The 72,089-nt window shown below is 42.9% G+C and overlaps 3 protein-coding genes across 10 annotated transcripts in view; 1 reads left to right on the top strand and 2 right to left on the bottom strand.

Annotated features, from left to right (window-relative positions):
• Positions 1-32,399: 32,399 nt before the first annotated feature.
• On the bottom strand, positions 32,400-49,175 carry LOC115116084 (YTH domain-containing family protein 1-like). 3 transcript variants are annotated; one of them, XM_029644569.2, is made up of 6 exons: positions 48,776-49,175; positions 48,030-48,054; positions 38,510-38,607; positions 35,884-37,509; positions 35,358-35,405; positions 32,400-35,218 (listed from the first exon to the last, which is right to left on the bottom strand). In XM_029644569.2, the coding sequence occupies exons 1-6, from the start codon at positions 48,800-48,802 to the stop codon at positions 35,189-35,191; spliced, it is 1,854 nt and encodes a 617-aa protein (XP_029500429.1). In that variant the 5' UTR covers positions 48,803-49,175; the 3' UTR covers positions 32,400-35,188. The 3 variants fall into 3 exon arrangements, with proteins under 3 accessions (XP_029500429.1, XP_029500428.1, XP_029500430.1); XM_029644568.2 differs by having other exon boundaries at positions 35,875-37,509; positions 48,776-49,174; XM_029644570.2 differs by having other exon boundaries at positions 35,875-37,509; positions 38,528-38,607; positions 48,776-49,174.
• A 1,626-nt stretch (positions 49,176-50,801) lies between these two features.
• Positions 50,802-61,560, top strand: LOC115116086 (baculoviral IAP repeat-containing protein 7-like). Of its 6 annotated transcripts, none has more exons than XM_029644573.2 (8): positions 50,802-55,962; positions 56,997-57,096; positions 57,187-57,265; positions 57,429-57,474; positions 58,878-59,093; positions 60,871-60,936; positions 61,019-61,236; positions 61,331-61,560. In XM_029644573.2, exons 1-7 carry the CDS (start codon positions 55,308-55,310, stop codon positions 61,219-61,221), a joined length of 1,365 nt encoding a protein of 454 aa, XP_029500433.1. In that variant the 5' UTR covers positions 50,802-55,307; the 3' UTR covers positions 61,222-61,236; positions 61,331-61,560. The 6 variants fall into 6 exon arrangements, with proteins under 6 accessions (XP_029500433.1, XP_029500431.1, XP_029500436.1 ...); XM_029644571.2 differs by having other exon boundaries at positions 52,274-55,962; positions 58,878-59,102; XM_029644576.2 differs by having other exon boundaries at positions 52,287-55,962; positions 58,878-59,087.
• Positions 61,561-67,353: 5,793 nt separating this feature from the next.
• LOC115116087 (sodium/potassium-transporting ATPase subunit beta-1-interacting protein 4-like) overlaps positions 67,354-72,089 on the bottom strand; it is a 131,080-nt gene continuing 126,344 nt past the window's right edge. The window contains exons 6-7 of the mRNA XM_065006127.1: positions 69,382-69,466; positions 67,354-67,566 (exon numbers count right to left, since the gene is read on the bottom strand). Of these exons, the coding sequence (XP_064862199.1) occupies positions 67,557-67,566; positions 69,382-69,466 (95 nt within the window). The 3' untranslated portion in view covers positions 67,354-67,556. The remainder of the gene's footprint in view (positions 67,567-69,381; positions 69,467-72,089) is intronic.

The following is a 72,089-nucleotide window of genomic DNA, read 5'->3' as shown; positions in this document are numbered from 1 at the left end:
GTCTGACATATGTCTGCTATATGTATGCTATATCTCTGCTATATGTCTGACATATGTCTGCTATATGTCTGACATATGTCTGCTATATGTCTGACATATGTCTGCTATATCTCTGCTATATGTCTGCTATTTGTCTGATATATGTCTGCTATATGTCTGCTATATGTCTGCTATTTGTCTGACATATGTCTGCTATATGTTGGATATATGTCTGCTATATGTCTGCTATTTGTCTGACATATGTCTGCTATATGTTGGATATATGTCTGCTATATGTCTGCTATTTGTCTGATATATGTCTGCTATATGTCTGCTATATCTCTGCTATATGTCTGCTATATGTCTGCTATATGTATGTTATATGTCTGCTATATGTCTGCTATTTGTCTGACATATGTCTGCTATATGTTTGATATATGTCTGCTATATGTCTGCTATATGTTTGATATATGTCTGCTATATGTCTGCTATATTTTTGATATATGTCTGATATATGTCTGATATATGTCTGATATATATCTGATATAGCTGGTATTGGATTCACTGTTTTCATCACGGCTGACAATCTCTCGCTGATAGATTGTGTTTGGCCAACGTGTGGGTCAGGACACACACACACGGAAACAAAAACATGAGGTGACCCCCAAGGGCGATCTTCTGGAGCGAGGCGAATGTGTGTCCGCCCTTCACTCAACATTCAGGATGACACACAGAGACAGAGACATACACAGATGTAGACAGACACACAAGTACACACAGTCAAAACACAACACACACTTTCAGGACATGCACACAAGCTCTTCAAGGACGACACACACACACTCACTCTGTGCGCACTGCTTCAGCAAGCACAGAGGGGAGTGAGATGAACAGAGGCCTCAGTTGTTGAGCAGCAACCTGAGCAGTGCTCCATGGCCAGAACATACAGTGTAGCCTCCATTTTCTTACCAAGGGAATTGGAACTGAAATCACTGAATAATGCGGAAGAATATCATATTTTTCCGCCAATTCTTTCTGTTATAATAAATAATACTGTATATATATGTACAAGTCAGGATGGACAGATTACAATACACTTCTTTGACCAATGCAATGGCCTATCTTATATTTGGATATTTTGTGCTGAGAAAAGTATGCTCCACCAACATAAAGCTAACATTTGAATACATATATTATATGGATAATCTAGTTCATATCATCAACGCGTATGGGGGGAGCCCAAATTAGTTACGGGAGTCAGTGCCTTGTCATTTTTAACCTGGTCCTCTCCCTGTCAGTCCCCTCTGACTCCCATGGTCATAACCAGGCACATGTTTTACAGCAGTGGCTGACACACATTCCTGTCACTAACACAAAGGTTTCCAGGGTGACCGGGAGAACCTATCCTTGACAACAGATCAGAATGTGCCATTAGCCTGCATCTCAGGCAAGCAATATCACCACGGTGCCCACGGCTCGTCGTGGAGATCAGACAGAAGTCAACAGTAACCTCAGAGGTGTGTAGGTGTAGAAAGGAAGAAAAACATCCTGCTACATAATCTCCCACCCACATAGAACAGTTGTTCAAATTCCATCACAAGTGTATTCATTAATGGTATTACTCAATAACTATAGCGCAAGAAAAGCCTTGACCATGATACAGTAGAACTACGCCCCAGGTCAAAACATGTGTTGCAGCCACAAGCTAAATTGATATCCGAGACGTCCATGGACATCGTGAGATGGCAGTTCCTGTTTAAAACCTTGTTTTAAAAGACTGCTGGTTAGAGAGCTCAAAGAGCTCTGACTATCTGAGCTGTGAGAGACACTGCATTTGTCCAGAGTTTAGTAGAGTGTCTACAGAGAAGAGCCTGTGGCTATAGCTGATGTAACAGCCAAAACAAGAAAAAGCCACACAGCTTCACACACCACACACTCATATACACACACACACACACACACACACACACACACACACACACACACACACACACACACACACACACACACACACACACACACACACACACACACACACACACACACACACACACACACACACACACACACACACACACTTATACCAATAAGGAGCAAGGGAGAACAATGGAGAAAGACAGATAAGAAAGATAGAGAGAGCTGGAGAACAAGACAGAAAACAGAGAGCGAGAACAAGAAAGAGTCAGAGATCGAGAGCGTACATCATTTAGTGGAGTTAGCAAGCTGTAAGCTGTGTTTCCCTCTCAGCCAAGTCTTTAACAAGCCTATAATGGCCCCTCTTAAAAGGAGGACTAGGATCTCCTCCAAAAATAACTGATTTTCAGTGGCCTGGTGGCTGGGCCCCCATGGGCAGTGGCCAAGTCCCCCCCCCCATCCCTCACTTACTGATCCACAGCCAGCCCTGGTGGCTGGCCTTACTCACACCTATTGTGATTGTCCACTGAACCACAAACAATAGCAGTTTATATCACAATAAAACACCACAAGCCGGCATTAATTGGTTATAATAGCGAGGAATAATTGAGATAATTTCACACCTTGGTGTAAAAAGAGAGAATAGAAAGGAGGAGAAGATACAGAAAGACTGAGGGAGAAAGAAAGAAATAGGACATCTTTGTACACGTGGCTCTGTAAAAGCATCACCTTCTTAAAATCTAGAGTTCACAAACCACCTCCTCCACATCCAGATACATGCCAGACACACACCACCTCCTTCACATCCAGATACATGCCAGACACACACCACCTCCTTCACATCCAGATACATGCCAGACACACACCACCTCCTTCACATCCAGATACATGCCAGACACACACCACCTCCTTCACATCCAGATACATGCCAGACACACACCACCTCCTTCACATCCAGATACATGCCAGACACACACCACCTCCTTCACATCCAGATACATGCCAGACACACACCACCTCCTTCACATCCAGATACATGCCAGACACACACCACCTCCTTCACATCCAGATACATGCCAGACACACACCACCTCCTTCACATCCAGATACATGCCAGACACACACCACCTCCTTCACATCCAGATACATGCCAGACACACACCACCTCCTTCACATCCAGATACATGCCAGACACACACCACCTCCTTCACATCCAGATACATGCCAGACACACACCACCTCCTCCACATCCAGATACATGCCAGACACACACCACCTCCTTCACATCCAGATACATGCCAGACACACACCACCTCCTTCACATCCAGATACATGCCAGACACACACCACCTCCTTCACATCCAGATACATGCCAGACACACACCACCTCCTCCACATCCAGATACATGCCAGACACACACCACCTCCTTCACATCCAGATACATGCCAGACACACACCACCTCCTTCAAATCCAGATACATGCCAGACACACACCACCTCCTTCACATCCAGATACATGCCAGACACACACCACCTCCTCCACATCCAGATACATGCCGGACACACACAAACTCCTCCACATCCAGATACATGCCAGACACACACCACCTCCTTCACATCCAGATACATGCCAGACACACACAAACTCCTTCACATCCAGATACATCACAGACACACACAAACTCCTTCACATCCAGATACATCACAGACACACACCACCTCCTCACATCCAGTCAAATCACTGACACACACCACCTCCTTCACATCCATATACATCAAAGACACACAACACCTCCTTCACATCTAGATACATGCCAGACACACACCACCTCCTTCACATCCAGATACATCAGACAGACACAGATACATGCCAGACACACACCACCTCCTCCACATCCAGATACATGCCGGACAAACACAAACTCCTCCACATCCAGATACATGCCAGACACACACCACCTCCTTCACATCCAGATACATGCCAGACACACACAAACTCCTTCACATCCAGATACATCACAGACACACACAAACTCCTTCACATCCAGATACATCACAGACACACACCACCTCCTCACATCCAGTCAAATCACTGACACACACCACCTCCTTCACATCCATATACATCAAAGACACACAACACCTCCTTCACATCTAGATACATGCCAGACACACACCACCTCCTTCACATACAGATACATCACAGACACACAGACACACACCACCTCCTTCACATCCATATATATCACAGACACACACCAGCTCCTTCACATACAGATACATCGCAGACACACAGACACACACCACCTCCTTCACATCCATATATATCACAGACACACACCATCCACATAACATCAAGATGCATCACAGACACACAGACACAAACCACCTCCTTCACATCCAGACACATCACAGACACACACCATCCACATAACATCAAGATACATCACAGACAAACACCACCTCCTCCACATCCAGATACATGCCAGACACACACCACCTCCTTCACATCCAGATACATGCCAGACACACACCACCTCCTTCAAATCCAGATACATGCCAGACACACACCACCTCCTTCACATCCAGATACATGCCAGACACACACCACCTCCTTCACATCCATATACATGCCAGACACACACCACCTCCTTCACATCCAGATACATGCCAGACACACACCACCTCCTTCACATCCAGATACATGCCAGACACACACCACCTCCTTCACATCCAGATACATGCCAGACACACACCACCTCCTCCACATCCAGATACATGCACAGACACACACCACCTCCTTCACATCCAGATACATGCCAGACACACACCACCTCCTTCACATCCAGATACATGCCAGACACACACCACCTCCTTCACATCCAAATACATGCCAGACACACACCACCTCCTTCACATCCAGATACATGCAGACACACACCACCTCCTTCACATCCAGATACATGCCAGACACACACCACCTCCTTCACATCCAGATACATGCCAGACATACACCACCTCCTTCACATCCAGATACATGCCAGACACACACCACCTCCTTCACATCCAGATACATGCCAGACACACACAAACTCCTCCACATCCAGATATATGCCAGACACACACCACCTCCTTCACATCCAGATACATGCCAGACACACACAACCTCCTTCACATCCAGATACATGCCAGACACACACCACCTCCTTCACATCCAGATACATGCCAGACACACACCACCTCCTTCACATCCAGATACATGCCAGACACACACCACCTCCTTCACATCCAGATACATGCCAGACACACACCACCTCCTTCACATCCAGATACATGCCAGACACACACCACCTCCTTCACATCCAGATACATGCCAGACACACACCACCTCCTTCACATCCAGATACATGCCAGACACACACCACCTCCTCCACATCCAGATACATGCCAGACACACACCACCTCCTTCACATCCAGATACATGCCAGACACACACCACCTCCTTCAAATCCAGATACATGCCAGACACACACCACCTCCTTCACATCCAGATACATGCCAGACACACACCACCTCCTTCACATCCAGATACATGCCAGACACACACCACCTCCTTCACATCCAGATACATGCCAGACACACACCACCTCCTTCACATCCAGATACATGCCAGACACACACCACCTCCTTCACATCCAGATACATGCCAGACACACACCACCTCCTTCACATCCAGATACATGCCAGACACACACCACCTCCTTCACATCCAGATACATGCCAGACACACACCACCTCCTTCACATCCAGATACATGCCAGACACACACCACCTCCTTCACATCCAGATACATGCCAGACACACACCACCTCCTTCACATCCAGATACATGCCAGACACACACCACCTCCTTCACATCCAGATACATGCCAGACACACACCACCTCCTTCACATCCAGATACATGCCAGACACACACCACCTCCTTCACATCCAGATACATGCCAGACACACACCACCTCCTTCACATCCAGATACATACCAGACACACACAAACTCCTCCACATCCAGATATATGCCAGACACACACCACCTCCTTCACATCCAGATACATGCCAGACACACACAAACTCCTCCACATCCAGATACATGCCAGACACACACCACCTCCTTCACATCCAGATACATGCCAGACACACACCACCTCCTTCACATCCAGATACATGCCAGACACACACCACCTCCTCCACATCCAGATACATGCCGGACACACACAAACTCCTCCACATCCAGATACATGCCAGACACACACCACCTCCTTCACATCCAGATACATGCCAGACACACACAAACTCCTTCACATCCAGATACATCACAGACACACACAAACTCCTTCACATCCAGATACATCACAGACACACACCACCTCCTCACATCCAGTCAAATCACTGACACACACCACCTCCTTCACATCCATATACATCAAAGACACACAACACCTCCTTCACATCTAGATACATGCCAGACACACACCACCTCCTTCACATACAGATACATCACAGACACACAGACACACACCACCTCCTCCACATCCAGATACATGCCGGACAAACACAAACTCCTCCACATCCAGATACATGCCAGACACACACCACCTCCTTCACATCCAGATACATGCCAGACACACACAAACTCCTTCACATCCAGATACATCACAGACACACACAAACTCCTTCACATCCAGATACATCACAGACACACACCACCTCCTCCTTCATCCAGTCAAATCACAGACACACACCACCTCCTTCACATCCATATACATCAAAGACACACAACACCTCCTTCACATCTAGATACATGCCAGACACACACCACCTCCTTCACATACAGATACATCACAGACACACAGACACACACCACCTCCTTCACATCCATATATATCACAGACACACACCAGCTCCTTCACATCAAGATACATCGCAGACACACACACACACCACCTCCTTCACATCCAGATACATCACAGACACACACCATCCACATAACATCAAGATGCATCACAGACACACAGACACAAACCACCTCCTTCACATCCAGACACATCACAGACACACACCATCCACATAACATCAAGATACATCACAGACAAACACCACCTCCTTCACATCCAGATACATGCCAGACACACACCACCTCCTTCACATCCAGATACATGCACAGACACACACCACCTCCTTCAAATCCAGATACATGCCAGACACACACCACCTCCTTCACATCCAGATACATGCCAGACACACACACCTCCTTCACATCCAGATACATCCAGACACACACCACCTCCTTCACATCCAGATACATGCCAGACACACACCACCTCCTTCACATCCAGATACATCCAGACATGCCAGACACACACCACCTCCTTCACATCCAGATACATGCCAGACACACACCACCTCCTCCACATCCAGATACATGCCAGACACACACCACCTCCTTCACATCCAGATACATGCCAGACACACACCACCTCCTTCACATCCAGATACATGCACAGACACACACCACCTCCTTCACATCCAAATACATGCCAGACACACACCACCTCCTTCACATCCAGATACATGCCAGACACACACCACCTCCTTCACATCCAGATACATGCCAGACACACACACACCTCCTTCACATCCAGATACATGCCAGACACACACCACCTCCTTCACATCCAGATACATGCCAGACACACACCACCTCCTTCACATCCAGATACATGCCAGACACACACAAACTCCTCCACATCCAGATATATGCCAGACACACACCACCTCCTTCACATCCAGATACATGCCAGACACACACAAACTCCTCCACATCCAGATACATGCCAGACACACACCACCTCCTTCACATCCAGATACATGCCAGACACACACCACCTCCTTCACATCCAGATACATGCCAGACACACACCACCTCCTCCACATCCAGATACATGCCACAGACACACACAAACTCCTTCACATCCAGATACATGCCAGACACACACCACCTCCTTCACATCCAGATACATGCCAGACACACACAAACTCCTTCACATCCAGATACATCACAGACACACACACAAACTCACAGACACACACCACCTCACATCCAGATACATCACAGACACACACCACCTCCTTCACATCCAGATCAAATCACTGACACACACCACCTCCTTCACATCCAGATACATCAAGACACACAACACCTCCTTCACATCCAGATACATGCCAGACACACACCACCTCCTTCACATACAGATACATCACAGACACACAGACACACACCACCTCCTCCACATCCAGATACATGCCAGACACACACAAACTCCACCAACATCCAGATACATGCACAGACACACACCACCTCCTTCACATCCAGATACATCACCAGACACACACAAACTCCTTCACATCCAGATACATCACAGACACACACAAACTCCTTCACATCCAGATACATCACAGACACACACCACCTCCTCAGATACATCCAGTCAAATCACTGACACACACACCTCCTTCACATCCAGATACATCAAAGACACACAACACCTCCTTCACATCTAGATACATCACAGACACACACCACCTCCTTCACATACAGATACATCACAGACACACAGACACACACCACCTCCTTCACATCCATATATATCACAGACACACACCAGCTCCTTCACATACAGATACATCGCAGACACACAGACACACACCACCTCCTTCACATCCATATATATCACAGACACACACCATCCACATAACATCAAGATGCATCACAGACACACAGACACAAACCACCTCCTTCACATCCAGACACATCACAGACACACACCATCCACATAACATCAAGATACATCACAGACAAACACCACCTCCTTCACATCCAGATACATCACACAGAAACACACAACCTCCTTCACATCCAGATACATCACAGACACACACCACCTCCTTCACATCCAGATACATCACACAGAAACACACAACCTCCTTCACATCCAGATATACCACAGACACACACCACCTCCTTCACATCCAGATACACCACAGACATACACGCCTCCTTCACATAGAAATGCATCACAGACACACAGACACACACAACCTCCTTCACATCCAGATACATCACAGACACACACCACCTCCTTCACATCCAGATACATCACAGACACACACCACCTCCTTCACATCCAGATACATCACAGACACACACCACCTCCTTCACATCAAGATGCATCACAGACACACAGACACACACCACCTCCTTCACATCCAGACACATCACAGACACACACCATCCACATAACTTCAAGATACATCACAGACACACAGACACACACCACCTCCTTCACATCCAGACACATCACAGACACACACCATCCACATAACATCACAGAAACACACAACCTCCAGATACATCACAGACACACACCACCTCCTTCACATCCAGATACATCACACAGAAACACACAACCTCCTTCACATCCAGATACATCACCAGACACACACCACCTCCTTCACATCCAGATACATCACAGACACACACCACCTCCTTCACATCCAGATACATGCCAGACACACACCACCTCCTTCACATCCAGATACACAGACACACACCACCTCCTTCACATCCAGATACATGCCAGACACACACAGACACACACACACCTCCTTCACATCCAGATACATCACAGACACAGACACACACCACCTCCTTCACATCCAGATACATCACACCAGAAACACACAACCTCCTTCACATCCAGATATATGCACAGACACACACCACCTCCTTCACATCCAGATACATGCACAGACACACACCACCTCCTTCACATCCAGAAATGCATCACAGACACACAGACACACACAACCTCCTTCACATCCAGACACATCACAGACACACACCATCCACATCCAACATCAAGACACATACATCACAGACACATGCAGACACAAACCACCTCCTTCACATCCAGACACATCACAGACACACACCATCCCATCACATCCAGATACATCACAGACACACACCACCTCCTTCACATCCAGATACATCACACACCACCTCCTTCACATCCAGAAATGCCACACACACCTCCTTCACATCCAGATATACCACAGACACACACAATCTCCTTCACATCCAGATATACCACAGACACACACCACCTCCTTCACATCCAGATACACCACAGACATGCCACCAGATACATGCCAGACACACGCCCTCCTTCACATAGAAATGCATCACATCCAGACACACAGACACACACACCTCCTTCACATCCAGATACATCACAGACACACACCACCTCCTTCACATCCAGATACATGCCAGACACACACCACCTCCTTCCACATCCAGAAATGCATCACAGACACACCAGATACATGCCAGACACACCACCTCCTTCACATCCAGATACATCAGACACACACCACCTCCTTCACATCCAGATACATCACAGACACACACCAACTCCTTCACATCCAGATACATCACAGACACACACCACCTCCACATCCACAAATCAAGATCCTTCACATCCACATCAAAGACACACAACACCTCCTTCACATCCAGATACATCACAGACACACAACCACCTCTTCACATACATCCAGATACATCACAGACACACAGACACACCTCCTTCACATCCAGATATATCACAGACACACACCAGCTCCTTCACATCCAGATACATCGCAGATACATCACACAGACACACACACCTCCTTCACATCCAGATACATCACAGACACACACCATCCACATAACATCAAGATGCATCACAGACACAAACACAAACCACCTCCTTCACATCCAGACACATCACAGACACACACCATCCACATAACATCAAGATACATCACAGACAAACACCACCTCCTTCACATCCAGATACATCACACAGAAACACACAACCTCCTTCACATCCAGATACATCACAGACACACACCACCTCCTTCACATCCAGATACATCACACAGAAACACACAACCTCCTTCACATCCAGATATACCACAGACACACACCACCTCCTTCACATCCAGATACACCACAGACATACACGCCTCCTTCACATAGAAATGCATCACAGACACACAGACACACACAACCTCCTTCACATCCAGATACATCACAGACACACACCACCTCCTTCACATCCAGATACATCACAGACACACACCACCTCCTTCACATCCAGATACATCACAGACACACACCACCTCCTTCACATCAAGATGCATCACAGACACACAGACACACACCACCTCCTTCACATCCAGACACATCACAGACACACACCATCCACATAACTTCAAGATACATCACAGACACACAGACACACACCACCTCCTTCACATCCAGACACATCACAGACACACACCATCCACATAACATCAAGATACATCACAGACACACACCACCTCCTTCACATCCAGATACATCACACAGAAACACACAACATCCTTCACATCCAGATACATCACAGACACACACAACCTCCTTCACATCCAGATACATCACAGACACACACCACCTCCTTCACATCCAGATACATCACACAGAAACACACAACCTCCTTCACATCCAGATATACCACAGACACACACCACCTCCTTCACATCCAGATACACCACAGACACACACCACCTCCTTCACATCCAGATACATCACAGACACACACCACCTCCTTCACATCCAGATACATCACACAGAAACACACAACCTGCTTCACATCCAGATATACCACAGACACACACCACCTCCTTCACATCCAGATACACCACAGACACACACTACCTCTTTCACATAGAAATGCATCACAGACACACAGACACACACAACCTCCTTCACATCCAGACACATCACAGACACACACCATCCACATAACATCAAGATACATCACAGACACACAGACACAAACCACCTCCTTCACATCCAGACACATCACAGACACACACCATCCACATAACATCCAGATACATCACAGACACACACCACCTCCTTCACATCCAGATACATCACACAGAAACACACAACCTCCTTCACATCCAGATATACCACAGACACACACAATCTCCTTCACATCCAGATATACCACAGACACACACCACCTCCTTCACATCCAGATACACCACAGACATACACGCCTCCTTCACATAGAAATGCATCACAGACACACAGACACACACAACCTCCTTCACATCCAGATACATCACAGACATACACCACCTCCTTCACATCCAGATACACCACAGACACACACCACCTCCTTCACATAGAAATGCATCACAGACACACAGACACACACCACCTCCTTCACATCCAGATACATCATAGACACACACCACCTCCTTCACATCCAGATACATCACAGACACACACCACCTCCTTCACATCCAGATACATCACAGACACACACCATCCACATAACATCAAGATACATCACAGACACACACAACCTCCTTCACATCCAGATACATCACAGACACACAACCTCCTTCACATCCAGATACATCACAGACACACACCACCTCCTTCACATCCAGATACATCACACAGAAACACACAACCTCCTTCACATCCAGATATACCACAGACACACACCACCTCCTTCACATCCAGATACATCACACAGAAACACACAACCTCCTTCACATCCAGATACATCACACAGACACACACAACCTCCTTCACATCCAGATACATCACAGACACACACCACCTCCTTCACATCCAGATACATCACACAGAAACACACAACCTCCTTCACATCCAGATATACCACAGACACACACCACCTCCTTCACATCCAGATACACCACAGACATACACGCCTCCTTCACATAGAAATGCATCACAGACACACAGACACACACCACCTCCTTCACATCCAGATACATCATAGTCACAAACCACCTCCTTCACATCCAGATACATCATAGACACACACCACCTCCTTCACATCCAGATACATCACAGACACACACCACCTCCTTCACATCCAGATACATCACACAGAAACACACAACCTCCTTCACATCCAGATATAGCACAGACACACACCACCTCCTTCACATCCAGATACACCACAGACACACACTACCTCTTTCACATAGAAATGCATCACAGACACACACCACCTCCTTCACATCCAGATACATCACAGACACACACCACCTCCTTCACATCCAGATACATCACAGACACACAGACACACACCACCTCCTTCACATCCAGATACATCACAGACACACATCACCTCCTTCACATCCAGATACATCACAGACACACAGAAACACACCACCTCCTTCACATCCAGATACATCACACAGAAACACACCACCTCCTTCACATCCAGATACATCACAGACACACACCACCTCCTTCACATCCAGATACACCACAGACATACACGCCTCCTTCACATAGAAATGCATCACAGACACACAGACACACACAACCTCCTTCACATCCAGACACATCACAGACACACACCATCCACATAACATCAAGATACATCACAGACACACAGACACAAACCACCTCCTTCACATCCAGACACATCACAGACACACACCATCCACATAACATCCAGATACATCACAGACACACACCACCTCCTTCACATCCAGATACATCACACAGAAACACACAACCTCCTTCACATCCAGATATACCACAGACACACACCACCTCCTTCACATCCAGATACACCACAGACACACACCACCTCCTTCACATAGAAATGCATCAGAGACACACAGACACACACAACCTCCTTCACATCCAGATACATCACAGACACACACCACCTCCTTCACATAGAAATGCATCAGAGACACACAGACACACACAACCTCCTTCACATCCAGATACATCACAGACACACACCACCTCCTTCACATCAAGATGCATCACAGACACACAGACACACACCACCTCCTTCACATCCAGACACATCACAGACACACACCATCCACATAACATCCAGATACATCACAGACACACACCACCTCCTTCACATCCAGATACATCACACAGTAACACACAATCTCCTTCACATCCAGATATACCACAGACACACACCACCTCCTTCACATCCAGATACACCACAGACATACACGCCTCCTTCACATAGAAATGCATCACAGACACACAGACACACACCACCTCCTTCACATCCAGATACATCACAGACACACACCACCTCCTTCACATCCAGATACATCACAGACACACACCATCCACATAACATCAAGATACATCACAGACACACACCACCTCCTTCACATCCAGATACATCACACAGAAACACACAACCTCCTTCACATCCAGATACATCACACAGACACACACAACCTCCTTCACATCCAGATACATCACAGACACACACCACCTCCTTCACATCCAGATACATGCCAGACACACACTACCTCCTTCACATCCAGATATACCACAGACACACACCACCTCCTTCACATCCAGATACACCACAGACATACACGCCTCCTTCACATAGAAATGCATCACAGACACACAGACACACACAACCTCCTTCACATCCAGATACATCACAGACACACACCACCTCCTTCACATAGAAATGCATCACAGACATACAGACACACACCACCTCCTTCACATCCAGATACATCATAGACACACACCACCTCCTTCACATCCAGATACATCATAGACACACACCACCTCCTTCACATCCAGATACATCACAGACACACACCACTTCCTTCACATCCAGATACATCACACAGAAACACACAACCTCCTTCACATCCAGATATAGCACAGACACACACCACCTCCTTCACATCCAGATACACCACAGACACACACTACCTCTTTCACATAGAAATGCATCACAGACACACACCACCTCCTTCACATCCAGATACATCACAGACACACACCACCTCCTTCACATCCAGATACATCACAGACACACAGACACACACCACCTCCTTCACATCCAGATACATCACAGACACACACCACCTCCTTCACATCCAGATACATCACAGACACACAGAAACACACCACCTCCTTCACATCCAGATACATCACACAGAAACACACCACCTCCTTCACATCCAGATACATCACACAGAAACACACCACCTCCTTCACATCCAGATACATCACAGACACACAGAAACACACCACCTCCTTCACATCCAGATACATCACACAGAAACACACCACCTCCTTCACATAGAAATGCATCACAGACACACAGACACACACCACCTCCTTCACATCCAGATACATCACAGACACACACCACCTCCTTCACATCCAGATACATCACAGACACACACAATCTCCACAATCATAGATACACAGACACACATACACATACCACCAACAACCACTACAACAACAACGATAATGTGCCTATGTGACTGGCATTGATAGCAGATCATAGTAGATGATTTGAAGATGCGTAAAAAATAAACCCTTCATCAGTAAGCCATGTTTTGCCGACAAGCTTTATTGACAATGATAATAACAGTCTCCAGATTATTCCAACAAATGACCCCTTCCAACCCTGCGACCATAGAACTCATCATCATTTACCCTGTCTTCCTCCCACCCCACTCTCTTTCCCTCCTCCCTTCTAACCTCTTTCTCTCTTCTCTGGTGAAGGGTTGAAAGAGACCAGGCCTTGCCTGTATAATAATTGCCACTTTATTGTCATATCACATTCATATCTGCAGTGTATGCCTGGCAGGCAGGACCAATGGCAGAACAGACAATAGACGGCTAAATGTAGCCCTGAGAGCAGGACTGATAACCACTGCACAGCGCAGCTCAGCCAATACAACCAATCATCCACTCTAATCTCCTTCTGCAAGATTTAAACACTTCCCCCAGACACTCCACTTTATCTACTGCCGTTTTAGGACATAAAGTTAGATTATTTTTTTATAGAATCACTTTATATTCTCAAATATCTATGATTAAACACAACACACCTAAATCAAATCAATTAATTTGTAAAATGGCTGCTATGTCATGATACAGCATTCACACCCACTCAAGTCCAACAAGCTACAGTACATACTATGCATATTTAGCAATTTATTAATCAAGCATTCATACATGTATCATTACCAGCAGGTGCATTGCTGTAAAAACAAATCATTAGAACTATAGCCAAGCATAACTCATGGTTAAAGTCATTTATCTAACACTATACATCAGTTCAAATTCAATCAATTACAATGACAAATTTGGCTCGGTACCGGTACCCCCTGTATATATCCTCGTTATTGCTATTTTATTGTTAACTTTTTTATTTCTTACTTTAGTTTATTTTGTAAAAAACTGCATCGTTGGTTATGGGCTTGTAAATAAGCATTTCCCGATAAGGTCTATTCGGCGCATGTGACAAATAAAATGTGATTTGATTTGATTAGTGCAACCTAATTTTGTTATTTACATAAATGACATGATTTCCGTTGCACTGACTTGTATTGTGACCTCGTGTGCCCGTAACTCCTCAGAGTTTTGCCTGTTTCTTTATGGAGGCCCTCGTATTCCCTGGAGACAGTCTGCAGTAGCACAAGTGGTACAGTGTGAGGAGAAGACATGGAGATGACACTGCAGAAAGACATCCATCTCCCTGTTTCTCCTGTTTCTCTTGCTCTGCAGCAGGTCCAACTAGAGATTCTGTAGGAAATAGAGGAAAACAATCACATATTATTATCACATATGATGACTGAAAGGTTTTGTGGACAGGAAAGCAAATATAAGGTTTATTTTAAAATCATTGCTATATATGAGATGTCATAGCAACTGAATTGTGGTTTAATAACTAAAAATACATATAAATAAATGCATGAAAGATCATTAATAAAACATGTAATTTCAATGTACTGTAACATGTGCACGTACACACACGTAAACACTTGTCAACAGACCCACACGCACACTTTCTGCCTTTATCTCTGTCTGTCTGTCACTCCCTGCTCTCTCTCTCTCATGGGAGGAGCTTCTCCCAAATGTGACCACAGCTGTATGCAAAACCTCTCAGCTCCGACCTCTCAACTGGAGCCCTACCCAATCAGCAGAGGGGGGTGGGGGATGGTGGAGGTCACAGGGGTTAAATTATAGCTACGTGTGAGTGCGTGCGTGCGGGTGTGAGTGTGCGCGTGTGCGCGCGTGTGCGTGTGTGTGTGTGTGTGTGTGTGTGTGTGTGTGTGTGTGTGTGTGTGTGTGTGTGTGTGTGTGTGTGTGTGTGTGTGTGTGTGTGTGTGTGTGTGTGTGTGATCTGTCTATACACACTTCTTACTCAAAGGCTGAATGTTGTTATTTTGGACATAATGGGCACACACATACATACAGAGAACGAGAGAGAGAGAACGAGAGAGAGAGGAGAGAGAGAGAGGAGAGAGAGAGGAGTGAGAGAGAAAGAGAGAGAGAGGAGAGAGAGAGCGAGGGAGAGATGGATTTGGACAACAATGAAATATGGGAAAAATGCAAGACATCAACAAACATTTCAATGTTAGCATTCCTTTTCTATTTCTCCATGATATGATGCATTGTGCTTTGAAATGCACATAACTCCCCATGAATGGCATCCACTTGTAAGGTAAAATAACAGTGTGTGTGTGTGTGTGTGTGTGTGTGTGTGTGTGTGTGTGTGTGTGTGTGTGTGTGTGTGTGTGTGTGTGTGTGTGTGTGTGTGTGTGTGTGTGTGTGTGTGTGTGTGTGTGTGTGTGTTTCTCTGAATGGCTGACTTGCAGAGTTTGTATGCACACTCACCTTAGCACTGGAGTCGTGTTAACTCCCTGTCTCTGTACCAACCCTGTCATTGTATTCCCACAGAGGTTCTGAACTCATTCTGATTCGACTTGTTTTACAACTGGCAGCAATCAATATCAATGAGGCCCTTACTGTACCCAATTATTCACTGTGCACTGGACTGCTGTCTCTTCCCGTTCAACCACTGCAGAGGTATAGCGTAGCATAAATATCCAATCAAATAGTATCAGAACCGACTCTAATCTCAAACTCCATACTATAATTCATTGTGAGAGGTACCGTTGGTTTACAGTGGGAGTGTCAAGCTTCTGCATTGGCTCAGCACACATATACAAAAACACACACACAAAGCAGAATATTTCCAATAGCACCCCAGCTACAGTATTCAGCTGATCAATGGAAACAGCACATGACATTTATTAAACAGGTTCAAGGACTCCAACATTAATATTGATGCTCACACATGTTGATGAACTGGTTTAAATGAAGCGCTAGCAATATACACACAACAAACAACCACTGCAATACAGATATCCATGACCCAGTCCAGATGAAGCCGAGCTATACGAATGCAAATGGCTTGCAGTGTTTTGATTTGAAATTAGAAATGCACCTCGTGATATTATAGATCTGCAGGATGATTCACTAGTTGTGTGTGTGTGTGTGTGTGTGTGTGTGTGTGTGTGTGTGTGTGTGTGTGTGTGTGTGTGTGTGTGTGTGTGTGTGTGTGTGTGTGTGTGTGTGTGTGTGCGTGCCTATGCATGAACATGTGTGTCAGTATTTATGTGTAATGAGACAGATCATTTCTCTCAGATGTGACAGTCCATCTTTCGCCATAAGTAGCAAACTGTTTGTCAGGGTTATTTTTCTCACTTTAAAATGAAATTCTCTGACATATACTGTATTCTCCCTCTGTGCTTTGCAGCTGTGTGGCCATGTCCAGTTGACAGCTAAACCTGTTTCCAGTCTCCTCAGAAAACCAAATACATGAGAGGTGTGATGACATTTATTTTGCAGCCATATGAATGCAGTCACTCACGCATCACTACTGAATTGGGCTACAGAGTGATAATGCAGACTCAGAGACATACAGCTGATGGTATGATGGAGGTTGCACAGGCTAGCTTTTTGTATCATTTCACATTCAATTGATACTATAGTTGCAGGACGAAAGCATGAAGCTATAGCTTGAGAATGGAATCAATATCCTAAAAATGTAAGATGAATTCCAATTCACAAATTGAAAAACTTGCTGTATTGTTGTATTTATTTTTTATTCTTGAATTAGAATCAAATTAAATATCTTGAACTGACTGGGTTGAAATTAAATTCAACCCAGCCCTAAAACACTGGACACAAAATTATGGATTTTGTAATGCATTTCAAAGGATGAAGTGCATTGCTATTCAGTGACATTATTTGTGCATTAAAGTAACTACAGGCCAACCACAGAGCAGAGATATGGGAGCCTACACTACTAAACTGAACGTAGCTATGTATCCATTCGATGTTGGGCTACCTTGAAAGTATAGATATTTATGAATAATTTATTTGAAGAAAAATATTGCTAAACGAAGCACCATTGTTGTTGTTTTTGTTAGTAGATCGATTCGCAGGTCTACCAGTCGTTTTGTTGAACTAATCATTAGTAGCCAAATATAAAAAGGTTTGATATTTTTCTCTGGCACCGTTTTAATGTATATGAAGTCAATCACTTATTTGAAGCATGACTGGTGTCGGACTGAATATGAATTTATTTGGACTTTGATTGTGTATTCCATTTGTATGTATTTATTGTGTTTTATTTAGGATCTAAGTTACAATTACAGTTACATTTAATAAATATGTACACGCCGATTCCATTTCAACCATTTCTTGTATGGTCATGAATCACTATTTCCCCGTGCAATGTGCTTACCTGTGGCCACGTGGACAAAGAGCGCAGTCAGAGTTTAGTTGTAAATAACCCAACTTGATCCACATTCCAGCAACTTTCCCTTTCTCTCTACTAACAAGTCTAAACGTTGGCATGTCGAGTTTTGCGTGAGTTGAAGACCGCGCGCGTGTGTGTGTGTGTGTGTGTGTGTGTGTGTGTGTGTGTGTGTGTGTGTGTGTGTGTGTGTGTGTGTGTGTGTGTGTGTGTGTGTGTGTGTGTGTGTGTGTGTGTGTGTGCATACGTGTGTGATGGGGCCACGGGATGGGGTTCCACTGGTGTGCACGGTTTGACCAAGTGTTTGTTATATCGCCGATTCCATTTCAACCATTTCTCATTGGCGGGGAGAGAGAGTGAGTGAGTGAGGCCGGGCCCCTTGCATTGAAATCACAGGCCGCCTACGTGATCGTGGAGGACAGCTTACAAGGCCCCTTGGATTGTTCACTGCGAACAATGAATTCTTTTGTGAAGGTGTTTCTCTTTCGATTCCCAGACAATACTTAAGGGCCATTCTGGCCCTTACACTTATGAAATTTTCGCAAAATAATACCTATCCATATATACCTCTCCAAACAAGTAGGCTACAGGGAAGTGTATAGGTTACGAAAAACAGGTTTCTATAAAAAGGTGCGTTCATTTTGTAACGCTTTTTTTGGTGAAATAAGCGGACGTAATAGACCTCCGTCATTAAAACATGTTTTTTGTCTTACATTCAATGTATATGTTTTCAATGATTTGACAGTGCTTTAATTATGGAAGAAAATATAACATGACTGATTGTATTTTTCGATTATATTTACAATAACTCAGCACAAGCCATCCCATTGTTTAAGCACTGAAATGTACATCTGAATTTAGTGTCCTATGATTACACATACAGAAGACTGTAACTCAACACACATAAATAATCAACATGTATAAAGTATTTCGGATTGTCAGATGAATGAATATGATGTTAGACCTGGGTATGCTCTCTCTCTATCGGTCTATAGCCTAGGTCAGCGGTAGGCAACTAGATTCAGCTGCGGGACGATTTTTGTCGGGGGGGATGTTTATGTGGCCTGAACATAATTATACTAATTTGTACACTGCAAATTGACCCCAATTTAGCCTTGAAAATAACAATATATTTCCTAAATTAAACACATTTTTTGCTGAGTTCTTGGTGATTTTATAGTCTTTTTTTAACAAAATTTGAAAAAAATAGTAGTTCATTTTACTCAAAACGTTTGGGGGGGGACAAAAAAAAATCCCTCGTGAAACACTTTTGGCACGGGGCCGCCTGCTGCCTACCCCTGGCCTATAGGTTGACTATGAGAGACTATAGACTGTGCATAAAGAGCTTTTCAGCCGTGTCCTGCCCACTAGGCCGTAACGATGACCTCTCCCTCCCCTGGTTGAATAGGTCCATAAGCAGGGACCCAGCTGTGCCTATCCGGGCCTTCAACAGAATTTCGGAAATCGGTATGATTTCCCTGGGAAAGTAACCTCCAAGAGAACTTCAACATGGCGTCCACATTTAGTTGATGGTTTTCTTTGAAATATTAAGTAGGCCTATAGAGCTAAATGTCACTGAACATATCGTCTAGCTATAGGCCTATAATAAATAGGTCTAAAACAAAATTGATAGGCTATTACAATTATTTGTTATAAGTAGCATGTGTTAAGTATTAATATTATTATTATTAGACTATTTTTGTCGTTAACATAATTTATATTTTTCCAACATGTATTTGTTTATCGTGAGATAGGCCTATGGCTATGCCATACCCTACTGTTAAGAGAGAAGTGTGGACGCGCATATTAGAGAAACATACGCCTATGTGTAGGCCTTTTATATATTTTCGATTTTTATCAAATCGACCCTCAAAGATCCGTTTTTGTGTAGAAACGACTTTGTGTTCACGTGTGAAACGCAGCAGCGGCTGCACAATGCTGTGCGTTGTGCGCAGAGAAACCAAAACGTGCGTATGGTATCTTACATTATTTGCCTTACTCTATCCTGAGAGAAGCATGGAAGAGAAATGGCGACCATGCGTTTGGACCGGTGAATTCTCACATTGTCCACGAGGCTATCTAAACAAGGAGAAATACACTTCTAAACATTTAGGCCTACTACATGTTGATGTTGGCCCAGGCATATTATTCCTGTTCGATAGCTTTAAGTGATATTCTATGAACGGTTAGACCATAGCATTTTACATTTTACATTTATTTAAACATGCATCTCAGTTTTAAGAATCCATATTGGATTTCACTGTAATGCTAAATCCAAGTTGTTCCATCTGTCTATTGGACTGATGAAACCGTGTGTCGTGTTTGTAACCTCAAACACAACGAAACAATAAAGACTCGCAGTCAGAGCAGTAGGCTAGACATTACACCTTGGATGCCAACAAACAGCTCAACCACAAAGCGGGCATCGCCTACACAGCCACTCAATATCCAAAGCGGTAACATACTCTGCGTATCTACCCATACTGCCGACCAAAAAACTAAAGTCAGAAAGAGTGTGTGTGTGAGGTGGGGGGGCATACAATATACAACCCATTTTCCATCTGAATCTTAAATTTATGGGATAAATACCCAATTTAGGCCTACTTCAACACACGCGCGTCCTATATTTCAAACCCATGATAGCACTTTCCCAGTGTACCCCAAAGTTCTGGGGCCGCAGCGCGCACAACTGGTGCCGACTCCACTCTCTCTTTTGTAGGGGCTATTGTGGGGGCTGCGTGTTGGGATTGGGGGTGTAATGAGGGGGCTGCGACCCCCCGATGGGGTGCATTTGCTATCCAAAGACCGTTAGACAGAGGCTGAATGAATGAGGACTGAAAGTCATTGTAATGCATCGGGACAACTCCCCTTCATTCAGCTTGAGATGTGGAAGCCGCTCAGCCAAGCAGCGAGGGAGAGAAGAGGGGAAAGAAAACTTACCCGGACACATTTATTTGCCGCTGTCCCTCTCTTTTCCCGACAGACAACAAGTGTTTTTTCAGACCGTCAAAAACAGTGAGCTGTTTTTCTTTCTAGAGAGGCTATATGGCGATAGATCGCCTCTGAATGCAAAGAAGACCGCCAAAAGGAGCCGTGGAGGATTGTTGGAGGGGCCATTATGTGTAAGAAAAGGAGAAGTCTGTGCCGACCTTGATTGAAGCCGTCTTGTTTTTAAGGACATAATTGTTTTCCCCCATAGGCCTAGCCAATAGGCTAATGATTTGTTTTGTTATTATTCTCGATACCGTCTTTTCCCAAGCATTGGTAGAAATGTAGCTTTTGAATAAGATGAAACAGGAGAGGAAATTCAGGCACGAAACTGCAACAGAACAGGAATGGCATTAGTGGACTTATAATGTCATTTATATAGCCTATGCCGATTCCGATGGGGCTCGTGGCTGAATCAGTATAGACTTAAATAGATCATTAACAACATTCATTTGAAAAGACTGCATTTGCGAATCTATCGATAATTGAGGGTAAAGCGACGCGGTTTTATTAATAACCATCTCTGACGTTTCTCCCTCTCCATCTCTTTGTTCAATCGACAGTGGGTGTTATGTGAGAGAGAACCTGAGAGATAGACGGGGGGTGCATTTGAATACACCGTGTGACATTTTCTTCCGGGATTGCAATCAATACAGTCCAGGGGAATTTGATTCAGTGCAGTATAAATTTAAATGTAAACGTATTCGGCTTTGTTAAAACGAAATTACATTCGAATAGTTAACACCAAATTGTGTTGTTATGCAATAGCATGAAGCTATAGCCTACACTCAGACGCTAGTCTATAGTATTTCTAATAATTGCATTATTTTCTATCAGATATTATCATAAGAGGTAACGTGGAGGTGGGGATACATTATTTTCAATTGCATTCAGACAGTGGTTTTCAAATTGGGCCCAAATGTTTATATCGTTGGCCTATATGTTTAGATGGGCCTATTACTCTGCTAATATATAGGCCCATACAAACAAGACGCTTAAATTGCTGTGTGTGTGTGTATGTAGCCTATGCGTGTGTGTGTGTATGTGTGTGTGTGTGTTACTACCGTATAATCAAAACAAACAACACACAGCCTTATATTAAGGGCAGTAAAATTCGTAACTACATTCGTAAATTCGAAGCCCTAAGAAGCCTTTATATTCATACACTGTTTTAACTCCAAGATAGTTTTACTCCAAACGACATAAACAACAGGTGTAATATTCAGTCATGTTATTTTTCCTCTTTAAATATCATATTAATAGACTAGCATACACCTGTTGTCATACATGACATGCCACTCGACTAATAATTATTAAGAAAGGGGTCTACATTAAGTATAGACAGACCAATGTTAACCCCAGTATTATGGTAACATAACAATTAAAGAAGAGGTAACATGTAAATTCACTTCAGTATACATTTGAATCCAATCCAACAATAAACGTATGTCAAGGGTTAGTATGTGGATATCGGGCTATTGTGCAAAATGAATCGAACGTGGTGCCATTGAAGTGTCGAAGAAAAAAGAGTAGCCGTTCTACCCTTGCTGACCATAGATGTATTTATTTCACAAGTACATGTGTGTGACTTAAATGTAAATGTAATGTAAATGTGATGTTGTCAACCTATCAGGTTTAGGTAGATGAATACAAAGGAACAGAGACTGGATTGCCAACACCTTATTGAACCTAAAACACAAACCATACGTTAAGGCTATACAATATGGAATAGTTCCTTATTCATGACCCTCATTTAACTTCAGGCATATTCCCTGTTTAATCTACAAAAGAGCAATTCAAATGTACGTTAAAGGCCACAGAGATATGCGTAAAATAGACTATAATTGTTTAAATACAATGATCATGGTAAATGTCTCAAATCGAAAACTTGCATGAGGGTTGATAGGACAACGTTGTGCGTGTTTTCTAATGCAGTAGATTAACATAGGCTTAGATGGGAAAGCAACCTAGGCCTATGCGTCGGGGACGTAATCACTGTGTATTATGTAGGCAGGCTATGTGCTAAGGCATGACGCCGTGCAGAATGTCAGCCGCGCGGTTTCAAGGACATTCTCGCTGATGAGGATTTGTTTAATGGGGGGAGAAAATTTGGGCCCGGGCCATGACGTCATTGTGTGCGGATGTAATCCTCTTGCGCTGAGCCCAATCAGCAGAGGCTCGCGATTGTCTGGGATGGGAAAGCAGAGGCGCGCTCTAATCCGCGAGAGTGGTGGATCAGAGAGCCCGCGAGAGAGACAGACGCTTGCATCCAGTGTTTCCGTGCAGTGCGGAGGAACCGCCAGATGAAAAGGGAACAGACAGAGAGAGAACGGGTTCCAGTCCTTTACATACACCGACGGAGTGCGCGACTTACCGGGGAGAGAAGACACCGATGGCGCGCAAGGGGTTCCATTGTATTTTTGATTTTTTTTTAATGAAGAAGAAAATAAATCTAGGAATTTTCAGAGACGTGAAGAAAATAGCTTTTCTTGTTATCCAAGATTGTCAAATAGGGGACAGCGATTTTACTCATGCGGCCAAAATGCTTTAAGAGACATATGTAATCATACAGGCCTGATATAGCCTGTCAACAGAATGCGAGGGAAGAGCCATCCACCGTTTCAGCGGAGGGCGTTTGTAACGGACAAAAGGAGGAACTGCATCTCAGCTATGCTTCGGAGCGCATTCCTATTTCCTACTCAGCACAATGGGATGTATATCATTTGAACCAAATAGCTATTCTGTGACAGACCATCCGATTGTGTTTCTCAATGAGGACAAGCCATGGGCTGCTTTGAGAACATGCGTTTTGTATTTGTTTTTTTTTTGATAGACAAAGAAATGTTGTTTTGAACATGGACACCCTTCGACGTATGCGTAAAGGCGCACAGCTGCAAAGAAAACTAGAGCATAGGCTAAAATGTCATTGAGCTATTACGTTTTATGACAGACGAATAGCACTATCCAGTCTGCAGCAGTGTAAAGAGTCGGTGTTTCGCTTTTGACTTTGTTAGTGTGTGCATATACATGCTATAGTGCAATGTGATGAAGGTGCGTTTAAACTCAGAATATGATAGCACTGATTATTGCGTAAGATTTCAATCACATAACCTGTGTATTTAGTTTGGTCAGAAACATGCAGCATTTTTTACAGTGGTCGGTGTGTGTTTGTGCGTGCGTACATATCCGAGTGTTTGGCGCGCTATGATCTCAGTCCAAGTTTTGCATGTCCTCTTTGAGAGCTCGTGTCTTGAGTTGTTCCTTTGGGTGCGGGCGGAGTTGGGTGTCAAATAGGGTTAGGGATTCGAAATTGCAGTGCTCGCATCCATGGGGGGTGACCAGTGCTTGTATCCGTGCTGGGGCGCGCGTCATCAGGAAGGGTTATCACTCTGCGTGTTCACAGCGGACCTTGATTTAATGTCCATACAATTAAGGCACGCGGTGAATGCCAAGAGAGGAATCTACACAGCATCGTGTTCATTGATATAGGCATTCAATCTACCCCCATTACGCGCTGAAGACAGAAACGAAACCTTTTCACATTCATACTGACCATAAATATCATATTTGCGTTGAGATGACAGGGTGTGTTTTGGATGACAGGGTGTGTGTGTGCATGTGTGCGTGCGTGTTCACTCTTCTGAGTGCATGCGCAATGCGTAAAGTAGTGGGTGGTTTTGGTGGCTTCTGGCTCTTAGACAATTCATAGATTTTATATCTACATCCAAACCAGATCTGCGTTTAGTTTATTACTAGACTGAATGAGAAACCAGACCTATTACATCTGACCTCCAGTCAAATAATGAGTAGGTACATTTCAATGAACGTAACAGGTATGTTCCTTGGCTAAGCAAGGCCCTGTGGTCATGAAACATCGATGTAACCGCAACCATTTCTATGCGTACATTTCAACACACAGCTGTCATGTGAATGTCGGAGATCAATGAAATACTAGTTGGATAAATATGAGGGCAATATCCAAAATTGCATGTACACCCGAGAAAATGTCACTTATTTTGGATACATTCAGAACTAGGCTACTAGAACCACCTTCATAAATATATGATCAAATATCCCACTGGGCACAGACGTCCTTTCAACGTCGAGTTGTCAACTAACATGAATTCAACGTGAAATCAACAAAAAATGTCACATTGTCATTGAATAGGTGAAAAGTTAGAAAAAATACGAAATTCTCTTAAGTTGATGACGTTTTTTGTTGTTGTTGAAATGACGTGGAAACAACGTTTATTCAACCCGTTTTTGCACAGTGGAATAGGTCTAATTGAGTCTAGGTGATTTAATGGTTTTGGACTGAATTATGAATTCGATCATTTAAATGAGAGAAATATAATTACAATATCAAGGCTAGGCTATCTCGCTTCCATGGCACCACTAAAGGAGGCCTAATTGCGCAATACACCAGCTAGGCCTATATTCAAACGAGATAACTCATGGTACAATTGAAATAGATCGATTTTTCCAACTGAAACAAGTAGCCTCTAGGCTAATCGAAACGCAATGTGGCAAAGGCGCCATCCTGCCATATCCAGCAGTCTGCGTCACAAGCCGGAGGCATGAATTATAATAACAAAATTGTTCCCTCTAAAGATGTTTCCAACTATACTCTGCATATAAATATTCCCCATTTAAATAGGTAGCCTGCAAAGTTAGCATGTGTGTGGATCTAGAGCTATAAATAGCATTTCATCAAAGATATTTTACGTTTAGTCTGGTAAAAATGCCCACAAATGAGCTGTCAAAGACAGGCAACAGTGACCATAACTGATTAATTGTACTATTTCTGAGTCTCTTAGAACGTTGCCTTGCATTTCATGTCGATATTGCTATTCGTTTAGGCAACTTTTTTGTTTAGACATTCTTGACAAAGTCCCCAAATATTACACAAATAGCCCAACTGACAACAAATAAATGAAGTGAATTAAAATGACAGATATTGTCCTAGACTTCCCGAGGCCTGAATGGTCAGGTCACCGTCATTACGCCTTGTCATGAGTTAAAGAGTCAATGCCACCTATAGGAACCATGTAAACAATGCATCACTGGCTTGTTGTACAAATGCTAGTAGCCTAGTCCATTCAAATGCAGCCTATATAAAAAAGGTTTTGCTGTAAAACAATAGCCTACAAAACAACATCAAATATACAATTTATTATACATTTGCAGCAGGCAAAAGAGTACCTTTTTAGACTGAATATCATATATAGCATAATAATGTTTGATGGAGCCGATAAATCAGAGGATACATATAATTTGAAGGTTTCTGAATTATTGAAAGAGTATTGTCGAGATCTCTCAGGTAAGTGGTTGGTAAGGAAATTCATTCTGATAAAAAATGCCAGACATTTTTTAACAATGTCACGTTTTTGAAACTATTTTCAATGCTTGGCCTGGGTAGCATACACTTGGAATGTTGTGTACAATATAACCAATAAATAAATGCTGAGGGTGCATGTATTATTTCATTGTCGGTGATTTTGGGAAAGGGGAAAGGTTCCAGAGAAATGTTTATGTGAAATAGGCCTACCGGTATAAAGGTTATATGTGCCAACGATTCGAGGAACACAAGACATTAGGCATATCTGTTAAAAAAGCTACCTCTAGATAGATCCCGTAGTAGGGATTCCTGTAACAAATTGAGATGGACTCTGCCTATTAGTTCCTCAGTAGTGAGGCCTATTCAGGACCACGGAGAGTTCCCGTCAGGTTGCATGGATGAATTAAGAACTATAATGTTGACAAAGGACATAGCCTACCTTTAGGCCTATCCTCAAAGGGCTTATAAACATTTATTCCGTTTTGGTAGTTCAGTTCGGCCTATATATTATACCTTATGACAGCTAGGAGACTTAGACCGACTTAGTCCCTGCGCTGCCCAGGCATCATAGGCCATCGACGAGTCCTCTCCATTGACTATGTTCTGGGCTGAACCTCGTTCCATGCCTGTGTTCCTGTTCTAGAAAGCAGTAGAAGCCTTGTTTTAAATTCATTCACGTACGCATGTAGGCCAGTCTATTGCCAACCAAATAAATATATATACATTTACATTTCACAGTTGAAGATACTTTTAACTTTCAATATATTTGACATTTTTATTTTACTTATATTGTGGGTCTACTGATATATTCAAAATAGCGAATTCGTCATCTGTGGAAATGTAGGCCGATTAGTTTATAGTCTAATAATAGCTACTGTCCCGGACAAGGGAGTTACTACCACGTGCTCTGCACCTTTTCTCGCTCTAGTCTAGTCAAATTGTCTTCATATGCTTCTATATCGGCATGTTATAACGTAGACATAGACCTAGACTATGGCATAGTTGTCCAACAAGACATTATAATCGTCAGACAAAATCATCACCCAGCTGATTTCAATTCAATACGACATACAGGTAACTTCCAAAATAAAGGAAGCACCAACATAAAGTGTGTTAATAGGGCGTTGGGCCACCACGAGCCACCAGAACAGCTTCAATGCACCGTGGCATAGATTCTACAAATGTCTGGAACTCTATTGGAGGGATGCAACACCATTCTACAAAGAGAAATTCCATAATTTGGTTTTCTGTTGATAGCTTTGACTATGTACAGACTCAGTGAGCATAGCCTTGCCATTGAGAAAGGCCGCCATAGGCAGACATGGCTCTCAAGAGAAGACAGGCTATGTGCACACTGCCCACAAAATGAGGTGGACACTGAGCTGCAATTACTTAACCTCCTGTCCAATGTATGACCATATTAGAGACACATATTTCCCTCAGATTACACAGATCTACAAACAATTCGAAAACAAACCCAATTTTGATAAACTCCCATATCTACTGGGTGAAATACCACAGTGTGCCATCACAGCAGCAAGATGTGTGACCTGTTGCCACGAGAAAAGGGCAACCAGTGAAGAACAAACACCATTGTAAATACAACCCATATTTATGCTTATTTATTTTCCCTTGTGTACCCTTAACCATTTGTACATCGTTACAACACTGTATATATACGTAATATGATATTTGTAATGCCTTTATTGTTTTGAAACAATTTACTGTTTACTGTTAATTTTTATTGTTTAATTCACTTTGGTATATTATCTACCTCACTTGCTTTGGCAATGTTAACACGTTTCCCATGCCAATAAAAGCCCATTGAATTGAATTGGTGGTGGGAAACACTGTTTTAGGCTTGGCTCCAGAATCTCCCATGGGCCTAAGTGTTAAATTGGGTTGAGATCTGGTGACTGAGACGGCCATGGCATAAGGTTTACATCATTTTCATGCTGATCAAACCATTCAGTGACCACTTGTGCCCTGTGGATGGGGGCATTGTCATCCATCCTATGGGGCTTAGCCATGGTAGCCTGCCGACCATTTTTATACATAACCCTAACCACGATGGAACGTTAATTGCTTAATTATCTCAGAAACCACACCTGTGTGGAAGCACCTGCTTTCAATTTACTTTGTATCCCTCATTTACTCAAGCGCTTCCATTATTTTGGCAGTTACATGTATGTGTGTGGGTCAGGTTTCAAAAGGGGGGGGGATCAGAGACGGATTCTATAATCCTCTTTTTTTCTATCGGGATTATATCAATCTGTCCGTTTTTGAGCTGTTTTTTCAGAAAATAATAGGATCATTCTGATCCAGCTACCACAATATCACAGAATCCAGATTTTCAGTGCTTTGAACAGGCCTCCCTCCACCTTACCATCTATTGGACAGGTTGTGGTACTTCTTCTACACTGTCATAGGGAAACAGAAAGGAGTAAACGACAGTGAACAAAAATATAAACACAACATGTAAAGTGTTTCATGAGCTGAAATAAAAAATGTTCCATATGCACAAAAAGCTTATTTCTCTCACATTTTGTGCACACATTTGTTTTACATCCCTGTTAGTGAGCATTTGTCCTTTGCCAAGATTTTCCATAAACCTGACTGGTGTGGCATATCAAGATGATTATTAAACAGCATGATCATTACATAGGTGCACCTTGTGCTGGGGACAATAAAAGGCCACTATAAAATGTGTAGTTTTGTCACACAGCACAATCCCACAGATGTCTCAAGTTTTGAGGGACCTGGCATGCTGATTGCAATAATGTCCACCAGAGCTGTTGCCAGATATTTTAATGTTAATTTCTCTACCATAAGCCGCCTCCAATGTTGTTTTAGAGAATTTGACAGAATGTCCAACCAGTCTCACAACCACAGACCACTAGCCCAGGACCTCCACATCCGGCTTCTTCACCTGCAGAATGGTCTGAGGGTGGGTGGGAGGCTGAGGAGTATTTCTGTCTGTAATAAATACCATTTGTGGAGAAAAACTAATTCTGATTGGCTGGGCCTGGCTGCCAAGTGGGTGTGCCTATGCACTCCAAGGCCCACCCACAGCTGCACCCATGCCCAGTCATTTGAGATCTATAGATTAGGGCCTAATGAATTTATTAAAATGGACTGATTTCCTTATATGAACTGTAACTCAGTCCAATCTTCGAAATGTTTGCATGTTGCATTTTTACAGTATTTTTGTTCAGTACACATGAAAAAAGGTACCTTGATTAAAAATAAGAGCCTGCATATCACTTATAATTAGATTCATTTATTTGACACTTGTCAATATAACAATTTACCACATACCTGTACTGTAGTCAATTTAACATAATGAACCTTTGGTTTTCAGATGTAAGAACCTTTTTTAAACCTCCTCACCTTAGTTATATTGACATTTCTTGGTTGTAGTGCCTTTCACCTTTCTAAATCCAATCTGAATCCAACTTTCTAGTGGGATCAAGATAATCCAGATTTGTGGGATGGAAACTATCCTAACCACTACCTTCGAGTTTTGAAAAATGCAAAATGACCTACATTCCCTGATTAAAGGTCAGATTGGATTAACACATCCTTATCCGCCAGATCAGAATCCCATTCTTACATTCCCTGATTAAAGGTCAGATTGGATTAACACATCCTTATCCGGCAGATCAGAATCCCATTCTTACATTCCCATTCCTGATTAAAGGTCAGATTGGATTAACACATCCTTATCCGACAGATCAGAATCCCATTCTTACATTCCCTGATTAAAGGTCAGATTGGATTAACACATCCTTATCCGGCAGATCAGAATCCCATTCTTACATTCCCTGATTAAAGGTCAGATTGGATTAACACATCCTTATCCGCCAGATCAGAATCCCATTCTTACATTCCCTGATTAAAGGTCAGATTGGATTAACACATCCTTATCCGGCAGATCAGAATCCCATTCTTACATTCCCTGATTAAAGGTCAGATTGGATTAACACATCCTTATCCGACAGATCAGAATCCCATTCTTACATTCCCTGATTAAAGGTCAGATTGGATTAACACATCCTTATCCGCCAGATCAGAATCCCATTCTTACATTCCCTGATTAAAGGTCAGATTGGATTAACACATCCTTATCCGCAAGATCAGAATCCCATTCTTACATTCCCTGATTAAAGGTCAGATTGGATTAACACATCCTTATCCGCAAGATCAGAATCTCATTCTTACGTTTTCAAAAAACGAAATTCTAACATTTAATACTATCCAATCGGGTAACTTTTGAAAAACCGTCCCCTGAAGACCTTTCTGGAACATGGAAGGAAAAACAAAACAGAATCACTGTCAAGTTAACAGAAGTAGTGTTTTCAGAATGATCAACAGTAATGACGAGATTAAGACAAAGTGATTGTTGCTAAATATACAGTTTATTAAGGCTTGATTTTTTTCTAAAGGAAAAAATATAATAAACCAAGATAGAGCTTTCAAAACCTTACAGGTTGATCCCACTGATATAGCTAAAGTGGTTTACTTGCAAGTCTATACAATAATTAATTGTATTAATATTTGTTTTATATCACGTCATTATTCCTTTAGTGTAGTAGACATATCCTTTATTTTAGAACCATACACATGGCCCTCTATTGCAGCAAACAACTCGACACGTGCATGTAAGTCCTGAACTATAGGCATCACATCCATTTCATGCTTCTTGACCGAAAGAAAAACAGCAATGTCTATAATCTCAAGTGGCTTCCTCCACTTGTCTCCTTTCCTTCATCTATACTGGTGTGAAAGACAACTTGTGGAAGAAAACACCATAGAAATCACCCACCCCATATGGCTTTAACTCCATTTTCACATTACTGCAGATGGAGGAGAGGAAGGAAGCCCCTTAAGACTATTGAGATGCACCCGGACATCCCCTGTACGAAGTCAAAGGTCATGTCTCCAGACATACAGGGGCTACACTACACCGGCCAGGGAAAAGAGCAGCTACGCAACATCTGAGACTGGGCTGTGGTGATACACAAACATCCAGCAAGTCTGGAACTGATCCAGGCACATGGCAAGAAACAACGCTGTTACAACTCCATGAACACAAAAGATGCGGGTTCACACTCATGTACAGCAGTGGAGGCTGGTGGAAGGAGCTATAGGAGGACGGGCTCATTGTAATGGCTGGAATGGAATCAATAGAACGATATCAAACATATTGAAACCACGTTGGACTCCGTTCCAGTTATTTTAATTCCAGCCACTACAATGAGCCCGTCCTCCTATAGCTCCTCCACTGATGTGCAGTAAGAGTGAGGGACAGCATTCACATCCATGTCTCTCTCTTGCTCACACACACTGTGATGTCACAGAATTCCAGGTTTAATGCTCAAGTCAGAATAAACCTACAACACAAGAGAGTGGACTGAATGGCACACAGAACAGTTTCTACCCAGTCTCTCTGTGCAGAATGGGAATCCAGCATGTCTGAGATCAGTAAGAGAACAAAGGAAATACTGCTGTACTGTCAATAAAGGAACTGTACTGGAAAGAAATCGTTGTGCCAACCATTACTCAAAAGGGTTGTATAGTGTTTAACCACAATGTAATCAAGGTTACCAGACTGTGATTGCAGCCTGCATGATTGCACATTGTGGGCTATTAATTAGGGATAATTGGGATAATTGTTTATCATTCAATGTTCAACCACCAATCAATCTTGATGGATAGATAATTCCTGATACCACTGACTTATTTTCAATGACTTTGACCAACAAAAAACACAGAAACCATATTTAGTTCTTATTTGTTTTCTTACTCTTGATAGTAAATCAGTTGCTCATTTCAGGTCATCTCCATGACTACAGGCTCCTAAGTTAAATCTTAGCATTAACAAGAACATGAGATTTACAGAAAAAACACATTTTGAGAAGAAAGTCAAACAAAACAACAGATTAAGACAGATTTATGATGAACGGATAATTAACCCAAGTGATTTTTCCAAATAGAGAAACAATTCATTCATATATAGCAGTTACAGCACATCATTCCAACTATAAAATAATTCATTTAAAATGGTGAATGCTACATTTCTCTCAGACTGGCTTGAGTACGTGAACATAATCTCCTGATAATGACACAACTTCTTCAAGACAAATGTCATTTATCAAAACAAAGTGGAAGGGTGTTAGGGATGTAAAATAGTATAATTTTCAATTCAGATGGTGAGAGCTCCATCGTCGTGGAGGACACCCATCAGTTACTTCCTTCCCAGAGGCCTTTGCACACTTCCTCCTTTGAAATGTCCCAAGTCTGACTTCAGACTATCCCTGATTTCTCCAGCACTGTCAGTTAAAGATTCTTTTGACAAGTCATCAATAACTTGAAAACAAAATATTAAGGCTCCAGAAAAATCATCTTTCTGAACTGAAAATTGTCAGTAGTAAAGCCATAAAATATAGACTTTGTTGATCTTGAATGAAAAATAGATAAACCACTGAAGTCTCATTATCACACACAGTTCTAAGTCCGAACATTTTTTGCCTTTGGGATCCTCCAACCCTGTTGGCACAGTTAAACCTCTGAAGGATGACAACACCGCCCCCCAATGGACAAACAGGGGAAGGACACGGCAGTTCCTGATTGTACAGAAATATAAAGTGGCAGATATTCTCTCTTCTCCTTGGTGCTGTCAAACCCTGATTCAATTCGAGGAAGAGTTATTAGTGAGGGGCCAGGAGAGGTCAAAAACAAATCCAGGAAGAGTTATTAGGAGGGGCCAGGAGAGGTCAAAAACAAATCCAGGAAGAGTTATTAGGGAGGGGCCAGGAGAGGTCAAAAACAAATCCAGGAAGAGTTATTAGGGAGGGGTCAGGAGAGGTCAAAAACAAATCCAGTCTGACGAGAAAGAGTATATGGGAGAGAACGTAAAAAAACGAAGTCAACCAGAACTAAAACAATGCGATGGTGGTGGCTAGGTAATACATGAACTCAGCTTGTTATCCCTGCACAAGAGGTGATGGGTGGTACCTGGGGCCGGAAAGCGCAAGTCTCCACGGTGGTGGCAGAAATTCACCAGGATTAAATAGAAAAAAAAGAACTTTTTTTTTTTTTTTTTAAATATAATTTCTGAATTATTCTGTCTCTTAAATCGAATGTCCTAGTGTAACTGTTGATCAAGCCAAGGATAAATGTCTTCTACTGCTGTTTACTCCTGTTTTGGCGCTCCTGTGGGGAGACAAGAGAAGGACATGAATAACATTGAAAAACACAATCGAAACATCAGTGACCAAAATGTTCCTTCCACCCCTCGTCATCATAACAGTAATGTCAGATTCCTGTTGAGAGACAGAAAGTGGACATGTACCTGTTCCAGCCGAGAACGGTTCTGGATGGGTGCAGGCGGCTCAAAGGTCTGACAGCGGGAGTACAAGGAGAGAAGAGAAGTCAGTTAAACACACACACACACACACACACACCTCTTATGAAGAGGGCAATGAAATGATAGGCTCTATATCAGGGCTCTCCAAACCTGTTCCTAGAGAGCTACCGTCCTGTAGGTTTTCCCTCCAACCCTAATCTAGAGCACCCGATGCTAACAATTAGCTGGTTGATAAACTTAAAATCAGGTTAGTTACAACTGGGTTTGGAGTGAAAAGCTCCAAGACGGTAGCACTCCAGGAACAGGGTTGAGATCCCTGTTCTATGTACCAATGACATTCCATCTTCATATTCACCAAGATGATAACTAATGTCAATCAAATGTTTACCAACAACAAAGGATTGTATTTGAAACAAACACTTCTGTGAGGCAGGTTCTTTAGCATCCATAAAGCCTAGGAGTGGATGCACAGGATTTAACAAGACAAGTGTATCTAACACACCTTGCGTACCTCCTCCTCTTCCTCCTGCCTCTTCTCATAGTGGGAGAAGTCGTCGAAGATGGAGGTGGTGTGCTTGAAGCCCACGATGATCTTCATCACCTGCTTGGCCTTCTCCAGAGGGACCTCCTGAGTGTCCCGGGAGTTGGTCACCGGCTTGTTGTCGTTGTTCTCCAAGCGGATGTGGCGCAGCTGGCTGTTGGGCACGTCCTTAACAAACAGCCAGTCCACGTCAAACTTGCCCTTCCACTTGTCCTGCGCCCACACGCCGGCACTGGTCCCGTAGTCCACGGACGAGCGCATCTCGGCCACGCCGCAGAAGTGGCCGCTGCCGTTGACGCTGAACAGCAGGTAAACGGGTCCTTTGCCGTTGAGGCTGCGGAAGGCCCCGTCCAGGCGCTTGTTGCCGTGCTCGGTGCTGCACCAGATGGAGTACTTGATGGAACGGTGGATGTCGTCCTCAGAGTAGCTCTTGATGATGAACACACGGCCGTTCTTCAGGTTCCACTCAAACACCCTGGGGTTGTAGCTGTGGGCGGCACGCAGCTTCTCCAACACCGGGTGGTTTTCCACTCCACCAGGGACCATACTGGCAGAACCAGGGGGACCGCCATTACCCCCGCTGACTATGCCAATCATACTGCTACCGTCCATGCCGGCCCCTCCTTGTCCGTATCCAAGGTTACGGTTGCGCGGGGCAACCCAACGGGTCTGGGGAGGTGGGGGTTGGGTCTGGTGTTGGTAGGGTTGAGGAGGGTGCTGGTGGTGTAAGGCCATGGGCTGCATTTGCTGCTGCAGCAGGGACTGGGGAGGGGGCTGCATGGGGTTCTGCTGCATGGGGGTCTGGGGCTGCATGGGGTGGCCATGGGGCATGCTCATAGCCTGCTGCTGCTGCATGGGGGCTTGGGCCACTTTATTCATAGGCCCCTTGTTGTCCCAAGTGCCAATGTCCATGTTGTGTTTGATGGGCGGAGGGGGCAGGGTTCCCCCAGGGCTGGGCATCCCTAGTTTCACCTTGGTCTTCAGCTGCTGGGGTTTGGCCGGCTTACTAGCGATGGCCGCCCAGGAGGCGGGCTTCGGCGGGGGCATACCGATGGACGTACCCCCGTTCCCCTGTGCCACAACCGGCGGTCCACCAATCACAGAGCCCACAGCCTTGATTCCTGACCCCTGGCCTGTGAGGTCACCACCGATCTTCAGGCCCACCATGCCCTGCTCCAGGCTGTTCATGCCAGGGGCCTTGTTGAGGGTGTCGCTATGGAAGCCTGTCTGGCCGTCAGGCACCAGTGTGCCACCCAGGGAGCTGGGAGGGTAGCTATAGCTGCCACCGTAGGCTGAGCTCTGAGTCTGCTGGCCCTGGGAGCCACTGGTGCCCCAGGCGGAGAAGGTCGGGTTCTCAGGGAAAAAGTTAAAGCGGTGGGGGTAGATGCTGCTGCCAAGCCCTCCAGGCTGGCCAAACACGGTGTCGGGCATGAAGTGGTGGTCTCCATTGCTCAAGGGTCCGTAGGGGGTGAGGTAAGGGATTGGGGGGTCTCCACCGGTGGACCAGGGGGCCTCACTGAGGGGGTAGGGGAAGCCGATGGAGGGGGCGTAGTAGCTGGACAGGTAGGGGTCGGTCATGGACTGGTAGCTGCTGTTCTGTGGAGGTAGAACAATTACAATAATCTATACCCGTTATGTAAAAAGTTGTTTCATTAGTATTTTGGTGTTTGCTTCACATTATGCAGCACTAATAAACAGTTAATCACAAAACACTCAGCTAGTAAATGGAAAGAACATGGACCCAGAAGGCCAAAACTGGGGGTTAAAATAATGGCAATGATGAGAAAGTAATACCAAAAATTTAATTTTGCAAAGGCAGATTTGTTCTGTGAGAGGAGCAAAATGAGGCCCTCACTGGAAACAATCTATCGCCCTTCAACAAACAAAGTCATGAGATATTTCTGGCATCCATTTTAAATTAAAAACTAAGAGAATAGAGGGTACAAGTTAGAAGGCCACATTTAGCAACTAAAAATAAAAACATAAAACGCTATCATCTTCTGCATATCAACCGTCTTGCCCTCTACTAAGTGAAAAGCTAGGTGACAATTACATTCCATTAGGATTCACGTGAGGAAATAATGTCAGCGTCATTTGGGCATAGAGAAATTCCATCTTTCAAGACACTTCAATCTTAATATGCAATACCCGACCCTGAGCTTTCTTCTTCTGGAAACAGCTGAGAATTTTGATCCACTGAAAACCAACTGGAAAATGTAGGCCTAGACCAGGTATATTCAACTCTTACCCTACCAGGTCCCGAGGACAGCTGCTTTTCTGTTCTACCTGATAATAATTCTACCCACCTGGTGTCCCAGGACTGAATAAGTCCCCGATTAGAGGGAACAATGGGAAAAAGCAGTGGAACTGGCTTTGAGTCCCAGATTTGAATTTGAGGGACCTAGCCTATGTTGGGGAAATCTGAAACCTTGATATAATAACCCATCACTTAAAATCAGTCTGATACAAATGGAGACCAACTCTTCCAACTGCAGCTTCAACACACAAACTTGCCACCCCCCCGTCATGTAAATTCAGAATTGAATAATAAGAAAATGTAAACATTATCCCATGAAAGACTGGTTAGCATTATCACCTGCGGCCAGTCACGCACCTGGGTTGATTGGCCAGTGAGGTACGGCTCAAAGTCATTGTCGTGGACAGTCTCCTTCTGATGCAGCGAACCATTTTGCACTGAAACGACAACACAGGAGTTAGGATTTTTGGCAAAAAGAAAATCAGGAATGATTTCTATCTCAACAATAACAGGTGAGTGGCAATGCACTGTCAGTTCAGTGAAGGGCATTTGGAAGTGTGCTTAGTAGGCAGCCTTAACACTGACACTCAGCATGCGCGTGTGGTGTCATCCTCCACAAATAACCTGCCTGCATCATCGTGATATGACTGACAGCCACCTGGCACTTGCTAGGAGACCCGTCATATCCTGGAAGTGAATCAGGCAGTGACCTACACCCCTCCAGCAGTGTCAGTATGAGTCAAGGCCTGTGCTGTGTGTCACTGCCTGATTGCCTCAATGTCTAACACACAATTAAAGGCTAGTCACAACACCAATCAACGTCACAGCCTACCAGCAGTGAATAATCAGCGAGTCACTAAAATGTGCGTGTGTAGAGAATTTGAGGCTGGTTTGCATACATATATTCTGAATAATATCTGGTGTGCAGTCTAAGTTTGTATGTTAAAGTCAACTCACCCAGAAAGTATGGCAAAATGTTAGCTAATAAATCAGCTGGAATTGTGCACAACAACTTCCAGCAATAATCTATGGCAAACAAATGTAGAATAGGCTGTTGACTATTGTTTAGCTAACTGACATGCAAAAGGTACCAGGCTAGATACTCTCTTCAGCTAGGCCGACACTATCTAGATCAGATAGGTGTCCCGTGAGGTGAAGCTGTAACTGTGTGCTGGGGACTAGAGACCACCAGTGCAGATCAAAAATGTACCCCAAGTAGCTAGCTACTCTAAGAAGAAAAAAAAGTTGAAAAAAGGTTATTGGGCTGTCCTTGTGGGTTCCTGAGGGCTATCCTACGAAGCAAGCTATATCTACTCAGGGTTTTCTAAAGCTAACCAGCTTCAGTTAGCTTCACATTCCAGCTCAGGCTTCACCCGTACTATGAGAGTGGACGTTGCTCTTCCGCCTGCTGCTAACTCTAGCAGGCCTGTAACTGTGCGTGCATGTCACACATACCTAGTTGAACAACAAAATCTTCATTGAGACAATGCTGAAACATCAAATCAGACTTTTATATTTAACATATTGTTAATGCTGACTTCGGTGTGCTCATCAATGCACAACCACATGCACCTTCCCCCCCCCACTCGTATCGATTAAATAATTGTTTTAAGTCATACAAAAGTGTTACTGTGCTAAAAGTCACAAATGCATTCTGTCATTACTAAATGTGTAATGTGATAATGTTAAAATACCAACAATGTGTTATTATTAAAATATTTAAAATCAGTTGTCCTTTGCAAGATGGAGAGAATCTGATTTTTATTGATCCTCAACTCGTGGCCCAGTCATTTAATTCAGGCTATGCGGAGATAGCCGTGAGTTAGCCTGCCCCAGAGCAAGTTAGATCTGAAGGACTCGTTGCCATAGAAATGTGGCTGGCTAAAAGGTAAGAGGCTTTTGTTAAGAGCCACGCATTGATTGTGGTCCGGTTTTGGAAACATAAGGAACGCATCTTTCATCAGCAAGAATATAAAAATATATATATATATATATATTAAAAAAAGTTAATTACTACACACATTTATAGGGTTAGGGTTCCTACACGGCCATATCTCCATGTAACACTGCTTGTTTACAGAAAACAGATGGAAGATAGTAGACAACCTGTTCTAATTAGCTAACACCTGTGCATAAACAGAAGACTGATGCCACAAACATGTTGTCACTGAAAAACAGTGCCGAGGGATTAAAACGAAATGTTGGTTATTTTGAGTTTTTTAAACAACTAATTTACCAATGTAGGCTCAATTATTTAAATTCCATTTCATTCAGAGGTTTTCTGTGAACTCAATACACAGTTTCTCTAGAGATAAATCGGATCAAGCCCATTGTGCGATGTAATATAGAGTTATAATTTCCAACAGGCCAATATTCAACAGTTTAGCGCAGAAAACATGGTAATTAGGTACAATGACCATAATCCATTGCGTGCCTACTTATCCAGTCTGTGTGGGGCTGACACGGAGAGGGAGAGAAGAGGCAGAAGACGCACAATCGAGAGGGTCTCTCTACCTGATAATACATGATCTAAGTGATTTATAGTTGGTATTCAGGAGTCATAAGTATGCCTAATTTACTTTGAACACTACAATTGTTATTGTCAGACAGCAGCTCTGAGATTAATTGGAATGAAAGTCATCAAATAAAACAAATGCAATATACACAAGTGAAATATTTGAAAGTACATGCATCTCTGCATGTCTGGCAGACATATCAGTGTGGATGACGGATCACCACCTCAAGCTGAACCTCGGCAAGACGGAGCTGCTCTTCCTCCCGGGGAAGGACTGCCCGTTCCATGATCTCGCCATCACGGTTGACAACTCCATTGTGTCCTCCTCCCAGAGCGCTAAGAACCTTGGCGTGATCCTGGACAACACCCTGTCGTTCTCAACTAACATCAAGGCGGTGGCCCGTTCTTGTAGGTTCATGCTCTACAACATCCGCAGAGTACGACCCTGCCTCACACAGGAAGCAGCGCAGGTCCTAATCCAGGCACTTGTCATCTCCCGTCTGGATTACTGCAACTCGCTGTTGGCTGGGCTCCCTGCCTGTGCCATTAAACCCCTACAACTCATCCAGAACGCCGCAGCCCGTCTGGTGTTCAACCTTCCCAAGTTCTCTCACGTCACCCCGCTCCTCCGCTCTCTCCACTGGCTTCCAGTTGAAGCTCGCATCCGCTACAAGACCATGGTGCTTGCCTACGGAGCTGTGAGGGGAACGGCACCTCAGTACCTCCAGGCTCTGATCAGGCCCTACACCCAAACAAGGGCACTGCGTTCATCCACCTCTGGCCTGCTCGCCTCCCTACCACTGAGGAAGTACAGTTCCCGCGCAGCTCAGTCAAAACTGTTCGCTGCTCTGGCCCCACAATGGTGGAACAAACTCCCTCACGACGCCAGGACAGCGGAGTCAATCACCACCTTCCGGAGACACCTGAAACCCCACCTCTTTCAGGAATACCTAGGATAGGATAAAGTAATCCTTCTCACCCCCCCCTTAAAAGATTTAGATGCACTATTGTAAAGTGGCTGTTCCACTGGATGTCTTAAGGTGAACGCACCAATTTGTAAGTCGCTCTGGATAAGAGCGTCTGCTAAATGACTTAAATGTAATGTAATGTAAATAAATGGTTAAGTAGGGGATAAACGCCAACGTTCTGTACATTACCTTGGAAATAATGGACGATGCAGCGGGACGAGGCAGAGCAGAGTCCCTTTGTAGAGTTCATTTTCCCAAGGTAATGTACAGAACAGAAGTGTTTATCCCACTGATACCAGAGTTGCCAAAGAAAACAATGTGAAAGCACACAGACTAGAGGTCAACAGATTAATTAGGGCCAATTTTAAGTTTTCATAACAATTGGTAATCGGCATTTCTGGACGCTGATTATATTGCAATCCACGAGGAGACTGCGTGGCAGGCTGACCACCTGTTACGCGAGTGCAGCAAGGGGCCATGGTAAGTTGCTAGCGAGCATTAAACTTATCTTATAAAAAAATTATCTTAACATAATCACTAGTTAACTACACATGGTTGATGATATTACTAGTTAACTAGCTTGTATTGCATATAATCAATGTGGTGCCTGAAATTGTGTCACTTCTCTTGTGTTCATGTCTAAGCAGAATCAGGGTATATGCAGCAGTTTGGGCAGTCTGGCTCGTTGCGAACTGTGTGAAGACCATTTCTTCCTAACAAAGACCGTAATTAATTTCCCAGAATTTTACATAATTATGACATAACATTGAAGGTTGTGCAATGTAACAGCAATATTTAGACTTGGGGATGCCACCCATTCGATAAAAATACGTAACGGTTCCGTATTTCACTAAAATAATAAACGTTTTGTTTTCGAAATTATAGTTTACGGATTTGACCATATTAATGACCAAAGGCTCATATTTCTGTGTGTTTATTATAATTAAGTCTATGATTTGATATTTGATAGAGCAGTCTGACTGAGCGGTAGTAGGCAGCAGCAGGCTCGTAAGCATTCATTCTAACAGCACTTTCCTGCATTTGCCAGCAGCTCTTTGCAATGCTTGAAGCACACCACGGTTTATGACTTCAAGCCTATCAACTCCAGAGATTAGGCTGGCAATACTAAAGTGCCTATAAGAACATCCAAAAGTCGAGGTATATGAAATACAAATGGTATAGAGAGAAATAGTCCTATAATAACTACAACCTAAAACTTCTTAACTGGGAATATTGAAGACTCATGTTAAAAGGAACCACCAGCTTTCATATGTTCTCATGTTCTGAGCAAGGAACTCGCTAGCTTTTTTACATAGCACATATTGCACTTTTACTTTCTTCTCCAACAATATGTTTTTGCATTATTTAAACCAAATTGAACATATTTAATTATTTGAGAATAAATGGATTTTATGTATTATATTAGGTTAAAATAAAAGTGTTCACTGTTCATTCAGTATTGTTGTAATTGTCATTATTACAAATATATATAAAAATTGGCATCGTCTTTTTTTGGTCCTCCAATAAATCGGAACCGGCGTTGAAAAATCATAAAATCGGTCAACCTCTAACATAAACGGTAGAAATACTGATTTTTGTTGATTATTTCATTTTTAGAAACAAATTCGTACTCATCTTTTGGTTGCGTGACCCAGTCCTTTGTTTGATTAGTTCGATATTTATGCAACCCAGATGTTTGTTCTTTATGTTCCGTTGTCATGCTCAGTGGCAACATTCTTATCCCTTGCTTGCTGCTAGCTAACCAACTAGCTACGGCTAGTCACTAATGAAATATTACTGGTCGCATACACATATTTAGCAGATGTTATTGCGGCTGTAGCGAAATGCTTGTTCCTAGCTCCAACAGTGCAGTAGTATCTAACTAAATGCTTGTTCCTAGCTCCAACAGTGCAGTAGTATCTAACTAAATGCTTGTTCCTAGCTCCAACAGTGCAGTAGTATCTAACTAAAATCTTGTTCCTAGCTCCAACAGTGCAGTAGTATCTAACTAAATGCTTGTTCCTAGCTCCAACAGTGCAGTAGTATCTAACTAAAATCTTGTTCCTAGCTCCAATAGTGCAGTAGTATCTAACTAAATGCTTGTTCCTAGCTCCAACAGTGCAGTAGTATCTAACTAAAATCTTGTTCCTAGCTCCAACAGTGCAGTAGTATCTAACTAAATGCTTGTTCCTAGCTCCAACAGTGCAGTAGTATCTAACTAAATGTTTGTTCCTAGCTCCAACAGTGCAGTAGTATCTAACTAAAATCTTGTTCCTAGCTCCAACAGTGCAGTAGTATCTAACTAAAATCTTGTTCCTAGCTCCAACAGTGCAGTAGTATCTAACTAAAATCTTGTTCCTAGCTCCAACAGTGCAGTAGTATCTAACTAAAATCTTGTTCCTAGCTCCAACAGTGCAGTAGTATCTAACTAAAATCTTGTTCCTAGCTCCAACAGTGCAGTAGTATCTAACAATACACACAAATCTAAAAGTAAAAAAATGGAATTAAGAAATATTAGGATGAGCAATGTTGACGCCGGAGTGTGTGTGTGAGAGATATATATATATATATATATATATCACACACACACACAAAAAAGTTTGGGGTCACTTAGAGAAGTCCTTGTTTTTTTGTCCATTAAAATAACATCAAATTGATCAGAAATACAGTGTAGACATTGTCAACTGGCAGCTTCACTAAATAGTACCCACAAAACACCAGTCTCAACGTCAACAGTGGAGAGGTGACTCCGGGATGCTGGCCTTCTTGGCAGAGTTGCAAAGAAAAAGCCATCTCAGACTGGCCAATAGAAAGAAAAGATTAAGATGGGCAAAAGAACACAGACACTGGACAGAGTAACTCTGCCTAGAAGGCCAGCATCCCGGAGTCACCTCTTTACTATTGACGTTGAGACTGGTGTTTTTTTGTGGATACTATTTAGTGAAGCTGCCAGTTGAGGACTTGTGAGGCATCCGTTTCTCAAACTAGACACTCTAATGTACTTGTCCTCTTGCTCTGTTGTGCACCGGGGCCCCCCACTCTTTCTATTCTGGTTAGAGCCAGTTTGTGCTGTTCTGTGAAGGGAGTAGTACACAGCGTTGTACAAGATCTTCAGTTTCTTGGCAATTTCTCGCATGTAATAGCCTTTATGTCTCAGAACAAGAATAGACTGCAGAGTTTCAGGAGAAAGTTATTTGTTTCTGGCCATTTTGAGCCTGTAATAAAACCCACAAATACTGACGATCCAGACATTCAACTAGTCTAAAGGCCAGTTTTATTTAATTTTTAAATCAGAACAACAATTTCAGCTGTGCTAACATAATGGCAAAAGGGTTTTCTAATGATCAATTAGCCTTTTAAAATGATAAACTTGGACTAGCTAACAACATGCTATTGGAACACAGGAGTGGTTTCTGATAATGGGCCTCTGTATGCCTACGTAGATATTCCTTCTTTTTTTTATCATCCGTTTCCAGCTACAATAGTCATTTACAATGTCTAAACTGTATTTCTGAGCAATTTGATGTCATTTTAAATGTTTTTGTCCATGTGCTTTTCTTTCAAAAACAAGGACATTTCTAAGTGACCCCAAACCTTTGACCGGTGGTTGTGTGTGTGTGATATATCTATGATGGGATGCATAGACATTATGTGGATAGAATATCTGAAGAATACTTAAGATCTATAATTTTATGTTCAGCAATAGTTTAATAGGATAGCCTTGACTAGAATACAGTATATTCATATGAAGTGGGTAAAACAGTATGTAAACATTATTAAAGTGACCAGTGTTCCATGTCTATGTACATAGCATAGCAGCCTCTAGGATGCAGGGTTGAGTAACCGGATGGTAGCCGGCCAGTGACATTGACTAAGTTCAGGGCAGGGTACTGGGTAGAGACCAGCTAGTGATGGCTTGGCGAGTCTCGTAGTCCCAGCGTTGATGTACCTGTACTGACCTTGCCTTCTGGATGATAGCGACTGCTGCAGCCAGAATAACAGCAAAGTTGATTCCGTTGCGTTTGTTTCAGCTGTTTATCCCATTTATACCACAGTTGCCAAAGAAAATACTAAGCACACATTTACCGGTAGAAAGAAAAACATTTTGTTTTTGTTTCTATAAGCAAATTAAGTCTCTCATATTTTGGTTGCTAGAGACCCAGTCGTTCGTTTGATATTTATGGACGCAACCCAGTCGTTTGTTCTTTATGTTCCGTTGCTATGCTTGTGGCGACATTGTTGTCCCTTGCTTGCTAGACAGCTAGCTATGGCTAACACAGTCACGACCTCTGCAGACAGAATAACGGCAAAGTAGCTGTTTTCTATTGATATTCAGTAGGATAAATCCATAACAATGACATGATAATGCCCAATGTTGCCTGTCATAGCAAGAAAAGTTTGCCTTCTCATCAGGAGACTTGAAACGGTTCATTGCGAGGAGATCGCATTGCATATCAAATACTAGGCTAGAAGCTAGATAAATAGTTTGTTGCTTAGCAAACCTGCCAATATGACAAAAGTCTAAAAAATGTTGCTGAAAACAGCTGGTGAAACTAGAAACATGAGAGGATTTGACAGCATAGCGCCACGTGTGTCATGACAGCAACAGTAGGCACCAGAGAAATTCATGTTCATCACTCACCGTGCTAGGTCATCAGATGCTCCAAAAAATATGTCTATGCACAAACAAATCAATGCTAGCTAAGTTTTCCTTGATGGACCTGTGTTTACAATGTATCCAATTTCAGTTGTGTAGCTGTTGGTTTAGCCTTTGTAACTTTGCAGAAAGTAAGGTCTGCATGTTTTTATTTCACCTTTATTTAACTAGGCAAACCAGTTAAGAACAAATGATTATTTTACAATGACAGCCTACCCAGTCCAAACCCTCTCCTAAACCGGACGGCGCTGGGCCTATTGTTCACCACCCTATGGGACTCCCGATCACAGCCGGTTGTGGTACAGCCTAGGATTGAACCAGGGTCTGTAGTGACACGTCTAGCACTGAAATGCAGTGCGCCGTAGACCGCTGCGCCACGCACAGCGTTGTGTGTCATGATTGCAAGGTATCCCGATATCTTTTCCAACTGTCCCATTACCTGGTTTTCATGTCCATTCTAGAATGCCCTTCTAGCCAATTAGAAACAAGTATCCAAGGGGCATGGTATATGGCCAATATACCACGGCTAAGGGCTGTTCCTATTCACGATACAATGTGGAATGTGGAGTGCCTGGACACAGCCCTTAGTCGTGGTATATTGGCCATATATCACAAACCCAGAGGTGCCTTATTGCTATTATCAACTGGTTGCCAACGTAATTGGAGAAGTAAAAATGTTGTCATACCTGTGGTATATGGTCTGATATACCACGACTGTCAGCCAATCAGCATTCAGGGCTCAAACCCCCCAGTTTGTAATAAGTGATAAGCAGTAACAGGAAGTCACTACCATATCTTTTCCAACTGTCCCAATATATTTTCCAACTGTCCCATTATCTAGTTTAAAATGCCCTTTAAGCAAATCAGAAACGAGTCTGCAACAATGCTGTGGTATAAGATCTATTATAAACTGGGTGGTTTGAGCCCTGAATGCTGATTGGCTGACAGCCATGGTATATCAGATCATATACCACGGGTATGACAAAACATTTTTACTGCTCTAATTACTTATTGGCTGGTAACCAGCCAATACACCACGCTGCGTCATGCCTAAGAACAGCCCTTATCCGTGGTATATTTGCCATATACCATACCACCTCCTTGGGCCTTATTGCTTAAATTAGTAGTAAAGGGAAGTCACTACCATCAACGGTCCTTTATTAATTGTTCTACATTACATGTTATAGCATTCAACCCACTTAATGCATTGTGCATTTATTGTTTACAGTAATAATTCAAACGGATATCCGTGATTCTTTTTTAATAATCGACACTAAACCGAACTCAAAGCACTAATTGCTCAGCACTACAAATACTGTGGGCTGCAACTCTGTTAAAGCAGCATAGGCCTACAGTAAGTTTGCATTTGTGAATTTATTTTGATGTAATATGAAAGTAGAGGGCTTGATGTTTCTAGAACCATACCGCAATTGAGAATCAATTCACAATTATAATTTTGCTGTCAGAACCAATTCGCTTTTCCTAACATATCATGTAAGGATAACGTTAGGCTCTGATAGTCCATTATTGGGCTAACCCAAAGGGATTCTACAAAAAGTTATCCCACCGGGACAGCCAAAGACCCCTTTTAGGTTCTAGCTAGGTAGAACCTTTTTCCCCCCTAAAACTGCAGCTAAATATACGGCTGTTTTTCTTTTGGTTATAGATAGGCCTATTTGATAGATACGTGTTATCTATGTGAAATGCAATGATTCTTACCTTTAGATGCTTGTCCCTTTGATCTCTGCATCCCCATTGGATCACGCCGGGAATAAAAGAAAACATGCATGTTAGCCAAAGGGAGCTTCACCATACATTACCTACCTAGCTAACTGGGCCTATCCGCTGGCTAGCTAGTTAACTAGCTGACAAGTGTCTAACCATGATCAGACTAACATTGGCTAGCTAAAAGTTCTGGCTAGCTAGCTACGTAACACCATGGGAAAATCCCATCAGTGAGTTGGTCAGCTAGCTTTTTGGCTAAACGCATAGCTTAAATATGACTAACAAGATCATCAAGCAACGATGTAACGTTGCAAGATAGCTAGTTAACTTACTAACTAGCTACGCCCATTTAGCCAACTAACTAGCTAACGTTAACCAATGATCCATTTAAATATTAGCTTATCAGGTTAGTTAACCCCGGATTTCTAAACAAGAGTTGGCTAGCTAGCAGGTTAGCGAGATGTTAGCTACCTAGCCAACATTACTTCGCTAGCAAATAGTTTGCTTAACGTTAACGTTAGCTACTTGTTTGCCCTCAAACATCGTACAGTAAAACTATGCAAATATGTCGTCGCAAAACGTCCTTCGTTTGAACAAACCGGTTAGTTAGCTTGCCAACAAACCGCCTGGCACAATTAAATTAGTTTGAAACGTAGCTAACGTTACCTGGCTAAGTAAGGTTAATTAGCTAACTAACATATTTACTGCACGGCGACATGCATCGTCCTGCCTAACGTTACCTGAGGGTCAATGCTTGTGGCAGACATAATTCATTAAGCAAGTCCCTGGATTCGCACGGAGCCTAGCAGGTCAGTGTATCTGATGCTCCGGTTTTCGATGGTTCCTAGCTCAGTTAGCTGGCTAGGCTAGCTAAAGTGTTTTTCCACTGCTTGTATCCCCAGATCAACTCCCACAGTGCAAGTATCTTATCCGGTCCGCTCGGATTCAATGTCCAAGCTTAAATAATTCGGGATAATATTTCTAGATCTCCACAGAATATTGTTTTTGGATCCGGTACAATCTGTCCACAGTTAAATCTTTTACGTCTTTTTTTTCACTCCAGAGATCCCTCCACAGTTCGCGTGCAGCACTTCCCCCAATGGCTGTTCTATCCCATTGGTTCTAGACTGAGCTTTACGACAACGACACTGGGTTTCTTGAAAGGTGAGTGGCCCTGCACACAGTGGGGCAACGATATTTGGCTTTCCCATGGATCTGATCCGCTGGTGTCCCTACAATGAAAAATACATTTGGTGGTAATATTCTAAACTCGGAATGTGACCCCTTTGGTCACTTTATTTGTCTTATGATCAGGTACAGTTACTCATTACTGTAAACTTCTACGGGTACAACACCAAACATGAGAATGATGAACTGCTTGAATCTACAGAGAAACATATACTTCATTGGTTATCTAAATTTCCCAATTCGTTATTATTCATAGGAGGGGTCTTTAACATTACTATAGATAATTCAACTGATAGATGGCCCCCTGGTAGACCAACCTATCAGAATTTGGGTTTAATACTTTTTATGGAAAAGTTTGATCATACTGATATATGGAGAGAGAGGTTTCCGGCCAACAGATCACCTGGAGTAACAAAACAGGTTACAGACAATCCCGAATAGATTGTTGTCTTTTATCCAAATGTATTGATAGTGAGTGTGTTACTACAAATATTTGTACTACTCCCCTCATAGGGTCATTTACATTGATATCAAAATATTTACCCCTGATACAAACCTTGGTAGAGCATCCTACTGGAAGCTAAATAGCTCATTATTAAATAATGATATAATTACATTTGAGGTTAAAGATCTGCTCTCACACTTTTGGGAAAGGGCTTGTGAAGAAAAATCTTATTGCAAGAACTGGGAGCTCTTTAAATTTGAGGTGTCCAAATACCTTAGAAAATATGGTAGTAATCTTGCTAAGACCAGAAGAGCTGAGGAGGAAAAGGTGATCATTAAGATAACTTCTCTTTCTCAGAGGTCCTCAGCCAACCTCTCGGGGGAGGAAAAGATGGAACTAATTGAGTTACAAAATAAACTGGATAATATATATAAATTAAAAGCAGAAGGAGCCTTTATTAGATCTATGAAAAAATGGATTGAGGAGGGAGAACAGAATTCATCCTATTTCTTTAGACTTGAGAAAGGTCATTCTAAAAATAACACTATCCATAAGTTAAACATTGATGGTGTTATTACAGATGACCAAAAATTAATTGCTAAATACTGTAGCAATTTTTTTTTACAGAAAATGATATAGCTCTACGTACTGTGAGGAATCCACAGATATGTTTTTTAACTCACTGAATAATGTTCACTCTACAGTGATATAGAATCTAAACAGTGCGATGAACCCATCAAAGTTGAAGAGAAAATAGAGTCTATCAAACATCTAAAGAACAATAAATCACCAGGTGTTGATGGAATTACATCAGAATTTTACAAATTATTTTCTGAACAAGCAGCTCCCTTCCTATTTAAAGTATTTTTAGGGAGTATTAAAAACAATGTTCTCCCTCCTACAATGAGTCAGGGGTTAATAACACTGATATATAAGCCTAAAAAAGAAGTGCTGCTCATCGATAACTGGCGTCCAATTTGTCTTCTTAATAATGACTATAAGATATTAGCCTTACTACTTGCAAAAATAATTAAAGAAGTCCTGGATGCAATCATTGATGAAACACAGTCTGGCTTCATGAGGAACAGACATATTTCTAACAATGTATTAGTATTAGACATACTTGACTACTCAGACCTAATAACTGAGGATAGCTTCATATTATTTTTAGATTTTTATAAAGAATTTGACACAGTAGAGCATCACTTTCTCTTCCACTCCCTTGAGAGACTTGGCTTCTGGGATTTTTTTCTGCAAGGCTATTAAGACTCTCTATGCAAATGGTAACAGCTCTATTAAATTGAAATGTGGCACCTCACCTAGATTTGAGTTAAAGAGAGGAATTAGGCAAGGTTGTCCTATCTCCCCGTACCTGTTTTTATTAATCACACAACTCCCAACTTCTTGCAAATTCTTTAAATAATAGCCCTGTACAAGGTATTTCCATAGCTGGTAAATAAATTATTATAAGCCAGCTGGCTGATGATACTACACTTTCTCTGAAAGACACTAACCAAATTCCCATATCGATCAATGTGATACAATCCTTTTCCAAAGCGTCTGGTCTATATCTTAACATTAATAAATATGAACCCATAGCTGTCAAAGATTGTGTGACACCTTCATATTATGGTTTTCCAGTAAAAGAAGAACTTACATATTTAGGCATAACCATTACAAAGGATCAGAAGTCTAGAGGCTTACTAAATTTTAACCCTCTTATTAAACATACGCAGAAGAAGCTAAATCAATGGCTACAGAGGGACTTATCTTTAAAAGGTAGAGTCCTAATAACCAAGGCTGAAGGTATCTCTAGACTAACATATGGTGTACTATCTTTATATCTTGACAGTAAAATAAGCAAGGAGATAGACCAGATGCTTTTCAACTTTCTGTGGAGAAACCATAACCATTACATTAGGAAAACTGTTGTAATGAACACTTATGAGAATGGTGGACTTTCTGGACTTTACTACTTTATATAATACTTTTAAGATCAATTGGATAAAACAATTCCTAAGAAGACCCACTTCTATCTGGAATTTTATTCCTCATGTCTTCTCTACTTTTGGTGACCTTAACTTCATGTTGTTTTGTAATTATAATATTGACAAAATTCCAGTGAAACTTTCTGCTTTTCATCGGCAGGTTTTCTTGTCATGGTCCTTAATTTATAAACACCATTTTTCTCCACACCGATATTATATATGGAATAATCGGGATATATTGTATAAAAATACTTCTTTGTTTTTAGAATATTGGTTCCGAAATAATATCCTATTGGTGAGCCAACTGGTAAATGCAGAGGGTATTTTACTCAGTTATAAGGAATTCTTATCACTTTACAAGGCCCCTGTAACACCTAAAGATTTTGCAATTCTTTTAGACGCCATTCCCTCAGGTGTTGCTCTGTTATTCAGGAACGTGTCAAGACCTGACCCTCAGAGCCTACCTTCTATTGACCCTGTTGACTCATCAGTAGGAAAGATTTGTTTCTCTTTTGGTCCATTCAACAACAGAGCGATACGAACGTTGTTTCAGCAGGATGTTGTATCTATACCTTATGTCATGCCTTATTGGAATAGATTTATTGATAATATCCGTTGGAAAAAAGTTTGGATGTTGCCACACACATACCTACTTGTTAACAAAATTAAGGAAGTTTCCTATAAAATGATTCATAAATATAATCCTGCCAACCACTATATGAAGAAGTTTAAGGAAAACATAAGGTGAAAGCACCAATTTGTAAGTCGCTCTGGATAAGAGCGTCTGCTAAATGACTTAAATGTAATGTAATGTAAAACATCAACTCAAATTGCTCCTTTTGTAATGACCAGCCAGAAACAGTGTTGCATCTTTTTTGGCATTGTATTCATGTAAGAAAACTGTGGCAAGACATCAGTAGGTTTATAATTGAACACATTTATGAAGATTTTACACTATTGTGGAGAGATGTACTGCTTGGGTTCTTTACATACAATAGAAATAAGCTGAAATATTTTTATGTAATTAATTTCATTATTCTTTTGGCCAAATGTCATATACACAAAAATAAATTGAACTGTATTTTAAGACAGTTAAATACTCAACTAACAAAAAAGCTGTTAGAATTGTAAGTGTATCTATGTCCCTTAAGGTCCTTGTGTAATTGTAATGTGATATTTTACCCCCAGCTCGATTGTCCAGTGTATGTAGTCTGTATGTACTTGTGTTCCCTCATGTAATTTCTGTATTGATTTGTTGTTAATTAAAACATTTAAAATAATCGAACACAAAAACAAAAACAAAACAAAAAAAGTGAGTGGCCCTGCATGGTGGACCCGTGTTGGCAGGTTAGAATGAGTCTAGTGACAGTATATGGGAAGTTTATGCAAAACAAGTACGATGCATGGTACAATGAGGGGCAGTAATTTCAATAAATAGTCAAATGTTGCTGTTGTTGTGAGACACCAGACATGTAGAAGTCCTATTCAGACACAGGGATTTAGGCCTATACTAAAGGCTACAAAGAGAATATTTTTCCTCGGCCTAAATCATGCCGAAATAAATATTAGGCTATCCAGATAAAACCCCTTGCCTAACAGATTTACATTGGATGTGTAAGACATGTAGGCAAGGCCAGGGAAGATGTTTATCATTCAAATCAAATGTTACTTGTCTAAATACAACATGTGTAGACCTTACAGTGAAATGCTTACTGAAATTCCATCATGCGCTATGCAAACTGCAGAAATAAAGATCATGAGCTTTATGCCTAAGACTCTAACAACAAAAATCTGGGGGGTTACAGTGACCCCGGCTATAAATCCTGGATATATCTTCTATTAATTTATAGGCCTAATATGCCTTAACCACCTCCTTGAAGAAGGCTCATTGGTCTTCTACTTATAGTCTCCCTTTCCCTCTTCTCCTCTCTCTAAGGCAGTAAGGGAACACATTGACAATCAGTAGTTGGGCACAGATGGCTGAACGGCTCACTTTTGTGTGTTAGTTTGCCTGCAGGTATACTGATGAGGAGGCACACAAAGGTATGTACAGTTGGTATTGGTTTGATACCTTAAAGGTAGAGGTGTGGATCAGAAAACCAGTCAGTATCTGGTGGGACCATCAGTTGCGTCATGCAACGCTACACATCTCCTTCACATAGAGTAGATCAGGCTGTTGATTGTGGCCTGTGGAATGTTGTCCCACTTCTCTTCAATGGCTGTGTGAAGTTGCTGGATAATGTCGGGAACTGGAACACGCTGTCGTACATGTCGATCCAGAGGATACCAAACATGCTCAATAGGTGACTTGTCTGGTGAGTATTTAGGCCATGAAAAAAATGGGGAAATGTTCAGCTTCCAGGAATTGTTTACAGATCCTTGTGACGTGGGGCTGTGCATCATGCTGAAACATGAGGTGGATAAATGGCACGACAATGGACCACGGGATCTCATCAAGGTATCTCTGTGCATTCAAATTGCCATCGATAAAATGCAATTGTATTCATTGTCCGTAGCTTATGCCTGCCCATCCCATAACCTCACTGCCACCATGGGGCACTCTGTTCACAACGTTGACATCAGCAAACCACTCATCCACACAACGCCATACACACTGTCTGCCATCTGCCCGGTACAGTTGAAAGCGGGATTCATCCGTGAAGAGCACACTTCTCCAGCGTACCAGTGGCCATCGAAGGTGAGCATTTGCCAACTGAAGTCGCTTACAACGCCAAACTGCAGTCAGGTCAAGACCCTGGTGAGGACAACGAGCATGCAGATGAGCATCCCTAAGACTGATTCTGACAGTTTGTGCAGCAATTCTTTGGTTGTGCAAAACCACAGTTTCATCAGCTGTCTGGGTGGATGGTCTCAGTCAATCCCGCAGGTGAAGAAGACAGATGTGAAGAAGACAGATGTGGAGGTCCTGGGCAGGCATGGTTACAAGTGGTCTGCGGTTGTGAGGCTGGTTGGACCTTTTAATGCCCCCTGCACAAGGTGCACCTGTGTAATGATCATGCTGTTTAATAAGCTTCTTGATATGCCACACCTGTCAGGTGTATTGTCTTGACAAAGTAGAAATGCGCACTAACAGGGATGTAAACAAATTTGTGCAAAACAATTGAGAGAAATATGCTTTTTGTGTATGTAGAACTTTTCTGGGATCTTTTATTTCAGCTCATGAAACATTGGACCAACACTTTACATGTTGCATTTATATGTTTGTTCAGTGTTCATTGTGAGACTGGTTACAGTCGCGATCATTGTGCAAAATCTGCAGCAATAAATATATATTATTTAATGTGTAGGTTTAGCAAATTAAACTTGGTGGATTCCGGGTTGGACACGTCTCACTAACGCACTGATCTTCTCTTGGTGATGGGCTATCCCCGTCAAACAGTCTGGAAAAGAGAATGACAGAGGCCTCTATTGACCAAAAGACCAATATAGCATGGGCAGCGCCATAGAGGGCTTCCGAAATGTTAAAGTGGTCAAACTAGTCAACTGTGTGGGGATTCTTATGGGTTGTAGCCTCAATGGCGCTACCTATGCTGTCACAGATATAAAGATGGTTCCTCTATCTATCCCTATGTTTTGACCGCATGGGACTGCCTTCTGGCATCTAGTGAGCGAGTTCTGGAACGCTGCCTGATGTGGGCTACTGCGCAAGCCGTGCTTACAGCTGCAGGGAATATATGTTCAGCACTGCGCGCTTCGCGCTCCCATCTGCACAGTCCACTATGGAACGGAACAGGGATGACTGCCACAGGACCGAAGGAAAAAGAAGAGACCACAACCCCCAGCATGACGGATGACAGGATCGAGATGATGTATATTCTGGAGACGCCCCAGATGCGAGGCGAGGAGGAGAGGCTTCGAACTTTTGAAAACTGGCCGGGCGATGCTCCTGTCACCGCGACCAACCTAGCCAGAGCGGGCTTCTTTTTTCTGGGGCCCGATGATAAGGTCAAGTGCTTCTGTTGTGGAGGGACCCTGAGGTATTGGGTCCATGGGGACAGTCCGATCGTCGAACACAAGAGACACTTTCCCACTTGTAGTTTGGTAATGGGTAAAGCCGTTGGGAATATCCCACTGTATGTCGTTCCCGGGTCCCCTTCTGACTCCGTGGACGGTCAGCTGTTGAGCCAGCTCCAGAGGATGACTGTGGACGACCAGGGGGCGGCCGGGCAGGCTGTTTACCCCGAGATGGAGTCAGAGGAATCCCGTCTCACCACCTTCCACAACTGGCCCACCGGTGCGGCGGTCCAGCCCGATGTTCTGTCGAGGGCAGGATTCTTCTACACAGGTGCGCAATAGTATTTGTTGATGGTGAGAGAGAAATCCTATTGTGACATCAGTGTGTGTTGTGTATTTCCACTTTTCTAAATTATGTTGGGAACATTTTATAACTTGCTTCTTTCTTTTAGTTCCCATGTTTAGTGAAGCTATTGGACAAAATGACGCACGCCTTGGCAATTAGAAACTGGCAATTGGATATTCAGAAATAGCAGGTTCCAGTCTTTGTGTGGGACAATAGCCACGCTGAGTCATGTGTTTGTAGACAGAAAAAGCTGGACAGGACTGGGACTGCGTAAAGGAAAACATCACTGTTATGGTTAGACTGTTGTGTTCATTAAAACTTAGAACATAAACGACTGAGAGCGAATCAGAAACAACGTTTCCTTTGTTTGAAATGCAGTTTTGGAAATGCAATAACACAATCCACATTCTCACAGCAGGAATGTTGGGGTGTCTGCCTGTGTGTATTAATGTGATCGTCTGTGTCATTGTGTTTGCAGTGGCGGTTCTAGCTTCTATGGCTCCCTGGGCGACCCCCCCCCTTCAGCGCCCCCGCCAAAACAAAGCACCATTCTGCACTAACTGTCATTTTTATTCAGATATTTGGAACAATACAAATAAATAATCATAACATTTAAAACTATACAAATATATACAAAATACCTTCCCAGGTAGTAGCCTGCCTATGTCACAAACTAGAATCAAGGCCCCCTCTCCGAGAAGGCTATTTGACTCACAGTCCCACGCGGTGACATGATAATGCAAATGAGCGATAGAAAACCGATCCTGCAAATGTCAGCATTCCAATTTTGTTTGTGTGGGCGCCCCGTGCTGTCCCCAACAAGATGCCGCCCCGGTCGGCTGCCATTGTCGCCTATACCTACATTTGCCTGTGTGTGTGTGTACACGGACAGCAAACACACACTGCTTGCTGTCTGTGTGTACTGTATGCATGTGTGTGTTTTTTAGTGTGTCTAATCTTCATGTAAAGTCTTTGTCAGAAGTGCTATGATAGACAAAATATTATGTCCCTCCTCCTAGGACACGGTGACAACGTGAAATGTTTCTACTGTGATGGAGGGCTGAGGAACTGGGAACCTGGAGATGACCCCTGGCAGGAGCACGCCAAGTGGTTCCCACGGTAACACACAAACTGTGAAAATGCAAAATGTAATGCCTTTGACCCTGTGTCCACGGTTCTGCTGTGTCAACTTTCTCTTTCATTCCTCAGATGTTACTTCCTGATCCAGACGAGAGGGCGAGACTACGTCAGCAACATCCAGGGTACTCACTTCAATAGAGAGACTGTGGTAAGTACCTAACATTCATCCTTCACTGTTGTGCTTCACTGTCCTCCACTGTCATACCAAAAGCCAGGATCATTTGTATATTTGTAGTGTGCCAACATAACTGTTGTGGTCACTACAGTGTGTTAGAGAATGAATAGATCCCCAGTGTTGATTTGTTTTCCAGGGTGTATCACAGACTCCGGTGTCCAGAGAAATCAACTCAGAAAATGGTGAGTCCCAGGATACAAATGAAAACATTGAAACTTATATTACATCCACTTCATTCTCTTGACCCCCGCCTCCCTAAATGGCATCAATGGGTGATCTGCCCCACGTGTTAACCTGTGCTGAACAAACACAATAAATATGGATTGCCTTGGAAACCAATACGCTGCTTTCCCCTGGATACAGACTAAGAGGATGTATTACATAAGTGGGCACTTAAACGTGTGTGTGTGTAGCGAGAGAATTACAAATACTGTCCGTTTCAGCTGTTTTAGAGGACAGTCAGAGAAACAGATGTAACCCTCAGTGGTGCTTTTCTCTGTATTTATCAGAACTCAATTTGTTTATGTGGTTTAATGTGTGTCAGAGAGGTGATGCGGGGCTTTTGGTTGCCTCTTGTTTGCCCACTCCCACACCCTGGAGTACTGCTCTCTCCACTCCCACACCCTGGGGTACTGCTCTCTCCACTCCCACACCCTGGGGTACTGCTCTCTCCACTCCCACACCCTGGGGTACTGCTCTCTCCACTCCCACACCCTGGGGTACTGCTCTCTCCACTCCCACACCCTGGGGTACTGCTCTCTCCACTCCCACACCCTGGGGTACTGCTCTCTCCACTCCCACACCCTGGGGTACTGCTCTCTCCACTCCCACACCCTGGGGTACTGCTCTCTCCACTCCCACACCCTGGGGTACTGCTCTCTCCACTCCCACACCCTGGGGTACTGCTCTCTCCACTCCCACACCCTGGGGTACTGCTCTCTCCACTCCCACATCCTGGGGTACTGCTCTCTCCACTCCCACACCCTGGGGTACTGCTCTCTCCACTCCCACACCCTGGGGTACTGCTCTCTCCACTCCCACACCCTGGGGTACTGCTCTCTTCACTCCCACACCCTGGGGTACTGCTCTTTCCACTCCCACACCCTGGGGTACTGCTCTCTCCACTCCCACACCCTGGAGTACTGCTCTCTCCACTCCCACACCCTGGGGTACTGCTCTCTCCACTCCCACACCCTGGGGTACTGCTCTCTCCACTCCCACACCCTGGAGTACTGCTCTCTCCACTCCCACACCCTGGGGTACTGCTCTCTCCACTCCCACACCCTGGGGTACTGCTCTCTCTACTGTGCCGTTTATCAAATTATAAAATGCTAGCACAATAGCATCACATACTGTTGCTGAATCTGCTATTCATCTTTTTTTTTTTGTACTGAATACAAGAGGAAAAAAGTCTGGTTTTCCATATCTCAAGGAGAGACACATCGTCTTGGTAACGCTGAATAAAAATGCAGTGCTGTTGGTTTTCAGTGAAACTCTATATAACAGTCTCTTTCCCAACTTCCCACCTAATACCTGTTTTGTTTTTTTCTCTCTCCCCGTCCCTCCCTGTCCTCCCCTCTGTCAGATGTGGTGGGTGGTCTGGGCGTACCCTCGGCCATGTTGTCTCCTGTGGTCCAGACCGTGCTCCAGATGGGGTTTGAGGCTGGCCTGGTGGAGAGTCTGGTCCAGACGAAGTACCTGCTGAACGGCCAGCACTACACCTCCGTGTCTGGCCTGGTCACTGACATACTGGCAGCTGAGGAGGAGGACCGGACCAGGAGGCCGCAGAGCAGAGGTCAGAGTAAGAATGGTGATTATATGAATGATAATGGCTTGGATTTACATAGAACTTTTCTGGTGTTCAAAGTACTTAACACTGTAAGGGGAGGGGATTCACTTCATCCACTACCAGGGTGATAGTACAGTAGCAGCACGTGCCTGAGTACAGCTCACAGGGGTCAATGCCTAAACATTTGCCTTGTCTGACAGAACCCAATGCCTCTACCCATAGATACTTGTTTGGAGGTAGGGACCAGCGGATTGTTATTGTTATGGGCTAGGTAAAGGCTAAGGGCTCACATTACTTGAACTTACAACCTACAGGGCTCTAATTACACTTTGACCCCTGGGGAGTCCTAAAAATAGCCTGCTGGACGAACGTTGGTATCTTTAACTCTGATGTTGACCACGTTCATATTTTAACACAACCCTTTGATATTCTTGTTCATCTGAAATGACTGGATTGACACTGAGAAACAACAAATGGAGACTCTTGTTAAACATGTAAATAAACTCAGCAAAAAAAGAAGTGTCTTCTCAATGTCAACTGCGTTTATTTTCAGTAAACTTAACATGTGTAAATATTTGTATGAACATACGATTCAACAATTGAGACATAAACTGAACAAGTTCCACAATTAAATAATGTGTGTGGGGGGGGGCAAAATCATAAGTAACAGTATCTGGTGTGGCCACCAGCTGCATTAAGTACTGCAGTGCATCCCCTCCTCATGGACTGCACCAGATTTGCCAATTATTGCTGTGAGATGTTACACCACTCTTCCACCAAGGCACCTGCAAGTTCCTGGACATTTCTGGGGGGAATGGCCCTAGCCCTCACCCTCCGATCCAACAGGTCCCAGACGTGCACCATTCTGAGATCCGGGCTCTTCGCTGCCCATGGCAGAACACTGACATTCCTGTCTTGCAGGAAATCACGCACAGAACAAGAGGTATGGCTGGTGGCATTGTCATGCTGGAGGGTCATGTCAGGATGAGCATGAGCATGAGGAGGATGTCTTCCCTGTAACGCACAGCATTGAGATTGCCTGCAATGACAACAAGTTCAGTCTGATGATGCTGTGACACACCGCCCCAGACCATGACAGAAACTCCACCTCCAAATCGATCCCGCTCCAGAGTACAGGCCTCGGTGTAACGCTCATTCCTTTGACGATAAACGCAAATCCGACCATCACCCCTGGTGAGACAAAATCACGACTCGTCAGTGAAGAGCACTTTTTGCCAGTCGTCTGGTCCAGCGACGGTGGGTTGGTGCCCATAGGCAACGTGATGTCTGGTGAGGACCTGCTTTAAAACAGGCCTACAAGCCCTCAGTCCAGCCTCCTATTGCGGACAGTCTGAGCACTGATGGAGGAATTGCGCAATCCTGGTGTAACTCGGGCAGTTGTTGTTTCCATCCTGTAACTGTCCCGCAGGTGTGATGTTCGGATGTACCGATTGTGTTTAGGTGTTGTTACACGTAGTCTGCCACTGCGAGGCCAGTCAGCTGTCCGTCCTGTCTCCATGTAGCGCTGTCTTAGGCATCTCACAGTACGGGCATTGCAATTTATTGCCCTGGCCACATTTGCAGTCCTCATGCCTCTTTGCAGCATGCCTAAGGCACGTTCACGCAGGTGAGCAGGGACCCTGGATATGTTGTTTATGGTTCATTGAACAAGCATGGGAAACAGTGTTTAAACCCTTTACAATGATTTTGACAAATTATTAGTTTAGATGATGTTACCGTGAGTAACCATGTCTCACCCTTTACTGTTGGTGTTTTCTGTCCCTATCAGGGCTGGTGGAGAGGCATGGGCTCAGTGCAGGAGGGGTCAGGACACAGACACCCATCAGAGAAAAAGGTCAAAGGTCATGTGTATTTCACACACACACACACACACGCCCACACACACACAAACGCCAACACTCCTGTGTGTATTTCAGCAGTGGGTGACCCCACCCCTGATGAGCTCCTGCGTCAGCTGCAGGAGGAGCGGACATGTAAGGTGTGTATGGACAAGCGGGTTTCCATTGTCTTCATCCCCTGTGGTCACCTGGTGGTGTGTAGCGACTGTGCTGCCAGCCTGCGTCACTGCCCCATCTGCAGAGCCACCATCAGAGGCAGTGTCCGAGCATTCATGTCCTGAAAGACACACACTCAAGTACGAGACCCCTGTGAATATGTATGACACAATTATCCTATAGTATCCCTAATACTCTGAGAAACAATACACAATTTCCTTGTTTCCCTTTTAGGCTTTTGTTTACCTTCGACAAATGAAGAAAGATTCTAGAACCCCTTGGAGCAGCTCACATTATTTTATAGGTGCTGTGAGAACATTCTGAAAATGTTCCCTGGATGTTGGATGCCAGGTCTGACCCACGTTAAAACCGTTGATTTGCCCTGCTCAAAATACCCTCAAATTAAAATGGCCTCGTGTTGGCTGTAATATATTATATATATAACAATAAAAACAGATGCAATATCCAGTGTTTTGTCAGTATTGATGTTTACAGTGATCAATTGGAAGAGCAAGTTAAATCTGTCCAACTGCACATCAGATTACAGTCAGAATATTTGCACAAAATTAGAATAATCCCTAAAACAAATAAATCACAATGAGAATGATTAAAAGTACACATTGTTTTTATTAACAAAACTTCTATTTACACGTTTGGACAAATAGGATAACATAATTGAGTCACATGTGATGGGGACTACAGAGGACACAAAATGAAGAGAAATACAAAAAGCTTTTCCCCCACTTTCCTATACAAAGACACAGAATTATCTACAAAGAGGTGGACTCTTTTTCAGTGGTATCCATTACGCCACCACAATAGGCCCCAACCAACTCGAATGCCAGGTATGGCTCTTCCATTCCCTGTCGGAGAGGCTGCATTGCATTAAAAGGAAGAACTGTTCCCATAAATCAAATGACTTTAGTTGTCTTCAAGCGAAGAGATGAGGTGCAGTGTGTGTTCATTTCTGATAATGATCCTGGCTACAGTTATTAAATTGTAGCTGATCCTACAGTATGTTCATCAGTACTGACAGACAAGCCTGGCTTGGTATTGATAAAACTTGGGGTTTACTCACTGGAGTCCAACATACAATATTACAGAAGGAAATGTAATGTATAGAGCTGGCAAGACATCTCTATATGAATGTTCTTTAATATTGCCCTCTCCTGAAATAATGATATCCTATTACCTATATAGTGCCATATTTTAGGATATCATTTGAGACAGTCCATGGTTTACTATTATCATTGTTGCACCACCGTTCTGCAATAGAATTCCTATCAAGCCCATATCAGTTGCGAGAAAGAGCTGTGATTTCAATATCATCAAATGAGCAGCCTGTCTTCCAAACCCACAATACCACACGGGATAAGAGCATGTTGATCAGATGCTGCTTGAAACGAGATCAAACCAAATTCAAATCCTCCTATGTTCTGTGTTCAAGGCTCTTTTGATTAGGTAGAAAACAAGCTTTGATTAAAAAAAAGGTTAAATCATTGCATTCATGTCTCAGCAGATAAGACAAATCATACAAAAAATAAAAACAATTGAGCTTAGAGGCTACAGAAATAAAGGAATACATTAGTTCTTCTGAACGATGTTAAGTATAAGACTGCATGGATAACGTGGAGATAAAGAAGTATAGTCATATACACGTACATACATGCAGGGCAGTAACCTGGACCTTTCTATGGGGTCCAGTGTCCACTAGGACAATGGAAAATACCCTTAACTGTTTTTTTGTAACTTATGAATGAACAATATGCCATGAAAGCCTAAATGACAAAGATGAGGGGTTTGTTCAAGTGAAGAACACAAACATATTCAGCAGTATTTAATGTGTACATGACCACATTCAACAGCAGGGGGCAGTAGAGGTACATAGTAACAAAACAGAAGGGGACGGGCCAGGTAGAAGGTGCTCTTACATTTACATTTACATTTAAGTCATTTAGCAGACGCTCTTATCCAGAGCGACTTACGCACAGATCTAGGATCAGTTGCCCCTTCTCAAAACTTAAAAAGAGATGAAACACAAAACTGAGCTTAGATCAGTGTCTACGGGCAACTCCATCATACTCCTAAAGAGACACAGCCAAGGCAGTTACACAATCTGCAACAGAAAGTCCAAATCATAGAGATCCTATTAAATTACTAGAGGGGTTAGAGATCCTATTAAATTACTAGAGGGGCTAGAGATTTCTATTACATTACTAGAGGGGCTAAAGATCCTATTATATTACTAGAGGGGCTAGAGATCCTATTAAATTACTAGAGGGGTTAGAGATCCTATTAAATTAATAGAGGGGCTAGAGATCCTATTAAATTAATAGAGGGGTTAGAGATCCTATTAAATTAATAGAGGGGCTAGAGATCCTATTAAATTACTAGAGGGGTTAGAGATCCTATTAAATTAATAGAGGGGTTAGAGATCCTATTAAATTAATAGAGGGGCTAGAGATCCTATTAAATTACTAGAGGGGTTCGAGATCCTATTAAATGAATAGAGGGGTTAGAGATCCTATTCAATTAATAGAGGAGCTAGAGATCCTATTAAATTAATAGAGGGGTTAGAGATCCTATTCAATTAGAGGGGCTAGAGATCCTATTAAATTACTAGAGGGGTTAGAGATCCTATTAAATTAATAGAGGGGCTATAGATCCTATTAAATTACTAGAGGGGTTAGAGATCCTATTAAATTACTAGAGGGGCTAGAGATCCTATTAAATTACTAGAGGGGTTAGAGATCCTATTACATTACTAGAGGGGTTAGAGATCCTATTACATTACTAGAGGGGTTAGAGATCCTATTACATTACTAGAAGGGTTAGATATCCTATTAAATTACTAGAGAGGGGCTAGAGATCCTATTAAATTACTAGAGGGGTTAGCTATCCTATTAAATTACTAGAGGGGCTAGAGATCCTATTAAATTACTAGAGGGGCTAGAGCTCCTATTACATTACTAGAGGGGCTAGAGATCCTATTAAATTACTAGAGGGGTTAGAGATCCTATTACATTACTAGAGGGGTTAGAGATCCTATTAAATTACTAGAGGGGTTAGAGATCCTATTAAATTAATAGAGGGGCTAGAGATCCTATTAAATTACTAGAGGGGCTAGAGATCCTATTAAATTACTAGAGGGGTTAGAGATCCTATTAAATTACTAGAGGGGTTAGAGATCCTATTAAATTAATAGAGGGGCTAGAGATCCTATTAAATTACTAGAGGGGCTAGAGATCCTATTAAATTACTAGAGGGGCTAGAGCTCCTATTACATTACTAGAGGGGCTAGAGATCCTATTAAATTACTAGAGGGGTTAGAGATCCTATTACATTACTAGAGGGGTTAGAGATCCTATTAAATTACTAGAGGGGTTAGAGATCCTATTAAATTAATAGAGGGGCTAGAGATCCTATTAAATTACTAGAGGGGCTAGAGATCCTATTAAATTACTAGAGGGTTAGGGAGGGTTAGAGATCCTATTAAATTACTAGAGGGGAGATTAGAGATCCTATTAAATTAATAGAGGGGCTAGAGATCCTATTAAATTACTAGAGGGGCTAGAGATCCTATTAAATTACTAGAGGGGTTAGAGATCCTATTAAATTACTAGAGGGGCTAGAGATCCTATTAAATGACTAGAGGGGTTAGCGATCCTATTAAATTACTAGAGGGGCTAGAGATCCTATTAAATTACTAGAGGGGCTAGAGATCCTATTAAATTACTAGAGGGGTTAGAGATCCTATTAAATTACTAGAGGGGTTAGAGATCCTATTAAATTACTAGAGGGGCTAGAGATCCTATTAAATTACTAGAGGGGCTAGAGATCCTATTAAATGACTAGTGGGGTTAGAGATCCTATTAAATTACTAGAGGGGCTAGAGATCCTATTAAATGACTAGAGGGGTTAGAGATCCTATTAAATTACTAGAGGGGCTAGAGATCCTATTAAATTACTAGAGGGGCTAGAGATCCTATTAAATTACTAGAGGGGTTAGAGATCCTATTAAATTACTAGAGGGGTTAGAGATCCTATTAAATTACTAGAGGGGCTAGAGATCCTATTAAATAACTAGAGGGGTTAGAGATCCTATTAAATTACTAGAGGGGCTAGAGATCCTATTAAATTACTAGAGGGGCTATGTCATAAAACCTTGAAGTTCCAGAATGGGGTGAAAATGGTAGCCATTATTGGTCAGGGAGAAATAAATACAGTTTATACAGGTTTTATACCAAATTTTCGGAATACATAGCCTCTAAAATATATGTAAACAGACTATAAATATCTTATTTTTGGTTTTCTTGTAAAGCTGAGAGTGCTATTATGTAATACAATATCAGTACTTGTTGCATTTCCAACTTGTCTAAGTCCTATCATCAACTGTTTCCAGAAAGTGTATGGCTGTGGATTGACTGCATTGTTTGAATGGAATGTTGGGATATTGGTAGTTAATTTGAAACAAAATTATGGAATCATTCCTCTAAAATTCGTCATATTCATTATTTGACCAAATATCTTATCACAGCACCGGCAAACCATGGTTGACCAACTCCCTGATCAAAATGGCTGACCTTCATCCCATCATAAGAAGGTGCATGTCCATTCCAGTATTCTAAATTCTAATTCTACGCTCCAAATACTCAAGAACAAGCCCCCATCTTAAAGTTTGGGCACAAAAGTGTATGTCTTTTGTGATTGTGGGATACATGTTCCCCAATCCAACATAGACCCAAACATACACTAGGATATTACCGTAGAATACAGCATATCCATGGTTCTCATACAAACATGATATGAAACAAACCATTCAAATGGATCACAGTTGAAACAACAATCTACAGATGGAATGACAGAGAAAACAGGTTGTGTATATTTCTGTCTTCTTGTTTTGCTATATTTGTGCTACGTTTACATTTAAACCATTTACACTCCATTCAATATCTTTGTATACCATGGACGGAAAATGCAGTCAAACTACCTCTCATATCACACACTATTTAGGATTGAAAAAAGTCAGTCAGCGACTGTGTATAACTAATGACCAACTGTCAAACACTCAACCTTACACTCAACCCTCACAGCAGTTTGAGGCAGTTTGGGTTTCTGGACTGGAGTTTTAACACACATCTAACTCCTGACACAAACCTCAATCTTCCACACCAACAACTAGTTAAATAAAGGTTCAATTAAAAATGACAAAATAACTGTAAAACAAGATTTAAAATAATCTTATTTCCTTTCATTCCACCCATCTCTACAGATTTAGGATTCAGTATATTGAAACACTGTATATCAGTGGTTTCCAAAACTGTTTTGGACAGGATTCAGTCAGTCACAGCACCGTAAGTAAGATTAAGAAAAAGTTAAGACTCAAACTCAAACATTATTGCCTGTGTGCTTTCACTGTAAAACTTTAAACATCAACTCTCTTTCTCTGTTATGAAGTTAAGTTTGCATTTCAAAACCCTGACTAAAACTATTTTCCATCTTACTTTTTTTCTGGTTCTCTTTTTGAACAAATCCTCTGTAGGTTTGGCTGCTTTTTCCCCTACCTACCACCCTTACCTTCGCCTCCTCTCCCTCTTCCCTCCCTACCTCCCCCTCCTCTCTCCCATTCCCCCCTCTCCCCCTTCCTGCTTTGCCTGTGTATTTATGTGCACAGATCGTGGCCTAAAGTAAACAGGCAGAACACAACAGCCCATTCCATTCCACAGACTCAACTGTAATTCAGCCCAACACTGATGATCTGAGACCGAGCCATAGTAACAAACCAATATATATACATGTATATATACATGTATATATATATACACACATGTACATATATATACACATACACACATATATATTCATACATATATATATACATACATACATATATATTCATACATATATATATACATACATACATATATATATATATATACACATACATACATATATATATATATATATACATACATACATACATACATACATACATACATACATACATACATACATACATACATACATACATACATACGACATTCTGTAGATCACTAATTCTGAACGATGGACAGAAATACAGCCATTAACAGCAGGTACTGTAAGTCTCGGTTGTTGGATGCCGTTTGTAGTTCTAGATAAATAATTGATATTTGAGTACACAAAAAGAGTTCAAGCCCATGTTACACAGTAATTTCCCCGCCCCCTCCCTCCCTCCCTCCCCATCCCCCAACACTATCCCCGCCATCCCTCCCACTAACAACAGAACAGAACAGAACTGGAAACTACAGTCATTACTAAGCAGAAAACCAGTCATTTACATGTTTGAAGTACTGAAATAAAGAAGTAGAGAATCAGAGGAATGTCTGGCCTGCCGCAGTGCATTCTGGGACTGTTGTTGTGTCAGTCAGAGCAGCCATTTTGTTTCCATGGGAAATCACGGCGTCAGCTGCCGCCCTATTTACGTAGACCTGGAGAAGATAGGATACAGGAGACAGTGAGTGGATGACCAGTGAAAAACACACACACCTGGTACATTTATTAAGATCGAGGCTATACAACCCTAGTGGTGGAGGAGGGTAAAGGTTAGGGTAATTCCTGCCGTCTCATTTGCAACAGAGCTGATGAAGCTGTCAGGAAAGGTGTCCTGCAGGCTAATAATATATTCCCTTTTTTCAAATCACATTTTATTGGTGACATACACATGGTTAGCAGATGCTAATGCGAGTGTAGCAAAATTATTAAAATAATTAGGTGGGTGGTTATATTGGTCATTTTTCACATGTGTAAATTAGAAATACTTTTTCTGCATATCCCACCCTCTTTGAGAGTGAGGTAATGACCAGGGATCAGCCATTATTGATAGTGACCCTGGAACAATTAGGGTTAAATGCCTTGCTCAAGGCAACAGACAGATTTTTCACCTGGTCTGCTCAGGAATTCAAACCAGCGACCTTTCGGTTACTGGCCCAATGCTCGTAACCGTTAGGCTAGCTGCCACCACTGCACATATTGTTATTATGTTTCCTGCGTCATTTAATATATCATTCAAATGAAAGTTGGGATGGTGGTTAAAAGGCCGAGAGCCTCTAATCTGTGGTGTGTCTATGTGCATAAATGCAACCACACATCCATGCAACCATACATCCATGCAACCATACATCCATGCAACCACACACACACACACACACACACACACACACACACACACACACACACACACACACACACACACACACACAACCAATCTACATATTACTCTAAACCCTCAGACAGGATAGAGCAGGTTTAATAGTGTTGTTTACTCCAATCAGACGTATTCATACTCCTTAGCAGAGTTAGCAGAACCACAAAGAAAGTTTATACTAGTCACAGAAGAACATCCTGCCATGACACAGTTCTTCAATTCTTAATCCCAATAACATAAACCTGTACAATGCAAAGCTTTATTAATTTGATATGGGCTAATCTTTAATGAAAACACCATGAGCTGGTGTGTTCAGGTCCTTGAGTGTATGGTTAACTGAATCAGACAGGAAACCCAAACTCTGGACTTCCACACACCAGCCTTCTTCTCAAATTCCCCACTCCCCAGAAAGGGAGCATAATGTGGGCATACAGTAGCAGTAGATGGCTGCTCTTTTTGGGAGTGAGGGATAGAGGACAGGAGAATAAGGGTTTTGGTGAGGAAACATGTCCCAAATGACACCTTATTCCCCATAAATCTGGCCTCCCGAGTGGTGCAGTGGTCTAAGGCACTACATCTCAGTGCTAGAGGCATCACTACAGACCCTGGTTCGATTCCAGGCTGTATCACAGCCAGCTGTGATTGGGAGTCCCATAGGGCGGCACGCAATTGCCCCAGCGCCGTTAGGGTTTGGCCAGGGTAGGCCGTCAATGTAAATAAGAATTTGTTCTTAACTGACTTGCCTAGTTAAATAAAAATAACTTGCACAACTTTTTTCCAGAGCTTTATCACTGTCCAAAAGTAGTGTACTATATTTTAGGGAACAGGGTTCCATTTGAGACATGGTCCATAGTTCTGTCTTCTTTTCTCTGGGTCCATATAAAATGCCCTTGAACCCTATGACATCACACCACGGCGCCATCTATCTGCTGTCATTTTTAATGACTTGCTCATTAGGCAAAAGCTGAAACACTTATTAAAGTGGAGTAATTAAGGCCTTATTCCAATTAACACTGTTAACGAAGAGACGTTTCATCTTAATTAATATCAAAGACTAGCCAAAGAAAAACACACAGGCCAAACACACACACATACTTACAGATACATGGGCTTTAAGAGGAGATGGGGTGGTTTCTCATTGACATGGTAGAGGGGGAAGGGGTCAAATCCACCAACAAAATCAACTGAAAACAAAAGGATCAAATACAAAAAATGACAAATTAAATCAGAACATGACATACAGAAAGTGACGGGCAGAAAGATGAAATGATATCAAATGACAAATATGGATTCACAAAATAAATGAATTGAAGAAAACAAATGAAAGTGAAGAGAATACAAAACAGATAGGTACACCTACAGTATGAGGGGGTCAAAGGTTAGAATGTGTTGGCATGTCAAAAACAGATGGAGATGTGGAATTTCAGCTAGCTCTGATGTTCCATACACAAAATAAAGATGCAAAATATTTGTATAATACACAAACTTTCCATATTTGTATTGACTAGTGATGCTATCTGAGGCAGTGAGCTTAGGGGACGAGGCAGTGAGGGTAGGGGAGGAGGCAGTGAGGGTAGGGGAGGAGGCAGTGAGCGTAGGGGAGGAGGCAGTGAGGGTAGGGGAGGAGGCAGTGAGCGTAGGGGAGGAGGCAGTGAGCGTAGGGGAGGAGGCAGTGAGAGTAGGGGACGAGGCAGTGAGCGTAGGGGACGAGGGGGACGAGGCAGTGAGCGTAGGGGACGAGGCAGTGAGCGTAGGGGACGAGGCAGTGAGCGTAGGGGACGAGGCAGTGAGAGTAGGGGACGAGGCAGTGAGCGTAGGGGACGAGGCAGTAAGGGTAGGGGAGGAGGCGAGATTCAGGCAGCTGTCAAAATAAGCTCTTTATCGCGGGAACACAGAGGGTGACCTTCACTAAGTGATCGACCAAGAGACCAACTCTCTGTATATTTACTCAGAAAAGAGAAGCACAGAGCCGAGCAAACAGTCAGAGAGGGAGTGAGAGAGTGAGAGGGGAAAAGAGAGTGGAAAGGACAGAGTGTGTTATGCTTGTCACTCTGACTGACACAGGGCCAATGAGATTAGATTAAAGGAGCGTGTGCAAAAACAGGGTGCATTTATTATCACCATGGATACAAGAGCCCAGTAAACAACAGGATGCAGTGAATCTGCCACATCGTTAGAGCAGGATCGTAATGGTGGTGCATCGTTAGAGCAGGATCGTAATGCTGCCGCATCGTTAGAGCAGGATCGTAATGCTGGCGCATCGTTAGAGCAGGATCGTAATGCTGGCGCATCGTTAGAGCAGGATCGTAATGCTGGCGCATCGTTAGAGCAGGATCGTAATGCTGGCGCATCGTTAGAGCAGGATCGTAATGCTGGGGCATCGTTAGAGCAGGATCGTAATGGTGGCGCATCGTTAGAGCAGAATCGTAATGCTGGCGCATCGTTAGAGCAGGATCGTAATGCTGGCGCATCGTTAGAGCAGAATCGTAATGCTGGCGCATCGTTAGAGCAGAATCGTAATGCTGGCGCATCGTTAGAGCAGGATCGTAATGGTGCTGCATCGTTAGAGCAGGATCGTAATGGTGGTGCATCGTTAGAGCAGAATCGTAATGCTGGCGCATCGTTAGAGCAGGATCGTAATGCTGGCGCATCGTTAGAGCAGGATCGTAATGGTGCTGCATCGTTAGAGCAGGATCGTAATGGTGGCGCATCGTTAGAGCAGTATCGTAATGCTGGCGCATCGTTAGAGCAGGATCGTAATGGTGGTGCATCGTTAGAGCAGAATCGTAATGGTGGTGCAATGCTGGCGCATCGTTAGAGCAGGATCGTAATGCTGGCGCATCGTTAGAGCAGGATCGTAATGGTGCTGCATCGTTAGAGCAGGATCGTAATGGTGGCGCATCGTTAGAGCAGTATCGTAATGCTGGCGCATCGTTAGAGCAGGATCGTAATGGTGGTGCATCGTTAGAGCAGAATCGTAATGCTGGCGCATCGTTAGAGCAGGATCGTAATGGTGGCGCATCGTTAGAGCAGGATCGTAATGGTGGTGCATCGTTAGAGCAGGATCGTAATGTTGTTTCATGAAGATAACTAATCCAGATGTGTCTCCACTTTCTGGAACAGTGCTTTTATGAGAGATAGGAATAGGCAAATATAATATTTGAAGTTCATTGCATTAACTAGAGTTCCTGAAAGGGCTAGTTATTGTCAGATTAATCAAAAAGAGGAGTGACAAGTTGCTCCTCTGTCTCCATTCTGGCTCATTGCGATTCTCAGTTTGTGATATACAGAGCCCAAGCCCAGCCACTGGAGTTGGTCCATCACACACAGGCTGAGTTATCAGGAAGTGGCCGCTCCAGTAAAGTGAGTAACACAAACAAATCAAATCAAATCAAATTGATTTATATAGCCCTTCGTACATCAGCTGATATCTCAAAGTGCTGTACAGAAACCCAGCCTAAAACCCCAAACAGCAAGCAATGCAGGTGTAAAAGCACAAAGGTTAAACACACACACGCACACACACACACACGGCAAGTGATTTTCTTATTACAAGCAGGCTGGGTTCCATGTCCTGCCATGATAAGCAGTGTGCTGAAGAATATGGTTTGGGGATAATGGGGCGGCAGGTAGCCTAGTGGTTAGAGTGTTGAGCCAGTAACCGAAAGGTTGCTGGATCAAATCCCTGAGCTGACAAGGTAAAAATCTGTCGTTCTGCCCCTGAACAAGACAGTTAACCCACTGTTCCCCAGTAGGCCGTCATTGTAAATAAGAATTTGTTCTTAACTGACTTGCCTAGTTAAATAA

The sequence above is a fragment of the Oncorhynchus nerka genome, linkage group LG20 (genome assembly GCF_034236695.1).
Source record: "Oncorhynchus nerka isolate Pitt River linkage group LG20, Oner_Uvic_2.0, whole genome shotgun sequence".
Classification (NCBI taxonomy): domain Eukaryota; kingdom Metazoa; phylum Chordata; class Actinopteri; order Salmoniformes; family Salmonidae; genus Oncorhynchus; species Oncorhynchus nerka.
Note: the sequence above shows the minus strand (reverse complement) of the source record. Positions and strands in the feature narration are given on the sequence as shown.

What these genes read in the sequence shown, in the direction of transcription:
- LOC115116086 (XM_029644571.2), top strand. Translation starts at nt 55,308, where the DNA reads ATGTGGGCTACTGCGCAAGCCGTGCTTACAGCTGCAGGGAATATATGT. An exon ending in CAGAGGTCAGAGTAAGAATG is followed by an intron (nt 59,103 to 60,870) that starts GTGATTATATGA and finishes TGTCCCTATCAG; the next exon opens with GGCTGGTGGAGAGGCATGGG. An exon ending in GACACCCATCAGAGAAAAAG is followed by an intron (nt 60,937 to 61,018) that starts GTCAAAGGTCAT and finishes TGTGTATTTCAG; the next exon opens with CAGTGGGTGACCCCACCCCT.
- LOC115116084 (XM_029644568.2), bottom strand. Translation starts at nt 48,802, where the DNA reads ATGTCTGCCACAAGCATTGACCCTCAG. An exon ending in AGGTGCGTGACTGGCCGCAG is followed by an intron (nt 37,510 to 38,509) that starts GTGATAATGCTA and finishes CTACCTCCACAG; the next exon opens with AACAGCAGCTACCAGTCCAT. An exon ending in AAGAGGAGGAGGTACGCAAG is followed by an intron (nt 35,406 to 35,874) that starts GTGTGTTAGATA and finishes TCCCGCTGTCAG; the next exon opens with ACCTTTGAGCCGCCTGCACC.